General features: G+C 44.7%; 2 protein-coding genes across 2 annotated transcripts in view; both read right to left on the bottom strand.

The window, feature by feature from the left end:
• LOC142786865 (calcium-activated chloride channel regulator 1-like) overlaps nucleotides 1-4,056 on the bottom strand; it is a 17,470-nt gene extending 13,414 nt beyond the window's left edge. The window contains exon 1 of the mRNA XM_075884562.1: nucleotides 3,838-4,056. Within this exon, the coding sequence (XP_075740677.1) occupies nucleotides 3,838-3,942 (105 nt within the window). The 5' untranslated portion in view covers nucleotides 3,943-4,056. The remainder of the gene's footprint in view (nucleotides 1-3,837) is intronic.
• Nucleotides 4,057-30,853: 26,797 nt separating this feature from the next.
• Nucleotides 30,854-61,679, bottom strand: LOC142793177 (Na(+)/dicarboxylate cotransporter 3-like). Its single transcript, XM_075885756.1, has 11 exons — nucleotides 61,546-61,679; nucleotides 61,244-61,377; nucleotides 57,022-57,184; nucleotides 54,292-54,426; nucleotides 48,274-48,390; nucleotides 47,794-47,874; nucleotides 44,468-44,575; nucleotides 35,003-35,183; nucleotides 34,063-34,224; nucleotides 32,999-33,136; nucleotides 30,854-31,659 (listed from the first exon to the last, which is right to left on the bottom strand). Exons 1-11 carry the CDS (start codon nucleotides 61,677-61,679, stop codon nucleotides 31,513-31,515), a joined length of 1,500 nt encoding a protein of 499 aa, XP_075741871.1. The 3' UTR covers nucleotides 30,854-31,512.
• Between the last annotated feature and the right edge of the window lie 10,410 nt (nucleotides 61,680-72,089).

Here is a 72,089-nt window from a genome sequence, read left to right as displayed (position 1 = left end):
GGGGCCACACTGCACGTTTCTGTCGGAAGCGTCAGCAGGACGAGCGTCGTGAATTTGACCCCTACGGACGGGATGATGGGACAAGCAAGTCCGCTTTCCAACATCGTCCTTATGATTCGCTGCTATGTCACTCACCGTCGCCAACTGCGACATCGGAGCCAACCATCCCCCCCTCCCCTTTACCTCTCTACTAGACGCCACTCACCACCACCCCTCCGCCGCTACACGTCTCTATTGCAACCTGTCTCGCAATTCACAAGCCAACGCCCAGAAAAATGACCTCAGCAGCTTTTGGAGGAAAAGCAGCATCGAACGAGAAGACAGAAATTCCTCTGGTGCGTCCGTATGATACGATGTCTGTTTTAATAGAAGGTGTGTACGTGAACGCTTTATTAGACACTGGTGCTTGTTTGTCTGTGATTGATCGTTCATTGTGCTCACGTCTACGAAACGTCACCACCCCTTATCATCGACCTACACTGCTTGCTGCTCAAGGGGACGCCATTAGACCGGCCGCTATGTGCACCGCTCGTGTTTTCATTGCTGGTCTCCTTCCTTTTGTACAATTCGCCGTGCTGAGTTCATGTGCCCACTAGCTTATATAGCCTGGGAGTTTTTGTCTATGTTGTTCATATGATGGAAACTGACTATGCCTTTCATGCGGATGACAAGCCCGTTCACTTGCTCGCACTGGAAGATACCGAGCTACCACCCGGTCATCAGCGAATAGTTACTATCGCTTCTAACGTGATCGACTCTGGTTACGTGTTTGTCCAATCATCTGCACGATGTCTCGCAAGAGGTGTAGTCCTTGCTTAGGTCTAGTGCAGTTCCGTAATGGCTCCGCACTTCTCTACGCTACAAACCAGACGTCTGTGCAAATTCTCATTCATAAAGGCACTGCAATGGCTTGTGTTACCGAATCCCAGCCTGTCTCTGTGTTCTGACCTTTCTTCTATAGGACGTTCCCCGTGCGTTTATGTTGATTGATTTGTAGGGTTTAACGTCCCAAAACCCCCATATAATTATGAGAGACGCCGTAATGCAGGACTCCGGAAATTTCGACCACCTGGGGTTCTTTCACGTGCACGTAAATCGGAGCACACGGCCCTACAACATTCTCGCCTTCATCGGAAATGCAGCCGCCGCAGCCAGGATTCGATCCCGCGACCTGCGCGTCAGCAGCCGAGTACCTTAGCCACTATATCACCACGGCGGGGCCATTCGTTTCTGTTCTTGCTGCGACTATTAGCCCACAGCTGACCTCTTCACAGACAGATGAGTTGCTTGCCTTGCTACAAAAGCATAGGAGATTGATTGCTGCCTATTACTCATCTATGGGGCAGACGTCCATTATCACGCTTGGTATCCAGATCAATGGCACTTCCATCGTACGCCATTGACCATATCACGTGTCTTCATCCGAGCGTGAGGTCAAGAAAATGTAGCCGATATGCTGGAACGGAACGTCATACGTCCTTCCGCGAGTCCTTGGTCATCCCCCGTGGTTTTAGTAAGGAAAAAAGATGGCTCCGTGCAATTTTGTGTAGAATACAGGGCACTTAATAAGATTGCCCGCAAGAATGTTTACCCCATGCTGCGCATAGGTGATGCTTTGAATTCACTGCAGGGGGCTGAGTAGTTCTCAAGCCTAGACTTGCGTTCGGATTACTGCAAATACCCATGCACGAGGACTACAAAAAAAAGACAGCGTTTTTAACACCAGATATGCTGTACGAATTCAACGTCACGCCATTTGGCCTTTGCCATGCTCCAGTAGCATTCGAGTGGATGATCGACACAGTTTTACGAGGCTTGAAATGGAAGACTTGCTTTTGCTATTTAGACGATATCGTTATTTTCTCGTCCACCTTCTCTCAGCATTTGCAACGACTGGAAAAAGTTATCACGTGCCCTGCAAATGCAGGCCTTCAGCTTAACACCGAGAAGTGTCGTTTTGCGAGCAAGACAATTAGTATTAGGCCACATCGTAAGCAAGGACGGCATTCGTCTCGATCCAGACAAGATTTAGGCTGTCCAACACTTCCTGCGTCCTCAAAAAGCCAAAAATTGTGCAGTTTCTTCAGCCTCGCTTCTTAATTTTGCCAACTCATTCGAGAGTTCGTCTCAATAGCTTCGCCATTGCACAAGTTGCTCGGATCTGGCATCACCTATGTGTGGTCTCCTGAATGTGAAGCGGCGTTTGCCCAACTGAAGTGTGCACTCACATCCGAACCAGTCCTCTGTCGTTTCGACGAAACCGCACCTACGCTCCTGCATACAGACGCTAGTGGTCAAAACAGTGGTGGTATACTCCTACAGCGAGACAAATCTTCACGTGAGAAAGTTGTCGCATACGCGAGCCGTGCACTGACCCCTGCCGAAAAGAATTATACCGTCACCGAACATGAGTGCCTAGTGGTGATATGATCTATACAAAAGTTTTGACCTTATTTCCACGGCCACCACTTTACTGTGGTTACGGACCATCACGCCTTCTGCTGGCTCTTGACACTCAAGAACTTATCCGGCCACCTTGGTCGCTGGATTTTTTGCTTACAAGAGTATGACTTCACTATTACTTACAAGTCGGGAAACAAACATAAAGTCGCCGATGAACTTTCGCGTTGCCCGCTCCCTTCGGAGCCACTTAACGAACCCATCACTGTCACACTCGAGGAGTTTTCGGCAGTCCCTTCCCCACATGTTTTTTCCTTAGCTACTCCGGACACATCTTCTCGAAACGAGTGTGGTTTGTTGTTATCCCATTAACGTGTTGACCATTACTGTGACCGCATCACAGACCGTCTTGATGGGACCATTGCATCACACAATATTGAACGAAAGCAGAACAAGTGAACAGCCATCCAGAGATGCTGTTTCCGGTAGTGGCTTTCATGCCCGGGGACCATCATAGATAGTAGGTCTTAGTATGATTTACACACAAAGTGAGTAAATACCCCTACAGGTATGTCCTACTACCCAAAGCACTCCATACTGCCAAACTTACCGCTACAACCACTATTCATCCCCCCTCCTACAACTTTCTGCTCTCACAACTCTCCACTACAGCCGCTACTGCTCCCGCCACTCGCCACGCCTCAGGAACTCGTTACATGACACGTCGTTCCCACTTCATTCTGATTCCCATCTATCGGCGGCAACAGCGACCTTTCTCTGCTCTTCCCGCAATCTTTTTCTACCCTCCCACCTTCCTCAGTGCAGGGTAACCTGCTGGCTCATCCGGTTAACCGTCCTGCCTTTCTTTCATCCTTATTACCTTTCCCTTTCTCTCCATTGGAGTCCACTTCATTCAAACTCTATGCGCGCCACCCGCTTCGCTCATTCATCAGTATCCGAAAAACTGAGCTGGCTGAACGTTATTTTTAACAGCGTCTCCAATATATTCAATTAGGTAGCTGCTAGCGTAGCAATATATGTTCCTCCTTCGAAGAGCTATGATAGCGCTAAAAGAAACGCTACAGTGAGCTCAAGTGCCGTGTTCCAGCAACAAGCGTTTACGCTCTACACTATTCACCACCAGTAACATCCACTTAGAGCTACCACTCGGGGGAATTTCACTGCGTCAACTTAATATTCGTAGTTGCTAGAAATGTCTGAAAATATTCAACATCTATTTATATGAGGATGAAAGGTTCAAAGTATTTGACTGGACAATGCTTCATGTTTTAATGCTTTGCGAATTGCTTACTTAGAAGCTTACTGAAAAGATAACAGTTGCACTTCAGCACGCCAGGTATTTTTTACTTGATTGACTTGGAATGATGCAGACTAAGAGTGAACCTAATTAGGTAGAGTTTTCGTGAATTTTCCTACCTGCAGCGTCATTCGTAGCGCACATAGTGTACACGTAGGTCCCTGCATGGGGGCCAAAAGCACTAGGCGGCTGATGTCAGTCTTCGAAGCCTTGAGCAGCGTCATAGGACCGGCGTGGAAACTGCTGCCGTTGAAAAAATATACTAGCGAGACCAAGGCTCCTTGGGCAAGCTTGTCGACGAGGACAAATGCGACGGTCTCTTTGAGTTTTGTCACCGTCACATCGTCCTGAAAACAGAAACGTTGTTTCGTGAAATTGTGGATTTTAGGGTGACGAATATGTAACCCATCACTAGAAGGGCCGGGCGCGTTTGCAGAAGCAGAAAAGGCACCACATCTTTTGCTTATGAAAGTGTATATTATTAAAACATGATTCTGATATCAAAACTTTGGGTGGTGCTGGCAGTACTTATTTCGTTCCATTCTTCTATATATCCATCTTTGCTACCCTTCCCTTAAAAAAACATATTAAGGCCAGCAAAACAATCGCGATAATTTACGTGATGTTTTAATGCCGCAGCGAAAGTTGCGTATTAAAGGCAGTTATTTGTGTGGGTTTCTTCACTACCTACTTTTACAAATCTTAAACTGTAGTGTGTTGTTCACAGAGTAAAAGTTGTACGTAGAGAAGAAAGAGCGAAGCGAAAAACATTGGTAGTTCGAAACCATCAAATATTATTAGGAAAGTGCAATTAGTTTCAAGATCGTAAAATATTTTCTTGTCAACGTAGGATGCCACATATTGATGAAGTATCTGCGTGTTTATGTAAACTTTTATAAATTATCTTATTAGAACTATTACATGAAACAATCAGCCTTCTAAAGCTCTATAGAAGAATTTTTGTGCGCCATGTGCTCAGCTTAACTTATCAATAGCGAAGAATGAGCTACAATGAGGACGAACGGTTCTACATTCGCTAAATGGACTCTGATACATTTCGAAAAATATTTCACGAAGTGTTTGAGCAGATGGAGTCTGTTTTTAGGATGATCTACGAATCACTATGCAAGTGTGCAATGTATATATGATTCTGAACCCGGGAGTTATTCGTAGCAACATGTTCACCGCGGTCATGTAAAGGTTTTGGGGTTCTCGTCAGCTGACCCCAAGGTCAACAGTTCGATCCCGGCCGTGGCGGTTGCATTATGATGGAGGCGAAATGGTAGAAGCCCGTGTACCATGCGATGTCAGTGAAGGTTAAATATTATCAAATGGTTTAAATTTCTGGAGCCTTTCACTACGGCGTCTGTCATAATCATATCATATGGTTTTGTGACGTCAAACCACAGACATTGCGATCACAGCATGGCGCCAAGGGCGAGTTTCTTGCAGGTTTTATTCTAAAACGTTACTTTATCTTGGGACGTCAATGATACACGTTTATATCTTACTCCTTGTCGTTTCCGTCGGATAAGGAAATGCGAATATCTGGTGTGGTGTCGGAACCAGCTCACAGGGATGAACGAAACAAGTTTTCGGTAGGTCCCACACATAGTGCAAATCTATTTCATGCGAAGCCGTGGGCGACTAGTTGCTTACGTCGCACTGCGAACATGGTCTTTCGAGACGTATTGACGTGATTGTGTCGTTTGGTTAGTTGAGTGGATATCATGGGCTTACCAGACACGAATACACCGTCGTGTAAGTGGTACATCACTGCTCGACGCGACATCGACATCCTTGTAACAGTACAGACGCAACTTTTGTCGTAATGAAGCACAAGGAACGCTCGTTGCCCTATTTATGTGGCAACTTGCGACACTGGGTCATAGCTTATCCAGTCATAGGTGTACACCCGGAAGGTACATTACATGGTTGCCGAGCTCATAGCTAACACTGCAACCACTACTGACCGTAGGTTCTCACCATAACAACAAGTGGTCTTACCCTATATACATGAGGTAGCCCAACTATTAACAATTTGTACCATTTAGTTTCTTGCTAAGTTTGGTTGCAGCTCCTTCAGCAGCCTTTGTCTACTAAGTTAAAAAGTGACCAGAAAACAAACTGAATATTTTACTCGCGTTCATTATGAGGAAACTGTCGTATACAGTTTTAAATTTCCATTTTTGTTGTCCTAGCTTAACAGAGACTGAATCTGACTGAATACCAATGTGCGTGCGCTACACTTGACTATGACCCTTTCCCCGATGCACGTGATATGAATGTCCTGTTTTTCTTGTCACGGCCTTTCAGTCATAATCGTTATACGCCCTACCTTCTCGAGCCCATTATTGGTAGATGGCAACAGGGAAAACTTGAAAGTGTAAGGGGAAAATTGAAAGCGTGGGGGGTAATAGGAGACTAATCTTTAGTGAACCGTAGCACTCGTGATGCAAGGAGTTGAGTTAATATTTGCGCGCTAATGATTCACTTTAGTATTAGCATAAAGGCTTACACAGCTTCAAAGCTTCGTTTTGAAGACCACTCAAAATCTCTCAAGCCAGACTTATTGGCCACAGCAATTTTTAGTAAAGTGAAAACCTGGATATAGTTTTTTTTTGAAAGTTGCTCGCCAATGAAAGAGGTTACCCAAGAGGGAAAGAGTCTTGTCGAGAAAGAGAAATGCAAAAAGAACAGCTCTATTTACCTTGTCTGTTTCAGAAACATCAAAAACCATAATCAAGTGTCTTCCTATGGATTCATTTTGTTGTATTTGTCGAAAAGTTGTCACGATTGGTTCATTATCATTCCTCGAACGAAGTCTGTAAAAAAGAAAAGCAAGAGTTTAAACAGGATCAATCCGTAGATAGCTTTGTGCAAGCGTGGGTACATTCCAGGTAGACGCTTTCTGTTTCAGTTTTGCCACTTTTTCTTAAGACAACGCAGAGATCTCAACATCTATTTGCTCCAGGTGTTATAAGGTAGTAGCATTGTCCATGCGGTAGGTGCGAACAAAAATAGTTTTTGTATATATACATCTCATATCATTCATAAATGACTGACTCTTGCTGACCGGAAGTGGGACATTAACACTTATACCTTCTGCCTACGTACATATAGCCACCCATACATAGCCAACATGAAGCACCTCCTTTTACACTGTCCAGCCCTACATTATTTTCGCAAGAACAACGTCATTTTTCTACCTCCTGATTTGAAAGCGGAACACAAACACATCCTCGAGAACCTTCATTAGCTTGTCACATTCCCTAACTTCGGAATAAGTAGCGGATTGGCACGCGTGATTCAGTGTGTGCCAATCACCGTTCCCCATTCCCCAACCTCTCCATCAGTGGCCTTCGGTCCTCCTTTATCCTTGTAAAATAATTTATTATTTTTGTGTTACCCATTAGGTATTATGGTGCGGCTTTTGGCACGCAGGAATTAATACGCATCACTAGAGGGAGACATTTTTTTTCAGCCTTACTGGGGCGAGTTAAACGGAATGATACCAGGCAACCACCTTCTGAAAGTTATGCTTATAGTCCATAACGTTTGAGGCAAGTATAAGTAATAATTTCAACAGGATGACTCAAAACAATAATGAATTGTATTTGAAATTAAAATAATTTTGCGAATGTAAACAGCACATTAAAAAATTGGCAGATCCTACGTAAAATGGGAATCGATGATATGCGAAGCACGTATGAGAAATGGTGATATGTCACTTTAAAATCAGCACAACGTTACGACGTGGAGGTAAGTGATGCCGTACATGACTTCCATGTCATGGATATCATGTTTGGATGAGTCGTTTACCTCCGTCAGCTATTCACGTCACGTGATACCAAATTTAGTAAATGTGGAGCTAGAGTAACGGCCGCGAGCACGCTATAAGCGTGGTATGTTGCCATGTTCTTACATGACAAGGTTGTCAGGATTATCATGTTTGCACCAGTCATATATTTTGTCATCCATTGACGTCACGTAACACCAAATTTGGTATATGTGGAGCTAACCAAACGGCCGCGAGCGCATCATGAAGGGCCAAATATACTCTAATGTAGCGTTGACGCGCGAGCACGCTGGGCACAGCGACGCTACGTTAGCAAAACGCGAGCACATAGTCTGACGCCAAGCGCGACCAGCGTCCGTTGTCGTGGCCCGATGGCAGCCAACGCGAAGTGCGACATGCTGCTTTTGGTGCCGATGCTTTACCAAGAAAACACTGCGTCTCCCTCTTTTCGTGACGGAGGGATGCCGGACGCGCTGAAACGCGCATGCGTCAAAGCTACGCAGCGCGGCGTGTGCCTGCGAATATATCGCAGGACCGGCACCTGGCGGGGCAACGCCGGTGTGACGCGACGAAATGAACGCCGGCGAGCATGCGCAAAGCGTCACGTCGAAGTGTATCGGTGCCTTGACTGTGCCATGTAGTCATGCTCTTACATGACACGCATCTCATGATTATCATGTTTGCACCATTCACATACCTTCGTCATCGATTGGCGTCACGTAATATCAAATTTGGCATATGTGAAGCTAGCGAAACAGCCGCGAGTGCATCATCAGTGAGGCATATAGTCATGTTGTTACATAACACGCATGTCGTGATTATCAAGTTTGGATGTGTCATTTACCCATGTCGTCTATTGGCGTTGCGTAACAACGAGTTTGGTACATGTGAAGCTAGCGAAACGGTGGCAAGCGCATCATGAGCGTAACATGTTGTCATGTTACATAAAACGCATCTCATGTTTATCATGTTTGCGCCAGCATCATACCTTCGTCATCTATTCACGTCCTGTGATACCAAATTTTGTATAAGTGTAGCTAGCGAAACGGCCGCCAGCGTATCATGAGCGTGGCATGTAGTCATGCTGTTACATGACACGCATCTCATGATTATCATATTTGCACCAGTCACATACCTTCGTCATCCATTAACGTACTGTAACACCAAATTTGGTATGTGTGACGCTAGCGAAACGTCAGCGAGCGCATCACGAGCGTGGCATGTAGTGATGTTGTTACATAACACGCATGTCATAATATTTATGTTAGGGTCTGTCACTTGTTTTCGCCATGCAACCATGTAATACTATAGCAGTTTTGCAACATGCCATGTGAACGAAACCACCGCAAGATCTGCAGGACCACGAAATGTAAATGATGACATTCATGACATACATGTTATGATTTTCATATTATGACTACTGAAATGTGTTCATCATGGAGTCATGTTATGCCATACCAATTTTGGCATTGATACCATTATCAAACCGGCCAGGAGAGCTAAAAGTCTTAGGTGGCTAGATAGATATATAGATACGCTGAAAGTGACCGAAATTCGCTAAATGCTTCGCATTTAAAAAATTGTCTTCACTAACCCTTTGAAGTCATCGCTACCCGTGATCAGCTGCCAGGCGGACATAGGGTCGCAAGGTTTGTCACCCCAACGCTCGCCACCTGACGCAATTTCCGAAGAATTGGTGCAGGCGGCTAGAAACTGCACATAAGCGATGGCGAAGAGCAAAAAATAATCGAACATGTCTTAGTTTATGAGCGTTTAACAGCACCTAAACACTACAGGAAGCGTGAGAAAGTGAACAGTAATTAAATTGGAAAGAGCCCAATTATCAAGCTGACTTACGCTGCTTCCACATCATATTGCAGTGACATCATGAAAAATGTGTTGATATGCTATTCGAAAAGTAACTATATTGTTGTATGTTAGAGAAGAAAAACAGCACACAAAAATGTTTCGTAGAATTTCACGGGAGTCATAACAGCTGAAATATTACACATTGCTTTGAACTTCTTTACTTGACATTGGACTCTTGAGTAAGCACAGTTTCAAAAACGAATGCTTAAGCTTCATTCCTTACCTTGAGGGAATATTTTCAATTGTTCATCGCTTTTTAACCTAACCCAAGTTTGTGTTCTCGTTTGGTGGCTTTTCGATAAACATGTACATGGTGAAACAATCAAAGAGCAAGTGCTATCTGTGCCCGTGCATAATAGACACCGTTCTTGCGTGTGAAATCAGAAGTCATAGCCAGGCGTACAAGAAGTGCGGCAGTTACCGTGCCGTTGCAGGCGTCCTCCGCATACCAGACGTCGCCAGTGGCCGCGAATTCACCGAGCACTCCATACCGGTAGCGAGCCCATTCTCGCGCCAGTTGGTAGCCTTTGCAGAACGAACAACACGAGATGCGTAAGGTAGTGATATTATTTAACCTTTCATTTGTATGATATAGTACCGTCTGTACCACACGGCGGACAAATGAGTACTCAATGTTCAAGTTATTTGACAACGCAGACGACTTTTGTCCGTTGGTCACAAACGTCCTCTAAGAGAATCTAAAACGTCATTTGTCGACACTTTGGCAATGATTATGGCGCCAAGTACGCCTTTCTCTACACTGATACAATAATAAGTTAAACATTACTACATTAAATGTGTGATATTTTTTAAGCAAAGAAACAAATTATTGAAAAAAAGTTACTCAGGATACAATTCAAGGTAGACAAAAAAAAAAGAAAGTTGACAAGATAGGCCATTCCTATCTTTTCCCTTTTATTTTTTTCGTCTGTGTTGAATGGCGTCCTTAATATTTCTTCAGTATGAACAGACTTGCCAAACAACACGTTCTAGCAAACTAAGTGTAACTAGAGCTTTTCACCAGATAAACTATGTCGTTGATATCAAGAAACAATTTGCTTCCCGAGGCAATCGCAAAGCGAAGCACATTTCGAGTCTGTCAGACAGCTGACGTTTCAACACAAACCCGAGCCCTTGTCACCGGTTTAAGATACAAAACTTGACGGTCCTGGTAAGTTTTTTAGAAGTTCCGACGTCGCGGCTCAGCCAAACTTCAATATTTGTTACGAAAGTAACAATGAAGCCTTCGCCCTTTATATGCCTATAGTATTTACACTATCCCCCAAAAAAGTATACAGTCACAGCACGGACCAGCTATAGTCAGATGTGACTTCACAATTTCGCGGCATTTCCTGCTCAAAGGCGGATGCAACAATGTCTACATCAATAGGTGCGCACTTCAAATGTACAGTCTGTTTCACACTTGGGGGAAATCTCAGAACGGATAAATCGTGGTGCGGCTAGCGCTGCAGTCAAGCACCGGCAGCGGCTCGTGTATGCGCAGGCACTCGAAGAGCCTCAGTTTTGAACCATGTCATCTGCTATAGGAGAACGCGAGTACAGCGCTAGCCGCACCATGTGTTCTGCGATCCAAGATTTTCCACAAGTGTGTCACAGACTATACGTCATGCGACGAAAGGTTGGTGGTCCTGCCTTCAAAGAACATCGCCGAGTGCACGGACCCTTGGACATATGTTATTTAGTCACGGAGGTGATTGGCTAGTCACTTTAGTCTTCTGGGTGGAGACTATTCAGACTTCTTAATTTGAATGCGACTATAGTACTTCAGTCGCACCTGCGAAAGACTACTTTAGTCTTTTGCAGGTGCTACTGCGAAAGACTATTATAGTCTTTCGCAGGGGAAGGTCCGGTGCACCGTGGTTCTGCGGGTGAAGCATAGAATTAATATTAAGTTGTACTCGAGTATAGCGCCTTAAATAGGCGTGCTTGTGTAAAAGTTAAAGACACTTGCCGACTGTCTCAGCCGCCTCGCCTGACGACGAGTTCATTGGTAGCGCAGCCATCGGAAACATCACGCGTTCGCCAGGCTGTCCGCATGCGGCCCCACGCTGTGCGACGGGCGCTTGCAGCTGCGGCCAGAGCGACCCAGGTCCATCATCCACAATGCGTATGTCGGCCCTCGACAGCGGGTCGTAAGGCACCTGCTTCACACCGGGACGCCGGGGCCAGTGTCGCGGTATCGCCAGCGTCACGCTGGCGAGGTGGACGCGCCCACCGGTAGCCCTATGCAGAGACAGGGAGGCGGCGCGCAGCAGCACCTGCGTGACAGTGTAGAGTTGGTAAGTGAAGAACTACATTAAACAGAAGATTTTGATTTGTATGCATCATAATATGTTTATAAGGTGTTTTGTAGTGGATGCCTTCTAGATCATTGAGTACTAAACTGGAAAAACGAGTACTAAAACGAGTGCTGGAAGTCATCGACTAGTCAATGACTTTTAGCGTTCGCTTTTGTAAGTACGTGAGTGTTCTTACTTTTCACACAGCCATAAGAATGTAGCCACCAGCTTACCTTGGTCATGAACAAAGGTTGCATTGTGTAAAGCACCAAGCACCTCATTGCGGTTTGAAAGCAGAACTTTGCTGCCAAACCACAGTCCACTGCCACTGGCCTTCGACATCATTCGCGAATGTAATGGATGTCAGGGTTCCTATATGTCGTTTCGTGCACCATTCCAAAGTTGACAGATGGGGGGGGGGACTCCGTAATATTTCAGAAGCAAGAAATTCATTCGAAATGACGCGTTGACCGGGTACACTGAATAGCGTTGGATGAATGGGGACTTTCTGCGCGCCTTGTTGCACTTACATGAAACTTAGTATTAAAGAGAACAGAAAATGATGCCAAAAATATTGGGAGCTTTGTTAAATGTAATTGTAATGTAAGTGTGAAGAAATAAAAGTGGACGAGAAGAAAACTTGGCGTCGGCAGAGACCGAACATCGGACCTGCAAGCAATGCGTCCAGGCTCTACCTTGAGCCACTGCAGGCTTATGTCCCAGAAATACGGAGCTTGAGTTTGTGTGCGCCTTACCAATCACACGCAACGTGGCGATCATTTGATGACTTGAAAACGTTCATATATGTAAAAAATATATTGTTATTCACCTATTTCTATAACAGAAAGCTTCAAGGAACCCCGCATGGGTTATCTAGGAAAATATGCTTGCTTAGTGATGAAGCAGTCAACCTGGTCTTCACGAATTTTCGCAGGTCACCTGCTAGCTGCCTGTTACGCCTGTTACAGTATTTGGTTGGAGTTGGATTTCTTAAATGTCGGGGAGCGACGAGATGGGCGTGAGGGAATAAACTTTATTTCATGATCAGACATGTTTGTGGTTTGGGCTAGATCTCACAGGGGACTACCAGAAGACGTTGCCTCTCTACAGCTTCCCTGGCCTCTGGAGAGCCTCTTTTCGGACATGGACCTCTGAACTGAGCAGCGCTAGCCACCCCCACTCCCGGAGGGCCTCAGGAGAACATGTTAATATTGCCACCTAGTGTTGTGAGCCAGCAAGCTCTAGCCAGCCGAAAAGGGCAAAGAGAACGAAAAAACGGCTTTTGTAACTCCTGACGGTCTGTATGATTGAAGTTTTTGCGCACACACACAAGGACACAGAAGAAGGGAACACAAGGACCAGCGCAGTTTTTTTTTTTTTTTTTTTTTTTTTTTTTTTTTACGTCCAAATGAGGGTACAAAGAAAAAGAGCCCGAAAAACTAGAAATGAACTGCAATAATACGGAAAGACGGGCTAGTTGGTACTGCTGCATAATTGAAGTTTTTGCGCACACACACAAGGACACAGAAGAAGGGAACACAAGGACCAGCGCAGTTTTTTTTTTTTTTTTTTTTTTTTTTTTTTTTTTTACGTCCAAATGAGGGTACAAAGAAAAAGAGCCCGAAAAACTAGAAATGAACTGCAATAATACGGAAAGACGGGCTAGTTGGTACTGCTGCATAATTGAAGTTTTTGCGCACACACACAAGGACACAGAAGAAGGGAACACAAGGACCAGCGCAGTTTTTTTTTTTTTTTTTTTTTTTTTTTTTTTTTTTACGTCCAAATGAGGGTACAAAGAAAAAGAGCCCGAAAAACTAGAAATGAACTGCAATAATACGGAAAGACGGGCTAGTTGGTACTGCTGCATAATTGAAGTTTTTGCGCACACACACAAGGACACAGAAGAAGGGAACACAAGGACCAGCGCAGTTTTTTTTTTTTTTTTTTTTTTTTTTTTTACGTCCAAATGAGGGTACAAAGAAAAAGAGCCCGAAAAACTAGAAATGAACTGCAATAATACGGAAAGACGGGCTAGTTGGTACTGCTGCATAATTGAAGTTTTTGCGCACACACACAAGGACACAGAAGAAGGGAACACAAGGACCAGCGCAGATGGTCTGCGCTGGTCCTTGTGTTCCCTTCTTCTGTGTCCTTGTGTGTGTGCGCAAAAACTTCAATTATGCAGCAGTACCAACTAGCCCGTCTTTCCGTATTATTGCAGTTCATTTCTAGTTTTTCGGGCTCTTTTTCTTTGTACCCTCATTTGGACGTAAAAAAAAAAAAAAAAAAAAAAAAAAAAAAAAAAAACTGCGCTGGTCCTTGTGTTCCCTTCTTCTGTGTCCTTGTGTGTGTGCGCAAAAACTTCAATTATGCAGCAGTACCAACTAGCCCGTCTTTCCGTATTATTGCAGGTCTGTATGAATTCCGAGTGCTCCCATTCCGCCTCTGTTCCGCTCCACCCACATTCAAAAGAATGATGGATACCGTTCTCGCTGACTTCAAGTGGAAAGGTTGCCTCGTCTGTCTAGATGATTTCGTTGTCTTTCAAAGACGTTTGACGAGCACCTTCGTCGCCTTCTGAGTGTTCTTGAAGCTATACGATCCGCTGACCTTACCCTGAAGCCGGAGAAGTGCCATTTCGGCTACAAAGAACTGAAGTTCCTAAGTCACGTTGTGAGCGCTGCAGGCGTTCGGCCCGATGTCGAGAAGACTGCCACTGTGGCCACTTTTCCAGCTCCGACAGGCAAGAAAAGTCTTCGACTATTTTTGGGGCTCTGCACATACTATCGCCACTTTATTGAAAACTTCTCTATGATTGCGGAGCCTCTCATCATACTTACGCGTGACGACACCCCATTGCCGTGGTCTGACGAACAAGCGTCTGCCTTTGCAGAACTGCAACACCGACTGTCTTCCCCTCCTGTACTTGGTCATTTCAATGAGGGCTCTGACACAGAGGTGCACACTGACGCAAGCAACATTTTTCCCGAAGCTATCTTGGTGCAAACACAAGATGGGACCGAACGTGCGATTGCCCACGCGAGCCGCACTCTATATCGTGCCGAGACCAACTATTCGACGTCAAAGAAGGAATGTCTCGCGGCAATATGGGCGATTACAAAGTTCAGGCCTTATCTTTATGGGCGCTCATAGAAAGTTGTGATTGATCGCCAAGCTTTATGTTGGTTGGCTAACATCCGAGACCCTTCTGAGAGAAGCACAATGGAGTCTGCGACTTGAGGAGTTCGATGTCACCATTGTATAAAAGTCGAGTAGAAAGCATGAAGACACAGACACCCCATCACGAGTACCTCTGAAATCAGACCATACAGCTGTAGAAGACGGCAGTGCCTTCCTGAGGACTCTCAGTAGGGTGGACCTCCTCAGTAAGCAACGCCCATCATCGATCATTTAGAAGGCAGCACCGCGTCTTTTCCTCGTCCACTTTCCTGTATATTGCCGTCATTTTGCTTACGACACGGCATATTATAGAAGAGAAACACCGGTGTCGGCAGCAGATCTTTTCTAGTTGTTTCTCAACACCTTCGTGATGAAGGTGTTGAGAAACAACTATTAGCCTGCCGCGATGAGCCAACATCCGGCCATCTGGGATGCTCACGGACGCTCGACCGGGCACGACAGATATATTTCTGGCCAAACCTCGCAGCTTGTGTCAAACGCTACGGGAAAAGATGCCGCGAATGTCAGCGTTGCAAGTCAACACCTGTTAAGCCTGCAGGCCTCCTACAACCCATCGACCCACGGCGTACGCCGTTTGACCAGGTTGGGATGGACCTCCGGAAACAAGTGGATCATCGTCGCAGCTGATTACTTGACGCGTTACGCTGAGACGAAGCCAGTGCCACGTGGTACAGCATCTGAAGTCGCCCAGGTTTTTATGCACCACATTGTGCTTCGTCACAGCGCCCCGTCATTCATCATCACTGACTGAGGGTCAGCGTTTACGGCAAAACTGTTGGACGACATCTTCAAGCTCAGTTACACAAACTCCCGTAAGACAACCGCATACCACCCCCAGAGTAACGGCTTGAGAGAAAGGCTAAACAAAACGCTGGCGCAAATGATTTTTATGTATGTGAATGTGCAGCATAAAACGTGGGACGAGATCCTGCCGTGCGTAACGTTTGCGTACAACACCGCAGCCCAGGAAACGACAAGGTTCGCACCCTTTCGCCTCGTTTACGGCCGAGACGTGCAAACCATGCCAGACTCCATGATTTCATGTGACATCGAGCAGCATGACCAACTAACTCCTGATGTCGAGGATTACATTTAGCGTGTGGAGGAAGCACGTCAACTAGCTCGCGTGGACATAAGATCGCAGCAATGTGAAGACGCCCGAAGGTACAATATCCTCCATCGAGAAGCCACCTATCAACCTGGCGACCAAGTGTGAGTTTCGATTCCTGTTAAACGGCGAGGCATCAGCGAGAAACTCCTGGGCAAGTACTTCGGACCCTAAAAACTATAACAGTGGTTGAACGAGGTCAACAATGAAGTTATTCCAGACGGAGGCTCTGCAACGACCCATCACCACTCACCACAAACAAAGATTGTGTATGTCGACCACCTAAAACCTTATTTTACGCGGTGATACTCGCCTCATTGTGCCCGGGCAGCAAAAATGCTCTTTTTTTATGTTGTCCGTTGGGTCTCCAACGAACGGGGAACTGCGTTAATGTTTTTTTCTTATGACCAACCACAGACATCTTTTTGTTGCCCCTGCATGTGCCCTGTGCACTATAAGTTTCTCCTTTTTTTCCTTATCGACCATGCTTTACCCTTGTGTATGAGCATCGAGTTGATGCTCATATGGGAGGGGAAATAATGCCACCTAGAGTTGTGAGCCGGCAATCCCTAGCCAGCCGAAAAGGGGCAAAGAGAACGAAGAAGAAGTGTGTGCTAGCGCTGTGTTTGAAGATACACGCTCGGGTATTTCGGCCCCGCTGTTTTTGTGTTGTTTTTACGGCTCTTGGTGCGTGACAATATGTTGGGACATTCCCACAAGAATTGTTATTGCGATGCTCTTTTTGTTATGCATAGTTTGCGTTTATTGTTCAGGTAGAAGTGTCCGTAAGAACATTACTAAAGCAGAAGACTTAGATGCCTCACCAAGCGAAAAAAACTGATCACCGGCGTCGATAGTTCACACGACATGAGCCATGTAAAACAAATAATGAGTCGCCAAAGTTTGTGCAGTAATCGCAGATTGCATATTGTGATATCACATCGTGACGCCACCATTCGCTTGGCGAAAAGTTGAAGCCATCACGGAGGCAGTGGAAACCTATGCGAGGTGTACACCCTGCAATGCCTTGGATTCAGGAGGCCAGTACGAAATTGCGTTTTTTATAATGGGTGGAGACGATCGATACATTGATTAAGAAGAAACGGAAGACTGTGGCTTTCCCTTTCTTAGAGAATACGTGAGATACTTTGTCAGGTTTTATTTGTGGAAATTGCGTGAGCAAGATCGTTGAAACTTCGTGCTTACTTTAACGGCCTCGACGACTGTTTCGTTTGGCTCAGCCGACTCCTCGATGGCCACCAGCACGTCGTAGTAGCCCCCGTTGTCCTTGTCTATCCGCAAAGTCATCGTGAACACCGGCATCAGAAGTAACAATACACTTTGTTGTTTCATCCTGCACAAAAAAAGAGTGGCACGTTAGAGCCAACGCAGGCAACATATTAAATGGCTCTTGATCATATGGACAACATTGAAAATTTTTGTTGGTCGCTGATAAGTATAAGGTGCCATCTAAGAACCATTTTACTGGACGAAGTTTTCAATATTGGACATGTTAGAAAAATGAAACGCTTATTAGTTGAGAAGTTGTGCTTGGCCTAATTGGTGTGTGCTTGAAAACATACGCCACTAAAAAAAAAAACACACACACAGAGGAAGAAGAGTACGACGAAAAGGCTTGCCGTATTATTGATTAGCATGCATATTCATGCTGCAACATTTCCTGCCAAAGCGTCTGCGCAACCATTCTTTCGGCGAAGTTTGGCATGCGGTGTAAGAAGTTAGCAATACCGCCAGTGAAGGAGGAGAAAGAATACGTGATGGTGTCGTGACTATCCCCAGTCCAGGTTCTATTCTGTTTTCTTAGAAATCTTGCAGTGTCAGTATTGTGCGTTCTCTACTGGAGAAAACTTATGCCGCGTGCCGTGCAAGGCCGGCACGCCTACACACGGCGCACCACTTAAAATCAGTCGTAGGGATCTCAACGCCTGCCTGCGGCATGACCGTGTGGGCCTTATTGACATACACTCTAGAACCGTCGCTCCCGCGAAAGAAAGGGCACATGGCTTCTTGTTTTAACATTCAAAGACTTTCGCCCCACGCCAGTCGATTCACATTTTGAATTAGGCAGACACGAGCCCCGCCGAGTGGTCTACGCACCGTGCTTGCTTGTTTGCAATGGCGTATCTGGTGAAGTGCACATATAACTTATAGGGAGTACGCTACCAAACTACTATCGCCGATTAGGGAGTGCACATTGAAGGAAATGCAAATGTAGGCTAGATGGGCAAAAGTGTTTGTTAAGCGTTGATCTCGAGGAAAGCAACTGCAAGCAGTCAACGGTTTGCTATGGCATTATTATATTCCAGTTCGTAGCTTGCATCTTGCAACGCGCATAAAAATTGTACTTGCCTCAATTGATGAAGCGCTGGAAGACGGCAATACGGGAGCAAGACGGCCTCGAAAGAACGTTTTTATAGGTGTGTTCGTGCAGACTTCCGTTGCAATGCCTGCGACAATCTCGAATATGCGCGAGGACCTCGTGAGGCAACGCTTTCTTCTTCTGTCCCCTGTGTAGCAGCGTACGACATCCGAATAAAAAACTACTGATGATGACTTCGTTTTAGTTGGCCTGTCCTAGCAATGTGGGACTGCCAGAACAGGCTGACCACAGAACCCCACAAACGAGGAAATGCCGCGTTTGTGGTGTGAATGGCATGTTTCAATGAAAGGTTTGGATAAGTGAGTGCTTGTGTACTGTGCTCGTCATAATAAGATTCCCACCTGACTTGAATAATGAGCATGGCCCACAAGTTTACTCAGCAAAAAGGGTTTTAACAGCTTTTTAGGGGCGAAGCTCCTTACGCCGTGGGTCGTATGTCCCGTGTAGTCGTAGTCGTCGTAGTAGCCAGTTAGTTTTTATTCCAAGTCAATAAAAACAGTGTCACAGCATATCCACGGAATCAATGATGATGAGTGGGACGAAGCGTCTATCAGTCCGTCCGTGCTTCCGTGCGGCCATACATCCATCCGTCCGTCAGTCTGTGCGTCCACCCAGGCGTCCATTCGTCCATACATCCGTCCGTTCGTTCGTCCACCTGTCTGTCTGTCTGTCTGTCTGTCTGTCTGTCTGTCTGTCTGTCTGTCTGTCTGTCTGTCTGTCTGTCTGTCTGTGTGTCTGTCTGTATGTCCATCCGTCCTTCCATGCGGTCGTCCGTCCGCGCTTCGCCCTACTCATCATTAACCTCGTGGATATGCTGTCAGTTTTTTCATGAAAATTTGGGCACGAGCCACTCTAAGAATACTCACGACAGCACCACGCACGTGGGAGAATCAACATGGCGTTCTTTATTATAACGGTTCCCTACTATACGACCTGAGGTTCTCTACTACTACACTTTCATTCTACTATCAGCGTTGACACATTAATAAATCTTGCACCATCTACCCGAAGGGAACTTTGATGGGATGCGAATCAGCAGCGTTTCGCACGGGTGGTTCGTTTGAAGCGATCCCGGACGTAGGTCTTGTAGGTGACACGTACAGACATGTTTCAACGCGTACTTTAGGCGCGCGCCAGGATTATTGCGCGTGAACCGACGAGTCAGTGGTGTAGCGAGCGGCGGTCGCGGCAGGTGTTGCGGCAGAACGGACAAGGCAGCAGCTGCGAGCGCCGCAGCGAGTGCACAGCAGGCGAGGGAGAAAGGGATGCTGCGCGCACTGCGAGCGGAGCTTGACCTCAACTCGCAGCAGCTGCGTGACTACCGTGAGCGTGACCTACTTGGCGCCGCGCCAACACCTACGGCGCGTGGCGCGTTCGTACGGAGGAACAGCTTTACGCAAGATAGTCAAAAAGCTGCTTCGTATCTAAAGAAAATTAATCCGCGGAATGAAGTGACAACACAAGCGGGTTCCGGTTGTAAAACTTTTCATTTCCCCTCTGGCATGGCCAATACGTAAAATATATAATTCCGTATTTTTCTTCTTGAATTAGCTTTATGATCTTGCTTCATGTAATTGTGTGAAGTACACTGCACTTTTCATCATCGAACATTTCTTCAAAATCATTAGAAATATTCCCAACAAACAATACGTAAATAAAAAACGATTCTTTATTGAAGATACTTCATTGGATTAGCTGCTTCCCTGGCTATAGTTTAAATCGGATTTTACCTCACAATGAATAGGGTTTAAGTATTGGGACCCCAAGGAAGTTGGGAACTGAAAAAAATCTGTGAGCCCCGAAAGCGCGTGCACATGAATTTATTCAGTAATTGCGGACGTGGTTTAACAGCTGACATCATAGGAATTGGGATGGCTTCCTGCTTACCCTTAGTTGAGCATCACGTATTCTCGTTAAATGAAACACAGCCAACCAGAAGCCTGCGGGGTACCGCCAAATGAGTACAGTTCGTTCTCCTCGATCATTTAGAAGCGAAGAGTCTTATTGTGAGCTCAATCCGGTGAGAGGCGTGACCACTTTTACTGCGCATGCGCACCCCTCCACGTCTGTCTTCTCCTACGCTCTCTCACCTCGCAACGCCGACACGGGCAGCGTTTGCTAGCCTACACTCGCTGCCCCACTCTCTTCTAGCTATCCCTCCCAGCTATAGTGAACTAGTTCGTTCTAGTTCACTTTACTCCCAGCGGCGTTACACCCCCATTAAGGTGGTGGTTCCACTCCGGCTGCAACCACTCCGCCTTTTACGCATTGTTTGCGGATTCACTGGGCTCGCTGAGCTTAGCAAAGAAAACCGAATTGGGCTACTTCAGAAAGCTTATTATCCCCTCTTTTAAATGACACTTCATTTTATTGCCTGGTTGGAAGCGTTACCTAGTAGCAATGAAAATAGTGTAAGCAACAAAAGCATTTTCGCTGTACAAGCCTCCGTTGTACTGCGAGTACGGCGAAGCTATTGAACGTAAAAGCGGAATTTACTGTGCCTTTAGGCGAAGTGCCATTCGTTTCTATCAAGAGATATTGGACTTAAAGTAATTAGTAATTTTCTACGTTCCAATGAAAATGGGCAAATTAACGAAGGTTTGTGTAGGAATATCTTTTGTTTTTACATAGCAAAACCATAATATTTTGAGGCTATGTAGACTACATTAGACTTATTTTCCATATGAAGTCGCTTAGTGCTTTAACGAAAAATAAATCAATTATTATTGTTTCAATGGGGCTGTTTATGGCTGTACTTAGTCACGCATTACCGACTAAGCGCCAAACTATACTTGCTGATACTCTGAACTTCTATATAATGATGCAACAGGCCCCTTTCTGTGCTTGAATGAAGAGAATTTTTTTATCTTTATTAGGGAACCTACAAGACAGCATTGAATATAGCTAATTTTCCTGCTGGCCACTTTTGCAGTCACTCGCTTTTTTTTTCTTTTAAACGCTCACTACCAACAACTGTTGCACATTAGTAGATGCATATTGTGTCTTGTATCTATTTGTGCTCACTAAATTGACCACCCAGTGCTTCAAATTAAATATTTTCAATGAATCGGAAATCTCACAGGTGTTTTTCGGTGGTAGCTCCATCTGCTAAATGAAAAATCAAGTTGTTTTATGTGAGTTCAAACGTTTGCCGAACGTGGCGCAATTAAAAATAATGAAACGGGTAAAACAGGTATGGATTATATATCCAGGATTCATAGTTTGCCTCACAAGGTAAGTCTAGTCACCACACGTAGCAAACACCAACCGTAAAAGGAAGAGGGCTGAGTAAACAATCCTTTCCACTCGCACCACGTCAGCAGGTGGGGCGGTGTCATCAAGTGGCAAATGGTTTCGGTGCGCCGGAAAATTGCGCGTTCGTCATGCGTTCGCAGAAGCAGCGTTCTCCGCAGAGTCTTTAGTAATGTGCATCCCTTCGTTGTTCGGCAGCTCATGTTTTGCGCGTTCCTTTGAGTTTTTTTATGTCTGTCAGGTTTGAAACTGTGGAAGGAAGGACGCTGACATGCCATGCGAATATTATTTATATATGTAGTGCCGCTTCAAAGAGGGCGCGATGTTTCTTTTTTCTTGCCTTGCATATGAAGATCCCAGGGTGCTGCGTAACTCTCATTAATAATCTTAGCATCGCTGGCGTCCTCAGGTGGACATACACATACACGAAGGGAAGTCAATGCTTAGAGCAGCGCCCCTTTCTCTATTAATGCATTGTATGGGTGCACATTCTAGGCACTATAGTACAGGACGCACTTCGCGCACCGACTTTTAGGGAACAAGGGGGGGGGGGGGGGTGCGTCCGCTGTGTCCCCCTCGTGTGCACGCATATGCTGACAGATGTACCTATACTCCATTCCATACATCAGGTGCAACGCTGTGAAATCTATGCAAGAATTTCGGCCTGAAACATGTGTAACTCCGCGCGACTCGTGCTTAACTATCATCGTTGTAAACGCTCGTGCGAAATGAGCATGAACGCGCCTGCTGAGCGTCGCGAAAGGCTAGAAGTAAAACATCAAGAAATAAGAACCAGGACAAGCCGTATAACGGGGCGTTTTAAATGCGAAGCATTTCTTAGAGAACTTCGGCGACTCAGAAGCTTCGGCGAACTTCGGCGAACTTCGGCTGATTTCCGCCGCGTCGCATGGCATACAAGACACGCGCGAGGCGACGCTGACCGTACTTGCGTGAGCAATTTCTCGCTTTTTGCAAGCGTGGATGAGTGACATCGTCTGGTGTCATCTTTCGAACTATTGCGAGAAGGAGGAACTGGAACCGCCACCTTAAGCACGCGCATCAACTTCCCCTCCTTCTCCTACACTCCCTCTCTCTCGCCTCGCAATGCCGACGCAGGCAATGTCTGCTAGCGAGTTTCTTGAGTAAAGAATTCGCAAAATGTCCACGGAGTAAAGGATGATAAGTGAGGCGAAGCGCCCATCAGTCCGTTCGTCCGTGCGTGCATCCGTCCGTCCGTCGGTCTGTGTATCTGTCCGTCCATCCAACTAGTGAACACTACACCCCAAGTACCGCCATCTCGCATCTTTTCATCATATATTCAGCATATACAAGTACCACTTTCTAGCGGACAAACTGCGCGAGAGGTGCCTACCTACTCATACATTGAGGACGCACGACAAACGACTAATTTCAAACTCATGATGTGCCTCTGTGGTAGAACACTTTCTTGCCACGCGGATGGTCTTGTTACGAACCCCGCTTGGACTTGAAAATTTTAGAGGGCCTGTCAACAGGCTCCGACGTTTTTTTTACACGCCACAAACGACTTCGTGCATCTTTCCTTCGCGCAACCAGCCTCTTTCCACGCGCAGTGGAAAAATGCGAGAGCTTGTTGGGGAGGTGTAAAAAAAAAAAAAAAAACGGAGCCTGTTGATTGGCATTTCTTTGCGTATGGAAGCCCTTTTGGCATATCTATCTATCTATCTATCTATCTATCTATCTATCTATCTATCTATCTATCTATCTATCTATCTATCTATCTATCTATCTATCTATCTATCTATCTATCTATCTATCTATCTATCTATCTATCTATCTATCTATCTATCTATCTATCTATCTATCTATCTATCTATCTATCTATCTATCTATCTATCTATCTATCTATCTATCTATCTATCTATCTATCTATCTATCTATCTATCTATCTATCTATCTATCTATCTATCTATCTATCTATCTATCTATCTATCCATCTATCTATCTATCTATCCATCTATCTATCTATCTATCTATCTCTATCTATCCATCTATCCATTTATCTATCTATCTATCTATCTATCTATCTATCTATCTATCTATCTATCTATCTATCTATCTATCCATCTATCTATCTATCACATAGGTCTCTAACACATAGGTCTGCTCTCTGACACACGTCTACTGCTCGCGACGCGCCGCAGGGCTTCTTTCATATGCACCGGGTGGATTCTTTGAGTAACCAAATGTCCAACCAGAAGCGACACTGGTCGTCAGGTCAGACTCCTCCAATGGGGTCACCGCTGGGCCGCGTCTTCTCATCGAATCTGGAGCCGCTGCGCTGCACGTGGCTGCACCTAAGGACGAGTGACGTTGTCACGCATTGTGTCAGACTCGCCAGACAGGAAGGCGCCGGCCGGCTGGCTGAGGTGACTCACTGCACGTGCGCGGCAGAAAGGCGCCGTCGCGTGATGACGCCGTTGAGTTGTTCATCGCGTCAGGTGAGCTTGCGTGCTGGCCTTGACACATATTGCCTTTTTCAGAGGCATGGACGTTCGGTGTGGACTCGCAGACATAACAACGAATACGACGCGCTGGTCATGACATGAATAATGTCACAATGCCGTCGCCTACACCGTGAAATACTTTACTTAAAACAGTGGCACATACCAGGGGGCGGGTATGTGCCACTGGTATGTGGGTGTGCTACAGGTGTTTGACAGTATATATCAACTCAGGAACAATGAGAAGACACAGGGGTAATTTAACGCTTCAGTGTTAAGAAAAGCTGACATAAGCAGCGTTGACCAGACGAATGCAAAGAAGAAAGACCCAACAGCGATCGAACCCTATCATTCTGCGTGCCAATCAAGTATTCTGCCACAGAGCCACGCCAGGTCTCTGAAACACTTTGCAAATAAACCTTAATGTTCCTGAAATGTCTAATCTTGTTGCAGTACCGGTTATCAAAAATTTAAAACATTACATGTGTACACCTGTGGTACAGCCGTCATGGCGGGTTAACGTCAATTGCAGTTGGGTGCCATCCGCTGAGGTTGATTTGTGTTGCAGTGTTGACAACTACCATCGTGAGCGTCGGCGCAAAGTCCAGCTCTTTATACGCAACTGCAAACAATTGCTAATGAAGAAACGTATGCGGCTGTTGAACGTATGGTGGTGCGTAGATTTGTACATATATTGAGCACCACTTCATAACATTTCGCCAAAAAAATAAATCAGGACATTCACCTTTCATCCGCATGCTTCGCATGAAATTCATTGCTGAGGTATGTGGGATCGGCTAAATTTTCTTTTAATATTTATTTTTTTGAACAAATGTCAAGTTTTTGATCATGGTTAAGATTATTTTTTTGCGACAACCAAGGGCACCGGCACAGAAGCCAATGCTGGAGTTTTTGCGAAACGAGCTCTTTAACGCTGTCATCCAAAAAGATCGAGAACGTACCATATTATTGTATGTGTCTAACGAATATTTCAACGATATCTGAGTGGAGGTGCCCGCACGTCGCGGGTTCGAATCCCGGCTGCGGCGGCTGCATTTCCGATGGAGGCGGAAATGTTGTAGGCCCGTGTGCTCAGATTTGGGTGCACGTTAAAGAACCCCAGGTGGTCGAAATTTCCGGAGCCCTCCACTACGGCGTCTCTCATAATCATATGGTGGTTTTGGGACGTTAAACCCCACATATCTATCAGAGTGGAGGTGTTCTTCAAAGAAACGTGGTTGAAACACTATACCATAAACAAGCAAGAGACCCCCAACTGTATAACTACACCAATCTAGGAAACAAAAACAGTGGCTTTTTTTCACGAGATTCCATAAGGACGAAGTGCTACCATAGCCCGACTTTCCGTCATTTTGCTGTGGCATACTTAAGTGTTTGTATATTGATATGCACACAACACAGCTATGAGAAGCTAGTCTCGCTTACCCAGGTTCACGTGCATCACTCCTTACTCTTGAGACCGTGAGCCTGCATGCGATGTCGCATTTAGAGCATGTTAAATGAACCATTGTCATTATTAGGCGAAATGTTTAGATGCCTTGTTAAACGGGTATGCGACTATCGACGGGGACCGTCTCATGGCACCGAGGGCGGGCGATTCAAAAAGTGACCCCGTGATGACGTCCTCATATGACGTCATCATGTGGTCATTTTTTCATGACGTCCTGACAGCATATTTTCTGATGTGACGTCATGTACACTAACACCACGCGATGCTGTTGTAACGCCCTCCTTCAGGCGGTGAACAAAACCGTAGACCACGCAACTTCTAGAGAAGAAAATGAAGACGGCGCTCAGCAGTGACACGTGAAGCTCGTGCTTTGTGCTGATTTACACATTCATTAAGAAGAAGAGACGCTTTTGTTTTCGAGTCGTCTCAGGTGAATACGCAAGGAAGCCTGCGAGTTCTTTCGAAGACGGAAGAAAAATGCGAAGAAAACGAGTGCGTAACGAGAATGTTGTAATTGGAGAAATATTTTCGCCAGGGAAACCAAAGAATGCCCGGTCGCGAAAGCACTAAATGGCGATCTCGTTATAACCGGTACGAAATGTCGAGAGGGCCTCGAGTTCGGAGATGGGGTGAAAACAGCTACATGTTTATTTTACTAGCGAAGAGAACAGGGGAATAGAAACGTTAGCATCTGGGCGAGAAAATATCGGGGTGTAATATAGTCGGTGTAACTGTTGCTATGGCTTTTGCATTCGCGTGGGTGTGCGCTAAGATGGGAGATCAAGGGAAAATACGGGCCTAAAACAAATTTATACGGCAGTGTTGCCCATGAACTCTTTATAAACACTAATTTCCGGCCCACAAAAGTAAGTTATAATAATATTTGGAAGTACCTTCAAGAAAGATCCTGAACGGTTTCCTTTAAATAAAATAGCATAAAAAGTTACATACACAATATTTGTAATCATCGATGATATTCGGTGAACAAAAAAAATAAACAACCCATAAAAATGGTACTATGTGTACGCACAATTTCACATATTTTTTTGGAGTGAAGAACACCGAATGTCATAGTTGTCTCTTCCATTCTATGATAGTATATAAAATAGTCAATATTGCACAGCTGTCGCCGTCAGTAGTTCTATGAGTGCATTCCATAATTAAGCAATGTATCAAGCATTCATAGCTTATTTATGTTATAACGAGCGCGATGATGCTTACCGAGTCATTGATGGCTGGTCACCGAGAATTTTGTATGGATTACTGCGCATGTCCGTAAAACGAATCCATGCTCCCTGAAGCGTCATGTTTGAAGTACTGCGCTACGACTTGCTTTTGGCAAGTAGCGACATTGCGATAACTGGTTATGAGAGCTTGAACTCAAACGATACTTTCCGCGAGTTCTTGAAAACAGAAAAAAAAGAGTGATATATAGCACAATGCCAAATCATAAGGTGAGACTACATTGCTGTTTGGAAAATATAATGTGAGACCACGCGAGAAATTGCGTGTGGTCTTTTAATGAGGCCTCAGCTCATCCGGAAGGAGCTGGCCTCGCCTAGTAATTGCACACACGTAATAAGAGGGACTCCAGTGGTTGGATGTTGATGAGCTCCACGGTGACGCAGACCATGTTCATTAAGAAGCCTGGAAACGCCTGCGAATCAAAACACGCTCGAGTGCAGACTAATGGAATTAAGCGCTAACACTCTCTTGTACTCTTCAGAGACAATTTAATCCATGCGCACATTGCGGGAGGTGGTGGTCATACAAGGCATTTATTTATGGAAGTTATGTACGGGGACAGCGGCGAGAAGTGCCTAAAGGGCCACCCCGTACTAACACTATAGATCGGCTCCCACTTACGAGGTCCCATTGGCGTCAGCTGCGGCTCTGGCGCGCTCAACCAAGACCCATCAGGCTGTCAGGTGAGAGCAGCCGAGCAGAGCTGCCGCCCAGTCCTCCTGGGAAGGGTCGGGTCGTTTAGGGTTTTTTTCGGCATGTACGCACCACGCGAAAAATATCACAGTAATTTTCCTCACAGTTCTGGCATTTCCGCGTGAAAGCGGCGTTGAAGTGTTATAGGATGGCTGGGCACAATAGGGTTTAGTGTAAAGACAAAGGAGGATTTGCTCCTCCGCCTTTGTGATGCCTTTACAGGGGCTTGGGCAGATATGATGGCCGGATTGGTAATATTTTGTCATCTACTTAAAGCTGTAGGCCAGGGCTGGTTCCGAGGTGCGGATTGGTAGGGATTAGGATGGTGCGCGGAGAGTGAGCGCATGGGCTGCCGCATCGGCCGCCTCATTACCGTCGAGGCCCGTGCTATTCTGTTTTGGAGAATTGTGTTGGTCTGGAACGGAACGTAGACCTATTCAATGTTGCGGCCGGCATCACTTGAGAGGATGGTAATGACCTCGTGGCCCGTATGAATTAACTCCGACTACGATTAATAACATCTTACCACATCATAGGTATTAAGCTGTTGCTGAGTAAATTTTGTTTCGAATCATATAGAGCTTTGTTTGGAACGCGATTAGATAAGCGGGAATAGGTTATAGCTGATAACGCAACTCTTTCGTCAAAGAGACATATTCACAAATAAAGTAATACAAGGAGTGCACTTAATACACTTACCCGAAGACAAAGAGAAGGAATTCAAGTTTTCCGTATAGTTGTAACTTATACATATACCCTACAGTTTTATGGTCCTTTCAACGGCACGTTAATTGGCCGTTAGAGCATGTATACCTAATTCAAATAACTATGATGTTGCATGCACTCTCGAAGGCACAGAACATGTTTAGTACAGACCAAGAACTTTGTCAACAGCCACAAATAACGGTTATTCCAACGATGATATTCAATGTGCGTTGTCCACCCCATGTCGAAATCTTCTCGGGCATACTTAAACTAGATTTGGTGCAAAATGACTTTTTCAATGACATGGTTGGCTTGACTTAGATTGAGGTGAGTCATATTCGAAGTAAGTTGTGCCGGCAACTATCGACCACATTTTTTTCACCGCTTATAGGGAACAGCCATCTTTGGCAGTGAGCTATGGGTCAAGTGGAATGAACAATGAGATTCGTGATTGTGCTCTATGCCGACAAATCTGGTGCCAGTGTCTACGGGAGCTGCAACGCATGGCACTCAAGCCAGTTCGGTAATGATGGGTAGCACAACACGGATTCACCTAAAATTCATTCTTCCGGCTGAGTCTAGCACGCGGCCACTTTGAAGCAAGGTGAAGTTCACGAAGCTCGCCCCGCTATACCACTGTAACCTACTATTCTCACCTATTCGTATTAGCTCACAAATTCTCAACGAGCGATTTTCGTTATCGTAAGAAAAAACCAAATCTAGAATAAACAAAGCCGCAAGCGTGCTCGAAGCCACAAGTATGAAGACTAGACAAGTCACTTAAAGAAAAAAAAGGAAAGTGAGAAAAAATAAAGCAAGGAAGAAAAGAGGAATAAAGGAAGAAAGAAAAAGAAAAAGAAAGATAGGAAAAAAAGAAAGAAGGAAAGAGTCTGTAAAAATATATCGTTGGGGGTGGGGGCAGGAGAGAAATGAGTATGGCTTCCTTTGTGCATGTCCGGCGTCACAGCAAAAGCAACTACCGAATCGGAATCACAATGCCTAATTTTCAACACATTTGCTGTAGTGGAACTGCAAGACTAAATGGTTGGTATAAATGCATAATAACCTTTTCTTAGCGCACACTTTTTTTGTGTCCGGGTGTCAGCGTGCACTAAGAAAAAAAGTGATTATACATTCACTGGAGGTCCTTCAGTCGAACAGCTGTGGTACGTTATTTAAATATCCCAAAAAGACTTCTAATGTATATATAAGCGCGCACTATACTGTGAGACCATAATATCACACATTTGAATGCTATCGTTTTCCGCCAATGGAGCTAAGCACACGTTGAGACCGCCAACGTATGCTATACTCGAAAGCTGAGCCCGGATACGCGATACGTCCATCTGTACCTCAATAAAGTTGACAACCTGCATTGCTACTGATGACATCCACATATAAGCAATAGCATGACCCACTACTTTTTTTGACGTTTACGAAATCTTCATGCTGAGGAAACGCGCTAATGTGGGCCCGAATTCAGGCGTAATATGAGCTGTATTGAATATAACTTTGTGTGAAGATGTAGTTCCAATATCGGAGAAATCGCGTTTTATTTTGGTACACACATATATTAACTGAAGAAATATGTATCGTATGGGTTGTTTAAAAATGAACGTCCATTACGTAGACCTTTGTAACAATTGTCATGAGCGTCGTAGTGGTGAGCCAAAGCATCAAGAAAGCGCAAAAAGTGTACACGCATAATGTGATTGGCTGGTTGTCAAAATATTCAACTATAAGGTGGATGACCTACCTTGCAACTCTACGTATAGTAAGCGAACTGTCAGAGTTTAAGGTGGTTAATTGCACGCACAAATACGTTCTTTCCCTCACTGCGTCGCTGAGGTGTCCACCGAGAAGCGTAGTGGGGCCAGCGAATGAAAAATCGATGTGGGCATTGGACCCAACGATGCCATCTTCTTGCCATAAGAAAGGGGAAGCTTAAGGGTTTCCCTTAAGTTGGTTATCCTTGTTCTTCCCGATGCAGCTTTCTGAATCAAGACAATAGTAAGGTGTTTCGCAAGTTTGTTATCTTCAATAACAGTACTGCGCCATGTAAGCATGCTGTGCAATGGGAAGATATATTGTATCACCACATGCAATTTTCATCATCCCTATTTTTTGGCAGTCCTCCGGTGAAGACGAGATCGGTGTTGGTAGTCGACTTAAAGGGCTCTTATTTGAAATTGATGACACATTCCTAACTACCTGCGTCAAATACAAAAAAAGTGGAGTGATACGAGATTCACAAAGGATGCCATGTTCCAGTGTAGGAAATTTAACTTTTCATAAACAAAATTCTTTGGCTCGGGAAAGTAAGTTCTAATTCTCTTGGAAGTTATGGAAGTTTTATTTCGAGAAAACTTTACTGAAAGTGCATGTATATCTTTATGAAAGAGCATAAACCTTACCGCTATTCCTAAAAAGAATCTAAAGTTGAATACATAGAGTGATATTTAGAGAATTCGTTGAAAAAAAGAAATGTTGAAAGAACACAGTACGCAAAGGCGAAAAAAAAAACCCTTTATTTTATTCGCATGCTTCTTTTTTTTTCGAATGAAGAACATTCAATGCGATATGTGCATAATCTCTACTAGTCTATTACACTGTTCAAAACAGTCGACATTGCACAGCTGTCAAATTTAAATATTCAGTAAATGAATTAGTTTTTAACAAAGCAATGCGTTATGTTTTTACCACTCTTTCGCAATATCATGCGCATAAGAAAGTTTAGCAAGTCGTTGACAGCACACGGAAAAGTGCTCATGGTGCCCCGCCACGGTGTTCTAGTGGAAAAGGTGCTCAGCTATACTGACCCGCAGGTCGCGGGATCGAATCCCGGCTGTGGCGGCTGCGTTTTGAATAGAGGCGGAAATCCTGTAGGCCCGTGTGCTCAGATTTCGGTGACACGTTAAAGAACCCCAGGTGGTCGAAATTTCCGGAGTACTTCACTACAGCGTCCCTCATATTCATATGGTGGTTTTGGGGCGTTAAACCTCACAGACAAGATAAAATCAAAGTATTCATGGCTTACTGTGCATGTACGCAAAACTACTCGTGCTTTTGAAACTTATGATTTGGTTTTGGCAAGTCGTCAAACTGTTAGCGCCATAGTTCGCGTGAGTTCTGGAGAACATTTAAAAAAAATCTCGGTCAGTTACGGCGAGAAACCGAATAATGAAATGCAGTTACGTCATTAATTGCTATATTTAGCGTGAGTGCACGCGAGGACTCACTAACGGTCATTAATGAGCGCACAGCTCATGCGGAAAGAGCCGGCGTATCAGTCTGGTTTGTCGCTGCCCACGCCGGGAAATTGTGCACGCTGAATACGAGCGGCCCCAGCGTGTGGATGCTGATGAGCTCCACAGTGACGCACACCATGTTCATGATGAAGCCCGGAGCCACCTGCGAATTGGAACACGTGCGAGTGAAGACGAATGCAATTAAACACCGGTGCTTTCTTGCACTCTTCGCAGAGAGTTAAAGATGCGCGCATGATGTGGATGCGTACGTATTACCACCGACTATATAAGTAATACGCGGCCACACTATGAGTATTCAACTCTCCCTCGCAAAAGTTCTTTTGCCGTTGACAAAAAATTTCTTAAAAACTTTATTAGGTAGGAGAGACTAAAATTGAGCTGATAACTATCTCGTCAGAGACATATTTTACAACTATGTAATAAAAGTAGTACGTCGATAGCGTTTCAAAAAACACTTATCTGAAGATAAAGATGCCTAATGCTGTTTTTATGTAGTGACCGATATGTATATATAAGTATGGCCAGATCAACTACTCCTTAACATGTTAGAGTACGCACTGGTGTTTCCATTCACTATGCTGTTGAATGCACCCTGAAGAGCACATTACAAGTTTAGCCAACAACCACACGTACTGGGGGAATATCCTGGCACGTAACACAACGTTGATATTCAATGCGCATTTGACGCCCCAGATACAAATATTTGCACGCGGAGCAAATTACGTCTGGTGTGAAATAACTGTTAGAAAAACAGCATTGGTTTGGTCTAAATGGACTTAGGCCATATACTAACGATATTAGAATGTCTACTCTAAACAAAAAATTTCATCGCTTAGAGGCACCAGCCATCTTCAGTCAAGATCATCAAGCTGCTCCCATTTGTGATTGTAATGAGTTGTAAACAAAACACCGCGCTTTTTTGTATCTGAGTGTGGAATACTGAAGTACTAGTATTAGAACATCTCGTCAATAATCACTGTGCACTTCGAGATTCCAGCATAAAGGCGATGGGGGAAGAACAAACATCTTCTTTTTCAGGTCTTTATTTTAAGGTTAATCAGAAGATCAATGAAATATAAATACATTATCTTAGGTCTGACGTGAGGTTTAAACAAGGCTTCCAGCCCATAGGAAAAAAAAAGCTGTAGATTCAGAATCACGATATAGTAGTTTTGCAACATAATAACTGAGACTCCTTAGCGCACCGCTTGAGCATTTCAAGAGAATTTATTTTTTTGTTCATCTAACAATGAACTATATGTAAATTGAAATAGTGGGGTAAACTAAACGAGGGCTAAATATCTTATGCGGCAATGCTGTGGTGACTCACCAATCAGTCTAAGCGTATGTCGGGACTGCTAACGTATCCTACTCTTGAAAACGTCTTCCCTACACTTACTCCAAGCACCGAGATTTGTGATTTGTCATTATCGCTTTCACCCAACAAGATTCTTGAAGGCCGCACGTCACTGCACACGCACCATGTCTGAGATCTTGAATTTGCCCATCTCGTAGACGATGGCATTGGGCGGGGTGGCCGCCGGAAGCATGAATGAAAACGAGCAGGCGATGGCCACCGGTATGGCGAAGTACAACGGGTGGACTTCAAGCGCCACGGCCTGCACACAGTCGCGTCAAGCGGTGCTGTCAGAACAAAGGCTTTTGGCAATAACAGCAACGATACAAAGCAACTTCTGTTCTTTACGTATACAGTTTTTTACACGCTTGTATCATATGGTGCATCGATATATTAAACGAAAGCGTAAGTCTTGATAGCACATACATGACATCAAATGGGGTTATGATCTTGGCAAAGTCATATGCTAACCCCTATCACCAGCCGCAACATAGTAAAGCTTAAAGACAACATAAAAATAAGGGATGGGTAAACATGCCAGGACACTATTTCGGGGTTGCTTAGGACAAAAATGATTTGCAACTGTAACCTATACCTATGTAATCATGATACGAATGTACATTACACCTCGTACACTCACTCACCCATGAGCGTGCATTGAACGTACCTTTCGCTTTAGCAGCGCGAACAATTCGTTATTAATATTTTCGCCAAAGTATATGGAACTTTTCGCACTTGAAGTTAATTCTTTGAAATAGGCTGTATTATTTATTCCTTTTTTCAAGTGCAGAAAATATTGAATGATACGAGAAGGCCTTGGTAGTTAGCGACAGTCATTAATTTTTTTGGATGTCTGCAGTTCTGACACAAAATTAGGCCTTCCTTGGTTACTAACAAGCTGCTCTCGAAAAACTGATGTGGTGCTGCATGTGACTTTTGGCTATTGGCTCCGTTTGCCGACTCCACTTCCCAACTCTGATAATCAAAGAACTAGGCCGTGAACATTAGGTAGTCATGCTCTAGCACAGTGAAGAAATAGCTTTCTGTATCAACATCACCATATTGACAATCATCGCTACCATTACATCACTGCACCGCGAAATGGCAAGTGGCACATGCACCGAATACGAGTATGTGTTCCGCTAGATCGACTATAACCAGTGAGGTTTGTTGATGAGAACGCTTCACCATCTCGAGTACGATGGGTAGCGTGATGACACTGACTGCCGCGTTGCTCGTGAATTCGGTGAGAATGGAGGCGGCGAAGCAGAGGATGGACACCACCATGTAGCTCGGCAACACTTTCAGGGCCCGCAGGTGGTCCACCAGGATCGCCGACAGACCCGACACCTGTGGGCCGACAATGCATCTAAATGGCGAGCCTCGCAGGTGGGCAGAAAAAAAAAATGGGAAAGGGCGTTTAAGGCAGAGAAATACTTCACTCTTAGTAAAATAGGTGGGAACACAATTTACCTCTCCGCTCATCATACCTTGGCTGGAACCAGTCGCTTATTATAGTATCAGCTCCTATAGTATCAGCACAAATTGCGGCTTGTATACGATAACTTAAGCCCTGGTAACTTAACCGATAACTTAACCGTGATACCATTGTGATGTCTACAGTTCTCCTGCACAGGCATCGAAGAAAATTGTGGAGTAAAATATGAACTCTATCCACAGTACAATTGTTTAGATAGTGCGTATAACGGTGCGAAAATCTCGGTCACAGAATCCGCAGGTTAAATGAAAACTAATTTTGTGAATTCACCACCTACGTTGCCACTGCAAACGTTCATGTGCATTGTTAATAAGGGAATACAATTTTTGTTGGGTGGGACGTTAACACGCAGATAACTATTTTCAGCTGAACAAAGATGAAAGCGCTTTTCTTGTGAGGAGACAAGCAGGGACGAAGGTGAGTCCAGTGTCAAAACATTGTATCCTACGAAATACACAGTGCGGTGATTGCTTTGTCTGCCTGTATAACATGAACTTATGGTGACTTGATTACAGGGTGAAGCGCACCATCAAATACAGTGACTTCCGAACCCTTAATTCGCTTAACTGCATTTGAGATATGGCAGGCTTTTTAGGTTGTGTTGCCGTTGAGAAGGCGAACAGCACTAACCTTGGAAGCCTCGGCAAGCGTCAAGCCACTGCAGATGACGAGCACGACGCCCCAATGAGCTTTAGAATTGGCCTCCTCCCATGTAAGGAGGCCTAAGTTTTGGAAGCCATGCGTTGGGTCCTTTGGAACCACAAAAATCAAAATGACAATCAACAGCACGGGCACGCTTGGCGTGATGTTCCTGCACGAGAAAAAAAAATGTGCAGTATTTTAGAGCAGTGATTGTGTGATAGGGGCTGTCATGGGAGAAGCAAACTATTTCCTGAAAGGTTCAGTTTAATGCTGCCAGAATACTAACGCACTAAGTTTTATTTGCACACGACTCATCATGGTTGCATGACGTATGAAACTCAAGGACACGTGCTAAATTTCCGCCAGAGTGGGCACACTTCGAGGGTGAATAAATGCAAAAATACCCCTGTGCTTACATTTATGTTCACATTAACGAACTTTCACCTGCTAAAAATCAGTAAGGAGTCTGTCACTAGGCCAATTTTGTGGAAGACATTGTGGTCACAGACATAAGCATGCGCAGGTTCTCCTGTTTCAGAGGGGGCTGAAGGTCCATCGCAACACTCTCCTTCTCTACTATAAGTCAAAGCATGAATAAAAAATTGCCCCACCCCTGTTACGTTACATGGGGAGCGGTTGTCAGCTTGTTCCCTTTATATGCACGTGTCAACGGCGATAAGATTGTGGGACACAATTATAGTGGTTTAGGCACGTTGGTATGACATGACATGTTCAGTAAATTCTAAGTGCATAACGACGAACAACACGCACGCATGACACACAGGCGCCAACTTTCAACATTTATTTCAAGCCAGGGGAACGGAATATATACAAACACACGTGACCTTGCGTGACACCAGCGCAGGACACGTAAAGTAAGACATCATCAATTACGTCACAAATAACATGTGATAAAAGATAGAGCGATCGGCGACTTGGCCACACATTTCTCTCCTAAACTTTCTTTCTCGCCTCAGATATTTCCCGCTCACCGATGGGTCAAGAGTCGTTTGTAAACTCGCGCGGAGAGTGAGGGTCATGGCACGGGACCTCCTCTATATTCGAGAAGTGATGTTTCATGACCTCTTTTTTTCTCACCTGTTTGTGCGAGAAAAGGGCCACTCGATACTGTTTTGGTGGGTTCACGAGAGGTTATTCCGCAGGTGACGCCGGTCGCTTCGCGTAAAATACGCTCGTGTCTGGAATAGCGTGGAAGTAAGCTCTCCGAAATTTCAACGCGGTGCCAGAGAAACCAACACAGGACCAGATTACAGGGTACATAGTGAACGTCACAATAGCGTCTGTCATATACGTGCCTCTGATTATCATGCGCGTCCGTTAGTCGTGCTAGAGCAACTTGTCGAATTTCTTGAGCCATTGTTATTGCTTACTGAGCGTACACTGCGACGTGTAACTTTATCCGGGCGGCAGGACCATGTCGAAAGGTACTGCCGAGACAACAACAAAAAAGTGGAGAGAACCCAGGAGAATCGTGTCGAGAAGAATTAAAAGAGAATGTGACAATATATACTTTAATGAGTATGGTCGTGGTATTCGATGGATTCACAAGTGTACCATATACGGAATGAAGGTGTACCGCCTCTACGGCTTGAACAATCGACTCTGTGAATGCTAGGCGAGGAAGCTGAGTTTTTTTTTGGGGGGGGGGGGGTAGAGAGTTGTCGACTTGAAGGCGACAACCTTTGTCTGGAACACGTGAAATGCTGGTGATTGCGTTTGGAGTAAAGGGGCGGGGGGAAGACGTGCTTTAGGTAGATGGGAATAGTTGTCCTTTTAGCACCTATGTTGAGGAGTAGGAGTAATCCACGCAACCCGACTATGACGACGAGCTTGGCTCGTTCAAGGACACGTATACAAGCCGCTTCACGGAAAAACACAGTGCTTGGCGCCCGCGTCCGAGGCCTGATCCTATGTCGCGAAATTCGGGGAGGAAGCTCGCTATGCCGTGGGTCGTGCGTCCACAATGTATGTAGTATTCGTAGTTGTAGGTAGCCAACTGCACGGCCGGAGTAGACGAGCGGCACGAGTGCACCCTTTTCAACTGAGAAGGTGTCACAGAACGAGCGCTCAAAATGGGCGCGCCGCCAAATTCTTGCGATAACGCGCCGGAATGACGCCGCGAGGTCAACGGGAAAAAAAAAGAAACAAACATCTAAAGGCTCCCCGGGCGCGCGACGCTCTCCCCTCGGAAGCGTGGCTTCGCCGATGAACCTTCTCACCCCACAGCGGCGGCCGGGCAAGCACTGGAAAGTTCTAAAAGGAAAGGGGCGTGTTCGGCCGGGTTGAGTCATCGGTCGGGGACGGCCCTCGTACAGTCTCGCGCCTCTCCCCAGCCTTCGCTGCGTATCGCGCCGACGAAATTTAGAGAACATTCTGGAAGGTCGCGCGGAAGGTATTTAACCGAGCAGCGGAGATGAGAGATCAGGAGAAGACGGAAGTTAGCGGCAGAGCGCGTAGGAATTCTGCCGTGTAGTCGGCAAAGGTTTTGTCCGTAGCGACAAAGCAGGAGAAGAAGAAGAGGATTTCCACCTGAGGGGTGAAGGCTCGAGCTACAGGCAAGAGCGTGTGTTTTCGGCTATCGAGCGAAGACGCGTGGCAACAGCTGCGTGTGTGAAGCCGACGTGTTTCCGGCGAAGAAGTTTGAAGCTTGGAGAGTGGCCTATTGAAGACGTGAGGTTTCCTGGAAGAGAAACTTCGGCGAAGTTTCCTGGAAGAGAAACTTCGAGGGCAGCGGAACGACAACAACGCTGGACTTTGAGTGAGTGATTCTCGGAAGAGTATCACCCAGACTTTTGTTCCAAGAACTTTGGACTAGATAGGTTTTCTATCTCTTTAGTCTTTAAGTGCCTTGGTTGTTCAATGCATGCGACTGCACTGTAGTGCGTATCGTTGTCTGTGTCCGTTGTTTTGAGTGTGGCTGATTGTACTGTGTAGTACGTCGTTTGATTGGTGACGTATTGTATGTAAATATTGTGGAGTGTGCATTCTTGTGTATTGTTTTCCTTCTGCCATTTTTTGAGAATATAATATTTGTTTTGTTTATCAACTCTCAGCTCTGACTTGTTCTTTGGGCCACAGCCGGCGTCCGCTGGCACGCCAAAAAGGACCACTTCTAAATTGTCCACGCTTTCGTGGTGCGGTTCGGGGGGCCGATACTTCGGCCCTTGGAATTAGCCCGGCGATTGCCTCCCGAATTAACGGGAGCTGTGTGACAAAAGGGAACCCGCACATGTTAATCATAAATAAAAAGATAGTTGTTTATGATGAAATAACTTACAGAGACTTGTATTGGTGACGTAATCTCCAATAAAAGTTGCCTTGAATTTGATGATTGCAAAAAAATACTAGTACCAGAAGGACGCACTTTGAGCAGTATCTGAGCAGAAAGGGTTCACGTTAAACTCGCTGGGCGTAGCCTCCTTGGTTTTAGCAAGGCTTAGCAAGAGTGCCACTAGGGACGCACAAGCCACGCCATAAGGAGCGTCTTAGCGTCTCACGTCGTCGTTAGCGTCTCACGGCGTCCCTGGGCTGGCGGACGCCCGTCATGGCGAGCCAGCCCCCGAAGAAGGCGTTAGCCTTCGACGTAGTCGTCCCCGAGGGGACTAGTCCCGAAGACGTCGTTGACGCGACGTCTTCAATAGTAGGAATCGAAGAAGTATACTGCGTTCAGCACTTTGGAGGCCGGAACTACCAAGTTACCGTCAACAGTGAGGCCGCACTGGCCCAAATCGTAGACGCGTCGCACCTTATCATCCGAGGAGAGCGCGTCGCCATCGTACCCCTGGGACCCCAAGTGACCCAAGTGACCGTCCTGTTCCTGCCGTGCCGCGTACCCAGCGAAGTCCTCGCACAAGCACTCTCTCCCTACGGGAAGGTACTTGACATCGCCAGAGGACTCATGGGATCGCGCCCAACCGTGACCACTGGGACGCGATACGTCCGCATGGAAATGAAGGCTTCGTCACCGGTGCCCAACTACCTCAAGGTCGCGGGCCATCGAGTAACCTGTGACTATAAAGGCATCCAGCGAGTGTGCCGTCGATGTGGAGACAGTGGGCACTTCCGCATGAACTGCACAGCTCCGTTTTGTGGAAGGTGCGGCGTTTATGGCCACGACGGGAAAGGCTGCTCGCTGCCGTGTCGCCGTTGTGGGGACCCGCATGCCACCGTGGCCTGCACCATCAGGCCATCGTATTCCGAAGCGGCATCCAAGGATTTCCCTCCACTTCAACCAGGAACGCCATCTAAGAACAAGTGCGACGATTCGTCAACGCGAGCCGCGGTAACCGACCACGACCAAGGTGTGCCAATCGTAACGCTGCACCAGACGCCCACTGCGTCCCCAACGATTCCGGGCCTGGTACTCCCTCCAGGTACTGAAAACTTAAGTTCCCCGCGTCCGGTGGCCATTTCTGAGGAATCGCAGGCCAAGCCCACGTCTGACGAAGCGCCTCGTGAGGACGGCGTCTCGGATGGGAATATTGCATCTGAGGCTCCTCGCGTTGCTGCTCTGTCGACAACAAGTTCAGGTGTCATCGAGGAGTCTACATCTCAAGACGACGACGCCTGCATTAACGAGGACTCCAACAGCACCGCGAGTGAGGCGCCCCTACAAATTGACGAAAATACCAGCCCCAGTGACTTAAGCCAGGACAGTGGAGACGTCTTTGTACCATCCTCGCTCAAAAACCCGGACACGAAACGCCACCGGATAACTACTCGTGACTTGGAAGCCCCCACCAGAGACAGAAGTCCCCTGCGGACTTCGACGCGATCCCGGTGGCCCCGAGCTTCCGGTGGATCGCCTGGCCGGAAAAAATGACTCAGCCACTTGCGGGGCATTGGCTCCCGCACCTGATAAAGGTACCCCTGCATTTGCGTGATTCTATACTATGTTTTCATTTTCCCCATGGCTCTTACTCTAAAAATTATTACTTTTAACGTTCAAGGTTTCCGAAATCCACAAAAACAGGCTGAGGTATTGGCTTTTGCACGTTCAGTGCACTGTGATTTGCTGTTCCTGCAAGAAACAAATTTTTTCAAGCTTTCTGATGTACTCGCTTTCAAGCGCGCGTTCAATTTTGATTGTTTCTTTTCGTACGCCAGCACGCATTCGACTGGCGTCGGAGTCGTTATTTTTAACCGAGGTCTTTTACGTGACCATCATGTTTCCTTCGATGCCTTCGGACGCGTGCTGGCGTTCGACTGCACCTTTTTTTCGTTAAGAATAAGATTTGTTGCCGTGTATGCCCCAGCGGCACGCGAGAATTCAAACGCGTTCTTCCAATCTCTTGATGCGTTTCTTTTAAATTCCCGACATGTGGTACTTTTAGGGGATTTCAATTGTGTCTTAGACTCACGCGCAGACGTTCGAGGTCCGGGTCGCGGCCGGTCAAACTGGAATGCCAGACAACTCGAACGTCTAGTGCAGCAATTGGCATTGAGTGAATTTCATCAAATTGTGCATGGCAGTAATTATGCCTATACTTGGCGTCGAGCAGCGTCGGGCAGCCGAATTGATCGCGTGTATGCATCCCCCAATCTCATTACCTACGTTCACGACACCGGGGTAATGTCATTGCCACCGACACCGGTGTACATTAGCGACCATCGGCCGGTCATGTTATCTCTCCGCCTGCCAGCGGGGACGCCGACGGTTCACAGACCATGGCGTCTCGATTGCCGCGTCCTCCAGGACTCTCAGGCTACGGAGAAATTATCCCGAGCGTTACGCGCATCGCTTATTGGGGCCGATGTAGCTGATTGGGATCGCCTCAAAGAACAGTGGCGGCATCATTGCAGTGCGTCGGGCAGAGGACTTTGCACCCGTATGTCGAAAGATGCGTCATTGTTAATCCAGAAGATACGCATTGCCAATCGAGATCCCAGTCCTTCCACTGTAATGCGGGCATGGCAAGAGGAGCTCGTTGAACGGTACCAGCGTATTATGCGCGCTTCTTCACTCTCGGCTGCAGCTTGGCGCTGTAGACGTGCACCCTGTGCGCACCCTGAGGTGCTAAGGTATGCACGCAGAGCTCTGCTTCGTCCACCAGGCTCGCCTGCCCACTCGCTGAACTCTATCACCCCAGCTGCTGCGGGTACGCGCGACTTTCAGGAATTCACTCAACACTTTGAGTCAATAGCTAAATCTGGTGCTAATGTCTGTTACCCAGGATCCGTTTCTTCGCATCCTCTGCTGACAGATTTACCTCATGATTCCAACATGTCAAATGACGTCCTCCTATCACCGCCATCCGATGACGAAATCAAAGGTGCATTAGACGCAATGAAAAAGGGATCGGCCCCAGGGCCTGACGGACTACCTGCAGAGTTTTATGTACAGTTCTGGCCTATCATTGGTCCAACTATGTCACGCGTCATTCGCAAGTGTTTCCAAGATATTACACTTCCAACTTCTTTCCACAAAGGCCGTATTACACTAGTTCCCAAGAAAGACCCAATGTCTACGCGACCAGAAGATTGGCGCCCTATCACCCTGCTCAATGTAGATTACAAGCTCTTGGCTAATATTTTGGTGCGCCGAATCAGTCCATTTCTTGCAACATTAATCGCTCCCCACCAGGTCTGTTCTGTTCCGGGCCGAGAAATACACGCCCATACGTGGTTAACGCGTGACATCATTCAATACACCATTAGCCGATATGCGCAAGGACTGTTGGTTTCATTAGATCAAGAGAAAGCTTTTGATTTCATAGAACATGGCTACATACTAAATGTTTTACATGCATACGGATTCCCGGAGAAGTTCATTGACCTTATCAACGCGATGTACACTAATTTAGAAAGTACCCTTTACTTAGATTCCCGTGAGAGTCACGCATTTAGAGTCACGCGTGGGGTCCGTCAAGGGTGTCCCCTCTCCCCAGTGTTATTTATCCTTGCATTAGAGCCCTTCTTAAGGGCCGTTGAACATCACCCGCAGATTCGTGGCTTACCTCTACCCGGTAACACTCAAGTAAAAGTCGCTGCATATGCAGATGATATCACTCTATATGTACATAATGAACAGTCGCTGCAGCATGCTCTTGATACATTTCATGATTTCGGTATTATCTCCGGTGCAAGGTTAAACTTTTCTAAAAGCCAGTATTTTTTCATTGGCAACCCCAGCGGTCGCATCAACATCACGTCGCCTTTACAGTGGTCTCCTGAGATTTCAATACTCGGAGTTACTTTCACTGTATTTGGTATACAGGATAACATCTGGTCATCCGTTGTACAAACTCTTCTAAATGATATCAAAGCAGCCAGGCACTTCGAATTCCCCCTCTTGGAACGCCGATACTTAACTCAAACGGTGTACCTAGGAAAATTTTGGTACCTTTGCCATTCTGTTAAACCACCGCTCCACGTCTGCAGGAAAGTGCAAAGCTGCATCAGTTCATTTTTTTGGTCTGGTGGCACAGAATTGTTATCGCGTCCAGCGTTAGCTCAACCGCGAGATCAAGGCGGTTTTGCATTCCCCGACGTTTCCGTCGCGGCTTCTACATTGTGCCTCCGCACTCTATTGCGAATACTAAGCAATGATGACATACCCGCTCAGACACTGGCTCGCTACCATCTGGGGCCATCACTACGTGTCTTCTTGACGGATAGCCAAACAAACAAAGGTCCCCAGTCAACTGAATTACCACCTTTGTATTGAGCCCTTCTGGCATTTCACCGACGTTTGGAAGCTACGTGCCCAGAGATAGAGGTGGCCGATTCTAAAGTGGTGGACACAATGGCCGCCCTTCTACGGCCCCTGGTGCCCCAGCATCGTCAATCTGTATTGAACCGCGCTTGGAAACCAATAACTGCCGCAGTGTTGCCAGGGCATCTCAGAGACTTTGTCTGGAGGCTGGGATGGGGCTTGCTCCCCACGCGAGATCGGTTGCAGCGATGGCAGGTGGTTCACACTTCCACTTGCCCCAACTGTGTCATGGTAGAGACCAATCGACATGCGACGTTTGAATGTGTGGTTTCCCGCCTTTTTTGGCGTGCGGTTAATGCTGGTTTTCGGGGACAGGGTGTGCGAACTTTCGTGTCCAACGGCCGATTTCCGCGTAGCCGCTTCTCCGCTCTCTTAATAGTTGCGGGGCTTTTCAGCCTTTGGAGAAACCGATGTGAGGCCGTAGCTGCCAATTGCCGCCGGCGTGCTTTGTGGCCGATACTGGGGAGAATGAGACGAGAGATCCTCGCGTTCCTCTCTGAAGAGCTTTTCTTCCTCGGGGAGCAAGAGTTTCTACGGCATTGGTCGTGCCCTTTCGTCAAGGTGGAACACGAAAGGATACAACTCATTTTTCGACTGACTTGGTGCTAAGCAGCGCCCGTTGAGTTGTTATATATGATTTCATTTGTTACAAATTGTGTTTTATTTGGATCTATTGTATCGTTATACCCATGTATCGTGATATCACATTGAATTTTTGTGTACATGTATGCCAACATAATCATGTATATTAGAGCAAATGTCTTCACTGTGACCTAGTGATGTTAGTCGTGAAATATAGATGTGCAGAAGTGTATGTGCCCTGTTGCTGGAATGGTATGAAGCCTTTGTGTTCTGTACATGCTGTAAATAAACTTTTTCTAAACAAGCAAGAGTTGGGCTACAGTGCCATGAACTGGAACCGGTGAAAGGGGGGGGGGGGAGTAGACACGAAGCGCAGATCGTGAGAAAGTGCGCGAGTGTAAACTCTCGTTTCGTCCTTAGAATGTCCGCTGGATGGCGGCACTTCTATATGCTGAACATATGATGAAAAGACGTCAGTTGGCGATACTTGGAATGTCCACTGGATGGACGAACAGATGGATGGACGGACGCACGGATGGATGAACGAACGAATGGACGCATGGATGGACGGACGCACAGATGGACAAATGCACGAACGAATGCACGGATAGACGAACTGATGGATGGACGCTTTGCCCCACTCATCATGATGCACTCCGTGGATTTGCTATCATTTTTTTTTGGCCAACTGGTTTGATCCCAATGAGATCTGCCATAATGAACTTCAGGGCGAAAGGTAACAATGTAACATCACGCCGGAAATTGTTTATGTACACGTCACATAAACCGGTTCAAGAAACTGTTCCCGCTTTCGCTCTTTGTTTACATCGCAAGCTCTACCTCCACGGAAACGGGTGACCATGGTTCTTCCACAACGATGCAAGTGACGTGCGATGCTTCTTCTGTTTGCAACCGAATGCATTGCTTGGCGGAGCAGCAAGTGAAAGGTATCTGGCGCGAAAGCAGTTCCTTTGAAACAACCAGTAAAATGCACGAATTTTTCTCGATCGACTAGTGAAACTTGAATTTACCACAGCACAGCAAGAAATCCTTTTTCGCCATTTATAAAAAATCCCGTTAGACACTTTGAAGCAAAAAAATCTGTACAAAGGTTAAAGCACACGGACATAACTTACTTGCCGTACGAGAACAGACTGATCCACCCAGGGAAGATTCGGGGGTTCTGTGTGAGCAACAGAAGAATCATCCCACTGGTGAAGAACAGCGCGGCCGCTTCCTGAAATCTGGAAATTAAATGTTTGCGCAGCGAATGAATCTGACCGTGCCGCATAGCACGTGGCTCATTTAGTGTAAAAAATGACGGCGCTTAGTTCCATATTTCCAAATGTTTTATATGGCATTAGAATACTATACCCTCATTTAGAAACGTTGCCGGTATGGTTACCATGAATGAGAATACAGTATAGCTGGTAGCAGGACCACGAGAAAGGATACGAATACATTTGTACATATCAAGAAAAACGTGGCTGATCCTTACGTCATAGAAATAGATATAACACGAAAATTAGTCTTTTCTTCGCAGATGTAACTTGAGTGTTTATTGTGCATTGACGCATGACAGCTTGCACAATATTTATTGTGTTTGGCAGCTATAGCAGTATTTGAAGTGCATAAACGCGCAGTGATCCCTGTAGTAGTACATCTCCATCTTGACGACTAACGCCCATGACCATGAAGTAACCATCATAGTACCTGAAGTTGTTAAGCTTCACCTGGACACAATATATCATGATCCCCACTCTATGTCGGCATTCACACGCCTATGAAAGGGCAATTTTACCACAGTGATGAAAGAGTGAATGTGATAGCTACAAATAGGAATGTCACACGAAGAACGAAAAGCTGTTCAAAAGTTGCAGTGCGCTTTTCAAGCACAAAGGACGCACGAACAGAAGAGACACAGATCGAGCATGTAGCAACGATTTTCAGAGCTGTGACTTATTTGTGTTTGAGCAGCATGTTCTTTGCGCAAACGCAGCCATCGCATCCACTGACTTCGTGCTCTAACTTTATTCAAAACGTTGCGCGCACGGATGACCATGCCCGGCAGAGTAAAGTGGAGCGCGCGCTCATCGTAATCAGCGGAGTTAAGGCCTCTGAAGGTCGCCCTTCATACCATCTCGCTAGTGATAGAGCTCCTAGTACCACCAATGTGAAGTGGTGTACGTAAATAGCTCGCCATTAGTTTGTTGCAGAATGTATGACTTGCGGTGGAGTCATCTAGCACCGAGGACTGCAGAACGAGAGGTTGGGGGTTTTATTTCTGGTGTAGAATAGTTTTTTTTTCTTTGTCATCTGTTAGTGTATATTTTAAAACGTCATATCTGGGACGGAAATACGCGAGTCAAGTTTGGTGACCACCGTAATAAAAAAGGTTTCCTGATAACAGTAAGAAAGCAATATGTTGTGTTCTAAGAATTTGCGACTTTGTGCAAACACCCGACCTTCCTCATACGAAGGAAAAAGCAATGAATCCTTTTTTAGTATAAATATACTAGCGCAAACTATGGTCAACAAGGCAGATCAGATATGCATTGCCAACAACACTTAAGGGTTTAAAAAGTTTCGACATGATCCACAAGAATTTTTACAGATTTTGGTTGTGATATATCCAGAGGAAATGCGCTCTTTCAGCAAAATTCGACAGAAAATATTCTTATCTAAAAGCTATTGTGAGCATTATAATAAACTATGATGAGGATTTCATAATAAACGTCATACTTAGGCAGATATTCGTACCTTATTTTTAAATGCAGTCTGTTGTAATTTCTGCTGCTGTATTTGAAATTGTCTTTTGCAAAGGAATGACGCTTCAAATTTTCAAAAAGCTGCTTAAGGACTCCGTGAAACTACCCCGAATGTGTTTTCGGGCTTGCAACACAAGTGTTTTGTCGTTATGCTGCAGTGAGGTTGATTTTATTCAAGGAAATATTTTTTGTAGGAGCCTTACACAACAATGAATACAAGTTCATACTCATGCTTCACGTATTCCTTACTACTTATCCGAAAAATCGGCTCACAGTGGCACTTTCGGTCAGAATAGCTTTACCACTTGGCGATATGCTCGGACGCACCACGCCTAAAATTTGTATTTCGTGTTCAATGTTACATATATATGTAAAAAAAACAAGGGTTGTAGTCAGCATGAGGTAACCATTAGCGGCGTGTTGTGTGTAGCGCAATTAATGCGGCTGATGCAGAGCGCGAAGCCAGTTCCCGACCCGTCAACTGACGAAGCTGATCGGTTCCGCGAAGGCGAACACGGGAGACGTGCGAACGGGAAATAAAGGAGACACCTTCGTTCACACGGTTCACGACCGGAGCCGTCAAGGTCACCCCCGTTTGGTACTAGAAGGGGAAAGCTTACTCGGAAGAGTGTCGGTAAGAAGCAGCCAGGCGCTGCCATCCGAGCTTAAGAAGCAATTGTTGGCATGCACGGGTGTTGAGAATGCCGCGGGGACGCGACCACTAGGCTGACGATAGTTGCGGCACGGAGACGAGCATATCCTCCCCCGCTATACGTCATTACCGAGTGTTCTTAGGATGGCGGGGCGCCTCGCTGTCGCATGCGCACCTGGTAAGCGCAGATGGCTTGACGGTGTACTCTCCGCGCTTATGGAGGCTTCTATGAAGCGTCGTTTAATGAGAAAGCTGATGGAGCTCGAGCGTTAGGATGGCTATACCGACGTAGGTCGGCCGATACACGGCCTGGCAAGGGAGAGAGTGTGATACGCGGAGAACCCATTCCTTTGCTTGTTGCGTTTGGTAGAGGCACTGCGCCGTGCTCCCGACCTGGCTGCAGAAATTAGGCGCCTTTCTCCTCTTCTAACCACTATTTGGTAGCGTGGTTTTTACCACTGCAGTGTCTGTTACGAAAGTGTTTCTGCGTTTGGTTGTGATGATGCGAGCCCCAACGTGTGATTGGCTTGTGTGAAGACCCTTTGTTCAACCGAGGGTTGAAAAGTGGATGTTCGAATTTGAAATGAGAGAGCGAAGGTTCGGGATTGGACTCGGGCAGATGCCTGAGGCTGCAATAAAGCGTCTCTTCACCGGATTACGGCTCTTCCTTCGCGCTGCCACCGTGCACTCGAGTCATCGAGGAGACCCATTCCGAACCTCAAACATCTTCCCTCCTTAGCTAGTGTACAAGCTAGTCGAGGAGGAGGAAATTAACTGTTGTATTTGGTCTGACTTGAAGCCAGTGCTATCCATCCACAAGTTTTTTTCGTATACGTCAGGTTCAATGAATCAGTCAATCGAGCAATCATGAATGAATCAATCTATTCGACATGTTGCTTCGATGCCGTAAGCGCACTATGAACGCACAACGAGATGGGGCTGGTCATACGGAGAGAGGTTTCTTTTATGCAAACAAGGTGTTGTTTGACAAGTTTTCGAGTCACTCGATAGATCGGTGGAATCAAATTATTGCTTGGCTTACCTCATTGCTCCAAGGTTGCTGTAGCGGCGTTCGAGTTCCTGCCTGATTTTCTCGCGGCTGTCTTGTTCCGTGCCTTTCGGACTGGAATAGGGCGAATAGGAAGATCACTCGACCTGATTGTTTACTTAGGGGACCATAAATACTGTGCATACGTGCAGGTTCAAATATATCATTATGTTTATTCATTGTTCCCGAATGCCCATAGTCATGTTCTTTATAATATACCGAAACGTTGTTGCCCGTTTTTAAAAGGCCAGTTGTGAGTGGTGTAGTGGGGCTTGCCCAATTTCTGTGACACATATGGGCTAGAGGTTATTTTGTACAAAGGAAAGACAAGTGTTTTTAGACAGCTGCTTGCATCTTCACAAAAGCAAAATATAAATAAATGAAAGACTTCACCGAAAGCTTCAAACTATGACAACATATTCTGCCAAGAGGTTTCTTAATTTCGGTCATGGCAACACAACATAATTTGCTTACGTTAGCTTGGCCACGATCTGTTGTATGTAAATCCACGCCAGAAAAGTGCACACCAACATTGGTGGCACGTTGTACAACATCCACGAGAGGAAGGTGAGGTCGTCTTGCTTGAACTGCCTGTGAACGCGAAAATGCCGTGGAGCTTAGCGTTGCAAGTAGCGAACGGTGCGACGAAGAAACAACCATAGCATAACAAAGATAGCAGTCAAAATTAAAATTGTCAATATTTTAACTAAGAAGGAAATGGTAGCTAGAAAATGTTTTGCGTACTTTGTACACACATTCAGAAACACCGTTCTGTCAAATTAACGAGTACAGAAATATTCAAATTCTGAGCACGTTTTCATTTGACTACAACGCGTGTTATTGCGCAATGTTAATGAGAACTAACGCATATTATTTTTTGAAATGAAATGAAACGAAATAAACAGATTTCATTTCTCGAGAGATACAGAAAAACGAAGCGAAGCTGAAGTCCGTTCGGCCTGACGTGGCTTCGCTGCGCGAAAAAAGTTGAGCAGACAGTGCTACATTGAATAATAATTATCACAATACAATGAGCAGCATAATAACATAAACACAGAAATAGCATAATAAAAATAGACTAATATAACCTTGTGCCTTAGTCATTATGATAGAAAGGTTCATCAGATTTTTTTAGATATATATCGGGTGATTATACTTCTTAAGAATGGCAATAGCGTTGCACTTGGACTCATACTTTGTGTATAGTGACTAAGAGTTCTGCGGCAGCGTATAGTAGTCTGCCAAGACAAAGAGCTGAAGACTCCGGTCATGCTTATGAATGCTGACATGTAGTCGTATCAAACTCCGAAAGCTTACATGTGATACGTGACACGTGACACGTGACATCTTGGTCGCTATGTTTGAGAACCGATACCAAGTGGCCACCAAGACATCAAAAAACACGCGACGTTTGTTTGTCATCTTAGCATATTTCGTATATTAAGTGACCGACTTCTCTAAAATATTGGTAAGCTATAAATATTCTTACGACATATATTGCTGTGTTGTTGTATTGTAAAGCCGTTCACATCGGCCGGCCATTCTATTCAACTTTTACCAGACAAGTCGTGGTATATGACGTTTAATATCATAAAGCACGTCTCCATACAATTTCTCACATCCTGCGCAGTATACACCGAAGAATCGCGAATGCGTGCATTGAGATATTTTTTAACTGCTACAAGGATGGCTAGGGTACGCATAAAGCGGAGTTTCATTTTGAAGCCCAATCATCGCATCAGAGCCCGAATCTTTTGTAGCTTCCCACTATTTGTTCTGTGGCTGCGTAATGTCCAGCTTACTCGATGTACAGCGCCTGTAGAACCAAATTAGCTCCAGTGCCAATGAGCGATCCCGTGCCTGCGATGTACCTGCACCTGTCCCAACTTTTACCAGACAAGTCGTGGTATATGACGTTTAATATCATAAAGCACGTCTCCATACAATTTCTCACATCCTGCGCAGTATACACCGAAGAATCGCGAATGCGTGCATTGAGATATTTTTTAACTGCTACAAGGATGGCTAGGGTACGCATAAAGCGGAGTTTCATTTTGAAGCCCAATCATCGCATCAGAGCCCGAATCTTTTGTAGCTTCCCACTATTTGTTCTGTGGCTGCGTAATGTCCAGCTTACTCGATGTACAGCGCCTGTAGAACCAAATTAGCTCCAGTGCCAATGAGCGATCCCGTGCCTGCGATGTACCTGCACCTGTCCCAACTTTTACCAGACAAGTCGTGGTATATGACGTTTAATATCATAAAGCACGTCTCCATACAATTTCTCACATCCTGCGCAGTATACACCGAAGAATCGCGAATGCGTGCATTGAGATATTTTTTAACTGCTACAAGGATGGCTAGGGTACGCATAAAGCGGAGTTTCATTTTGAAGCCCAATCATCGCATCAGAGCCCGAATCTTTTGTAGCTTCCCACTATTTGTTCTGTGGCTGCGTAATGTCCAGCTTACTCGATGTACAGCGCCTGTAGAACCAAATTAGCTCCAGTGCCAATGAGCGATCCCGTGCCTGCGATGTACCTGCACCTGTCCCAACTTTTACCAGACAAGTCGTGGTATATGACGTTTAATATCATAAAGCACGTCTCCATACAATTTCTCACATCCTGCGCAGTATACACCGAAGAATCGCGAATGCGTGCATTGAGATATTTTTTAACTGCTACAAGGATGGCTAGGGTACGCATAAAGCGGAGTTTCATTTTGAAGCCCAATCATCGCATCAGAGCCCGAATCTTTTGTAGCTTCCCACTATTTGTTCTGTGGCTGCGTAATGTCCAGCTTACTCGATGTACAGCGCCTGTAGAACCAAATTAGCTCCAGTGCCAATGAGCGATCCCGTGCCTGCGATGTACCTGCACCTGTCCCAACTTTTACCAGACAAGTCGTGGTATATGACGTTTAATATCATAAAGCACGTCTCCATACAATTTCTCACATCCTGCGCAGTATACACCGAAGAATCGCGAATGCGTGCATTGAGATATTTTTTAACTGCTACAAGGATGGCTAGGGTACGCATAAAGCGGAGTTTCATTTTGAAGCCCAATCATCGCATCAGAGCCCGAATCATTTGTAGCTTCCCACTATTTGTTCTGTGGCTGCGTAATGTCCAGCTTACTCGATGTACAGCGCCTGTAGAACCAAATTAGCTCCAGTGCCAATGAGCGATCCCGTGCCTGCGATGTACCTGCACCTGTCCCAACTTTTACCAGACAAGTCGTGGTATATGACGTTTAATATCATAAAGCACGTCTCCATACAATTTCTCACATCCTGCGCAGTATACACCGAAGAATCGCGAATGCGTGCATTGAGATATTTTTTAACTGCTACAAGGATGGCTAGGGTACGCATAAAGCGGAGTTTCATTTTGAAGCCCAATCATCGCATCAGAGCCCGAATCTTTTGTAGCTTCCCACTATTTGTTCTGTGGCTGCGTAATGTCCAGCTTACTCGATGTACAGCGCCTGTAGAACCAAATTAGCTCCAGTGCCAATGAGCGATCCCGTGCCTGCGATGTACCTGCACCTGTCCCAACTTTTACCAGACAAGTCGTGGTATATGACGTTTAATATCATAAAGCACGTCTCCATACAATTTCTCACATCCTGCGCAGTATACACCGAAGAATCGCGAATGCGTGCATTGAGATATTTTTTAACTGCTACAAGGATGGCTAGGGTACGCATAAAGCGGAGTTTCATTTTGAAGCCCAATCATCGCATCAGAGCCCGAATCTTTTGTAGCTTCCCACTATTTGTTCTGTGGCTGCGTAATGTCCAGCTTACTCGATGTACAGCGCCTGTAGAACCAAATTAGCTCCAGTGCCAATGAGCGATCCCGTGCCTGCGATGTACCTGCACCTGTCCCAACTTTTACCAGACAAGTCGTGGTATATGACGTTTAATATCATAAAGCACGTCTCCATACAATTTCTCACATCCTGCGCAGTATACACCGAAGAATCGCGAATGCGTGCATTGAGATATTTTTTAACTGCTACAAGGATGGCTAGGGTACGCATAAAGCGGAGTTTCATTTTGAAGCCCAATCATCGCATCAGAGCCCGAATCTTTTGTAGCTTCCCACTATTTGTTCTGTGGCTGCGTAATGTCCAGCTTACTCGATGTACAGCGCCTGTAGAACCAAATTAGCTCCAGTGCCAATGAGCGATCCCGTGCCTGCGATGTACCTGCACCTGTCCCAACTTTTACCAGACAAGTCGTGGTATATGACGTTTAATATCATAAAGCACGTCTCCATACAATTTCTCACATCCTGCGCAGTATACACCGAAGAATCGCGAATGCGTGCATTGAGATATTTTTTAACTGCTACAAGGATGGCTAGGGTACGCATAAAGCGGAGTTTCATTTTGAAGCCCAATCATCGCATCAGAGCCCGAATCTTTTGTAGCTTCCCACTATTTGTTCTGTGGCTGCGTAATGTCCAGCTTACTCGATGTACAGCGCCTGTAGAACCAAATTAGCTCCAGTGCCAATGAGCGATCCCGTGCCTGCGATGTACCTGCACCTGTCCCAACTTTTACCAGACAAGTCGTGGTATATGACGTTTAATATCATAAAGCACGTCTCCATACAATTTCTCACATCCTGCGCAGTATACACCGAAGAATCGCGAATGCGTGCATTGAGATATTTTTTAACTGCTACAAGGATGGCTAGGGTACGCATAAAGCGGAGTTTCATTTTGAAGCCCAATCATCGCATCAGAGCCCGAATCTTTTGTAGCTTCCCACTATTTGTTCTGTGGCTGCGTAATGTCCAGCTTACTCGATGTACAGCGCCTGTAGAACCAAATTAGCTCCAGTGCCAATGAGCGATCCCGTGCCTGCGATGTACCTGCACCTGTCCCAACTTTTACCAGACAAGTCGTGGTATATGACGTTTAATATCATAAAGCACGTCTCCATACAATTTCTCACATCCTGCGCAGTATACACCGAAGAATCGCGAATGCGTGCATTGAGATATTTTTTAACTGCTACAAGGATGGCTAGGGTACGCATAAAGCGGAGTTTCATTTTGAAGCCCAATCATCGCATCAGAGCCCGAATCTTTTGTAGCTTCCCACTATTTGTTCTGTGGCTGCGTAATGTCCAGCTTACTCGATGTACAGCGCCTGTAGAACCAAATTAGCTCCAGTGCCAATGAGCGATCCCGTGCCTGCGATGTACCTGCACCTGTCCCAACTTTTACCAGACAAGTCGTGGTATATGACGTTTAATATCATAAAGCACGTCTCCATACAATTTCTCACATCCTGCGCAGTATACACCGAAGAATCGCGAATGCGTGCATTGAGATATTTTTTAACTGCTACAAGGATGGCTAGGGTACGCATAAAGCGGAGTTTCATTTTGAAGCCCAATCATCGCATCAGAGCCCGAATCATTTGTAGCTTCCCACTATTTGTTCTGTGGCTGCGTAATGTCCAGCTTACTCGATGTACAGCGCCTGTAGAACCAAATTAGCTCCAGTGCCAATGAGCGATCCCGTGCCTGCGATGTACCTGCACCTGTCCCAACTTTTACCAGACAAGTCGTGGTATATGACGTTTAATATCATAAAGCACGTCTCCATACAATTTCTCACATCCTGCGCAGTATACACCGAAGAATCGCGAATGCGTGCATTGAGATATTTTTTAACTGCTACAAGGATGGCTAGGGTACGCATAAAGCGGAGTTTCATTTTGAAGCCCAATCATCGCATCAGAGCCCGAATCTTTTGTAGCTTCCCACTATTTGTTCTGTGGCTGCGTAATGTCCAGCTTACTCGATGTACAGCGCCTGTAGAACCAAATTAGCTCCAGTGCCAATGAGCGATCCCGTGCCTGCGATGTACCTGCACCTGTCCCAACTTTTACCAGACAAGTCGTGGTATATGACGTTTAATATCATAAAGCACGTCTCCATACAATTTCTCACATCCTGCGCAGTATACACCGAAGAATCGCGAATGCGTGCATTGAGATATTTTTTAACTGCTACAAGGATGGCTAGGGTACGCATAAAGCGGAGTTTCATTTTGAAGCCCAATCATCGCATCAGAGCCCGAATCTTTTGTAGCTTCCCACTATTTGTTCTGTGGCTGCGTAATGTCCAGCTTACTCGATGTACAGCGCCTGTAGAACCAAATTAGCTCCAGTGCCAATGAGCGATCCCGTGCCTGCGATGTACCTGCACCTGTCCCAACTTTTACCAGACAAGTCGTGGTATATGACGTTTAATATCATAAAGCACGTCTCCATACAATTTCTCACATCCTGCGCAGTATACACCGAAGAATCGCGAATGCGTGCATTGAGATATTTTTTAACTGCTACAAGGATGGCTAGGGTACGCATAAAGCGGAGTTTCATTTTGAAGCCCAATCATCGCATCAGAGCCCGAATCTTTTGTAGCTTCCCACTATTTGTTCTGTGGCTGCGTAATGTCCAGCTTACTCGATGTACAGCGCCTGTAGAACCAAATTAGCTCCAGTGCCAATGAGCGATCCCGTGCCTCCGATGTTCGCGGCATAGGCGACTGAGAGCAGCATAACCTTGCGCATCTGGACCAACTGCGATTCGTTCTCGGCTCTGCAATATAAAGCGGCCCATTAGAGTACCGTAGAGACTGAACGCTTTTGCAAGAAACGAGAGTGAAGAGTTACAACGTAACAAACGAGTTGGTTTGGGACGGGGGTTGTCGGTGGGGAGTGTCAATGTTTTGCGCTGGTCATTGCTTCTCTGAACCAAAGCGTTCTGACTTAAACACTCAACAACCACAGGAATGGAAATTATTCAGACCTTTATAGAGGAGCTGATGCATTTATTTCATGAGTCCAGCTATATCGATGATGAGTCATACATCGCTAAAGATTCAATACTTTCTTTGGCAGCTTTGTATATATATATATATATATATATATATATATATATTTATATATATGAGATCTAACAGACAGTAATGCCAAGGAATGTACAGGGGAAGTTATTAGAACCAATGGATTGTAAATAAGTAGAAAGAAGAAAGATAAGTAGATGAAAAACTAACCAGCACGGCTGGTTATTTTTTCATCCACTTTTCTTTCTTCTTTCTTCTTATTTACAATCCATTGGTTCTAATAACTTTCCCTGTACATTCCTTGGCATTACTGTCTGTTAGATCTCATTAATATTGTGTTAAAACACGGAAAAAACGAGCCCTTAGGTATACACTTCTTTCCCTTATTTCATTGAACGAGGGTCTCGTACTGGCAGACTTGGTGTGTTTAGGTTGTATAAGAGGGACAATTATTCAGCTGCCCGCTCATAATAAGTTCACGTGCTACGTGATGCCAAACATGCGAATAAGAGTGTTTTCACACTCGTCGCTCGGCCTATAGATGGCGCTGACTGTCACTCCTACTTCTAAATTCACATATAAACCCCCAAAAAAAAGTGGATGGAGGGAAGGCCGCTGTGATAGCTCAGTAGTAGAGCATCGAACGCGTTATTCGAAGGTCGTAGGTTCGTTTCCTGCTCACGGCTGGTTATTTTTTCATCCACTTTTCTTTCTTTTACAATCCAATGGTTTTACCAATTTACAATCCATTGGCTCTAATAACTTCCCCTGTACATTCCTTGGCCTTGATTGATTGATATGTGGGGTTTAACGTCCCGAAACCACTTCAGGATTATGAGAGACGCCGTAGTGGAGGGCTCCGGAAATTCCGACTAGCTGGGGTTCTTTAACGTGCACCCAAATCTGAGCACACGGGCCCACAACATTTCCGCCTCCATCGGAAATGCAGCCGCCGTTGCCGGGATTGGAACCCGCGCCATGCGGGTCAGCAGCCGAGTACCTTAGCCACTAGACCACCGTGGCGGGGCTACATTCCTTTGCATTACTGTCTGTTAGATCTCATTAATATTGTGTTAAAACAGGGAAAAAACGAGCCCTTAGGTATACACTTCTTTCCCTTATATATATATATATATATATATATATATATATATATATATATATATATATATATATATATATATATATATATATATATATATATATATATATATATGTACATATATATATGAGATCTCATAGACAATTATAGCAAGAAAAGTATAGGAGACGTTAATAGACCGAATTGTAATGTAAATGTGAAGAAAGAAAAGTGGGTGAAAGCATGGCTTGCCGTGGGCAGGAACCGAATCTGCGGCCTTCGAATAACGTGGTCTGCATTGAACGCGGTCTGCAGGTTCGATGCGTTATTCGAGGAAACCTGGAGGCTTACAAAGAGGGTTATGCTTAAATTGAGGATCACGAAGCGAGCAATTGAAAAGAAAATGATAGGTGTAACCTCAAGAGACAAGAAGAGAGCAGAGTGGGTCTGGGAAAGAACCGAGTTAAGTATATCATAGTTGAACTGAAGAAGAAATGGACATGAGTCGGGCACGTAGAGCGTAAGCAGGATAACCGCTAGTCGTTAAGGGTAACTGACTGGATTGTGAGAGAAGGCAAGTGGGTAAGGGGGAGACAGGTGAGATGGGCAAATGGGATTAGAAAGTTTGCGGGTATAAAGTGACAGCAGCAAGCGCAGGATAGAGTTGACTGGCGGAACATGGGTGAGGCCTTTATCCTACAGTGGGTGTAGTAAGGCTGATGATGATGATTATGATACCTATCATGGCGTCAATATGGGCTGGGTTTGATTGATGTTGTTTCAAACGAGCAAGAACAATGCCTTCAAAAATTACCTTCCTTCACGGTTTTGTTAGAAAGCCAGGGCTTGTCCTTATTAGTGTTCGTTGCTTGTTGTTCCCACTAAAGATGTACCTAGTGCTGGTATACCCTTAAAATTTTTGTTTACAGAATATACAGGCGCGTTTTTTTTTTGGGGGGGGGGGGGTTTACCTCTGTGCGACATGTTCTGAATACTTATATATATATATATATATATATATAAAATCTTGGCGAGGTTTTATAAACATGTGGTGCATGCAATGTCGTGAACCACGAATGTCTGAGGCACTGTTTTAACAGGGAAGGGAGTCTTTTCTTGACGACTCATATGCCGACGCGATGCTCCGAGATATTATTCGCCGACTTCTCTCGTTCATTGGACAGTTTATTTTTCTATGAATGTCTGTCCTACAGTGCTAATGCCACTATACAAAAAAAGTTTTGGGAGAAGAAATAGCTAAACTTACGGAGGCACGTCTTCGATGACTGGAGTCACCTCTTCGATAACCGGAGTCCTCTCTTGGACAACAGGAGCCATTTCTTCGACAACAGGGACAGGTGCAGGCTCATCTGGGGATGTCACTTGCACGTCTGGGGACTTCACGGGACCCGAAGATGTCCCTGCGTCTACTGTGTGTAGCGAGAGAGAGAAAGAGATACGGATGTCAACTCAACATATCGTGAAAAATTGCATCAATTCCTAAAGACGACGCTGCGCAGTTTAGAACAAAAGAATCGTCCAGCATAGAACTGTACTTCTGAGAATAGTCAATGCTGATTCCTATGACAGAACTTTGGCTACACAAGTCTGATCTCAGGCCTCAATGCACCACTTGGAGAGCACACAATTTATTTGGGAATGACTTATTCTAATAGTTCAGATTTTGCTTCTATATTATGCACTTCCATAATTATATCAATTAGTAAAATGAGCAGCTGCAGTATTTGATGAGGCAAGTATCAAAATATGTGCACATATGTATACAAATGTATATCCTCTTCACGCGCGAGTTATGATTCACTTCTCAAATTCACACACCATATTTTCAAGGCACACAATATTACATCCCAAGAAATAAAGCAAAGTGATATGTGTTCTTGTTAGGGTTTTAGTATTTGTAATTAGCGTGGAATGTAAATATTTTGTCATTCTGTAGTCAGTGATGCTAATTTTTGACCCAGAAAGAATGCAATTACAGCCTTTAAGTGTGTGCGCAATTGTGTTTCTATTCCTTCGAGGAAATTGAAAGTAATGTTTTTTCACGTTGGTTTTAGAACGTGGAACGTAGAGCAATATTAATATTATACTTAGTACAAAACTTACTAATACAATGCTAGTATATATTTGTGAAGCGTCGTAGTTTGTTCACTAAATTAGTCGGTCACAGATATAAACAAGGTAGGATAAAAAAAGGTGCATACACCAGTATACCTATCCACTGCTGAAAGGGCTATTTAAGAAACCGGGACTAGAAATCGCGATAGACATCGCAAAATTTAGAGAATGCCAACTGAGGTAAACTATAGGAATAACTGGAGGTGTTTTGGCGCAGCTGCTTGTTATGTAGGAACCTTGGTTCTTGAAGCCCCTTCTGCGTTACTAAATTGAGTAGATGCTTAGACTAACACGTGAGTTGTACCTATGAGATAACATTCACAATAACATGTCACGAAAATACGCATGCCTAAAGAAAAGCTCCGGAATTCGCACAAACTTCAGATATTGATGCATCTGCTGTCAAGGTGCAAATACGAATCACCATCAAAACGAGTTGTTAATATATGAAGAAGATATGGCCATAAAAAATAACACTCTTCCGATTCAATTGATTGATTGATATGTGGGGTTTAACGCCCCAAAACCACCGTTTGATTATGAGAGACTCCGTAGTGGAGGGCTCCGGAAATTTCGACAACCTGGGGTTCTTTAACATACACCTAATCTTGAGCACACGGGCCTACAGCATTTTCGCCTCGATCGGAAATTCAGTCACCGCAGCCGGGATTCGATCCTGCGATCTACGGGTTAGCAGCCGAATACCTTAGTCCTAGACCTGCACGGTGGGGCACTCTTCCCATTCAATGCGGACGTTTCCAAAACGAGAGAAAATAGTCGAAGACACTGAGAAATTCAATGACCTGTTCTCTAAACACGAGTCAAAAGGCTGTATTTTCTGTCTCATCAAGAAATAAATACAGACGATAACGGTATTTATAAAAGTTCTGGAAAATCTTGGCAATACAAGCGTCCTAACTGCTATCTTAATAGTATTAAGTTTCTAGTATCTCGGACGTGATACGCCTAGGAAGAAGAGTATGTATGTATTTCTGCCAAATTAATATTGTTAGTCCTAAGATATAAGACACACCAATAAAAACAATACCGTGGGAAACGAAGACTCGCTTAGCTCCCCTTCGAAGTTGATACTGCGTTACTAAATCAATATAATATAACTAATGACATTTATAGTTATGTTCTTTGCCATTCCGTCATAGTCCTCAAGCCGGGGCAGGTGATGAGGACTGCGTGTCCCCGTTTGCGGAGCAGAGTCCCGGCGTAGTACTTTCACCATCCGGAAGAACTCGCGGCTATGAACGTTAACGCTTTGGGGCCTGCGCACGAGCTAACTCCTTGTCTGGGGCCCATGGGGGGACACCCGGGTGGTTGCCCGTGGATACATCGTGGTGGGTCGACCGTCGGCGATACCCCATTCACGTTAACTTTTTAATTTCTTTTTGTGTTGTATTGAAATATCCTACGAGGTTGTTTGAAATGTCACCAGAGGTGTATTTGGTTCGGTGGACGATATCATCACTATAAATGCGATTTGGTAAATGTTCACGTTCAGTTTGCCTGACCACATGTGCTGTGTCATGTGTTCCGAAAAGCGATGTCTGCAGAGACCCCACAATGCCCAGCTGATATTTTATTACTCTTTTTCTTCTTTTAGGTTGGGTCAGGGGCATAAAACTTTTTTTAGCGAATATAAAAGTTTGAAGCAAACAGCTTTGTGGATGCGTGTTTACTGCTGCGTTACACAGATATATAATACAAAATTTTTGAAGCATGGTATTTGTCTGGAAAGAAATTTGTAACGTATATTGTTGGACACTATAAATGTGGTTGTATATTGTATCTATTTTCCAAATGCTCTTACAGCTTCCATTTTTTATTATATGCTTGTACAGTTTCTTTGTCCAGACACGTTTAGGTTGAATCAGCTCGACAGGCTTCCCACAAGCCACGCATGTGCGCAACCATAGAAACACATGCTTGGCAAGCATGTGCACGTTTGCGTATTTACGGTTGCACAGCACCCGGGTTCCTTAGCGTATTCGCATGCTATTCCGGAAGGATGACCTCCCAAGCATATCACCTACACCGAGCTTAGTCATGTATGAGGATGACACCAATACTTTATTTTCAAGCACATCGCTAAAGCAGATTGAAAAAGAAATCAATGGTTGATTAGACATATTGTCTGACGGGCTGAACTTAAACAAACTTTAATTTGAATGTTACGAAAACTATATAATAGTATTTAAGGCAATAAATATACCAATGCCCCCTAATATTACTGTTTTATTCAAAGGAAAGCAGATAGAGCGAGTAGCAACGCAAAAGCTTTTGGGTGTATGGTTTCAAGAAAACCTCTCTTAGAACAATCATGTAAATAAGCTGAGCAGTGGCCTTAGGAAAGTAGTAGGTTCTATATATAAAATTAGTAGTCTTATACTACTACCACTAAAAAAAGCAATGTGCTACGGCCTTTTTTACTCAAAACTTAGTTATTGTGCATTAGTCTGGAGAACAACTACTGCAAAAATTACGACAAATTAATTAAACTGCAAAAAGAGGTAATAAGAAGTTTCGAAAACTATCATGGTTGGCCGCGAGACTAACCAACGCACACAATATTTTTAATAAACATTCACTGATGAAAGCAAAACCAAACAACTTACTATCACAGATTGCTATTGCTTATAAAAAAGCAGTACTATTTAATGTTAGTAGTACACCAATTTTATCTCCGCGGTATCAGTTACGCCACCAAACAACAATGCCATGACTCACGCAAACAAACTACGGATGCTAGGACCTACACTATAAAATACCCCGGCTATTAAACACTAAGGAATGCCAGACTTTTACGCATCCCATTTAGAACAACATGTAAAAAACTTAGTCATACGTTCTATGATAAATTAATAATGACATAATTATACACCGTCTATACTTGTCCTTTTCACTGTTTTATTACAGTTCCAATCTTCATTATTTAATGCATCGGGGTACATAATCTTGAACAGTTCGAATGATGTGTTTTTTTTCTATGAAGTGTTTTGCATGATATGTTTCGTTTCATGAAGTGTTTGCACGATATTGTTATTTTACATTAAGTGTTTTATTCTATCGTTTCAAGAAGTGTTTGCAAACGTTTTTGTTGCCTAGAGATATTTTATATGATGCGAAACTTTATTTGCTCTGTTTGCATTTAGTTATATACAAGCTAATGCTTTATTGTTTTACATGCATCAAAGTCCTTTTTATGCATGCCGAATGCCCAAAGGAGCAAAAGCCTCTGTCAGGCCACATGGTCTTTAGCTCTTGCTCCCCTCTTTGTAAAACGAAAGAAATAATAAACCAAACACAGATACCGTCAAATATATAAACCAACAATCAGTTACCTTGGGCCTCTTTGGTGAGGATCTGTAGATGATCCATTACTGCCATGACGATGGGAACCATAATGGAGGCAGACGCTGTGTTCGGAATCCACATCGACATGAACATCGTGAACAGCATGAAACCTAACAGAAGCCTAAAAAAAAAAATGTGCACTACCTTTGTACAAACGCCTTTTTATAATAAAAAAAACAGAAAAATATTGCGTACATAAAATCTTGCGTGGTTACGTAATCTACATTTCCTAAGCACAGGTGTCTGGGAAACTTCTACATTTCAAAAATATAGTGACTGTTGCCCTTACCTGCGGTTGCTGGTGCCGACGGCTAGGAGTGCTCTAAGGGCCAGGCGCTGGTGCAGGTTGCTCACTTCGATAGCAGCTGCCACCACCAGCGCTCCGAACATGACGAAGCCGATGTCCTGAAACACATTGCCCATGCAAGATAAGCGGAAAATCGATGATATGTGCAGTGAAGCATATACGCTTACCATCGTTAACTAACATTACGTGAAGTGCTGCAGAGAAAATACTGAACTCAGCAAACTACTGTAAAATGATTGAAGATTGATACTGCGGAATTTATGTCCCGTTATGGCGTCAGTGTTCCTCGGTACGGAAACATGAATTCTCAAACTAAATCTGCATTATGTTTCTCATCTCACTACCGTTATTTTGTTCAAGTACTGCAATGTAACAATACATAATCGCTTCGACGGGAGTAGCGATTTCCCGTCTTTCTGCGATGCTCAGCTTTACATACCAATGGCCGATATGCATAGGGGCTTAGTATGTGAGGTCGTTCCTTCCGAACAGTTAGTTTCATTTATTGAATATTAAGCGCCAGGAGGTCTGTACATAAGAGGTGGTTACGAAAGTATTTTAGAGCAACTCATTTAATGGTTTTTAAGGGCCAGGTGGCCAGCACATAAGGGGCGCACGCGAAAGTACTTTAGAGCAATACTTTGACTTACATTGAAATACAGCTTCGTAGCTTGGGCAGTGGTGAGCACGCCGAACAGGGGGAATAACACGAGTGGCATGAGCGCCGTCACCGGAAGTGGAATGGGCTCTGCCGTCCAGTAGAACGACATCCAGAGCATCACATACGCACTGAGGCCGGCCTGTGAAGGACAGCAATTTGATGTACACACGCATAATCACCATCTCCTACTCGCATGGACACAAGAAGCTGTGCTTCGAAGACGTCATAACTATTTCTATACATTATAGTCGTAAGAAAAAAAATTAGATGGATGCGTCCGTGGTCTCTAGAAACTTCTGTCTAAGCAAATAGTCGAAGGAATTTTTACTCCACTTGCACACGTGCAGCGTTCAGGTGTGTGTATTGAAAAAGTAGCCATTCAATCTACGATGACAAATATGGGGCTTACTTCTACTTAGTTCAAATATTTACTTGATACGTTTCATAATATGCGCTTGCACTTTTGTTTTGAACTTTTATTACGATGGCGTAGTATGGACACTCTCGATAGCTTCTTAACGTCGGCATTGCCGTGTTGTTTCAGATAGAGTGCACATGAATAACACCCTCCCGTTAATCGTATGTTCTACCCTAGGGTAAAAGCGCGTGAGGGGGGCCGATGAATGAGGCACTTGCGGAGATGAAACTAGCAGACCCATTGCTACTCGCCATAAGTGCAAAGTCTGCCTTCCAATGCTGCTCGAGCAAAGAGAAAACACTGCGCCTGTCTTGAAGGACATTGAAAGACATGGGGAAGGGGCGATGTCGCTTGAGCAGCATCAGTGAAGTTTGACAAACTAGTAGCGTGGTCGCGATCGCCAGCTCACGTGCTATCTCGGCATGCATTGGCGAATAGCTCGCGTACCTTTCTACGTGCTGCGCTCTCGACGCGAATAGACGGCGAAATCCGCTTCTCTCCATGGAGTGGCCGTATTGTCTTAGTCAGCGTTTTGCAAGGTTACGTGAGACTAGATGTAAAAGAGCCAGCTGCTACAAATTATGAATTAGTGCAACGAGCGTCTTTCGTTTAACATCACTGCGAAGACAGGTACGGCACAAAAAAAAAAAAACGATTTATTACACCGCATGTTGTGGCGATGACCCAAATATTGCCATGAATGTTCGCGATTGCGATCAATGCAGAAAGTTTTTGAGCAAAACTTAGAGCAGTATGTGATGAAACGTTTCTTCTATGTGCCATGGTGCATCCATCGAAATTCATCAAAGAACTAATTATTTGCGAGTATCAAGTAATGTCAAGCTCACCTTACTGTTCATGTAAAACGGCAGCGGTAGCAGCATCAAGGGCACGGTTACCACGTAGATGAACTGCCACGACCTGAGCAGTGTATTTACGAGCCCGGACTGACTCATGGCCTCTCAAGCAATGTAGACTGGACGTCAACCTGGGTTTGAATTGCATGCTTGTGACGGCACTGTCTAGGGCAGCTGTTCTAGGGACCCTGTTGCCGAATAAAGAATATCCGCCGCAAACTGACCATACCTCAAAAAATAAGTGTCAAAAATTAAGTGTTTCAGTAAAACGTGACCAAAGATATAATACTAAACGTGGCATCGTTAATATTATTCAAAAACGAAGTGGCCGTAGGTTCCGGGACCAATGCGATAGTCACCCCCTCAGGTCCTGAAAGAGGGGTGGCATGCCCACAGATCAAACTATTCGGAGCAAAAGCTTCTAACTAGTTCAAAAAATGTCGCTTCCCTCGAACAAATATAAAAAAAAATCTTCTGAATCTCTCCATGTTTTTTTTTTTCGCCGACATCGCTACCAATTCTCGTTTCGTTCCCGTATTTTCATGTTAGAGTCACTGTTGAGGAGTGTATGGCTGGCGCTCTGTCTTGCAGTCCTTGCAGCAGTACAACTGAGCGCAATGACGTCAGGACACCTCTTTGTCTTACTTTTTGCTTGCTCTCATCAAAGCCCATGAAAAGGACGTAGACGGAAGGTGATTGCGTGCCTGTACTTCGAAGACCATTTTTTTAATAATTATGTTACCTCTCTTCAAGGTTTAACTGTGCGCTTTCTTATGATTTTGCCCATTTTAATTTCACCGCACGGAATTCCATAAGAAAAAATTAGGGAATGAAAAGCACGAGCTAAGGATTTGTTATTGAAGGGTTCCAGTCACGAAGCATCATCACCAACTTGTCAGGCTTGTCATTTTTTAAGCATACGATGGCTTTTAATGTGCACTGCTCCCTGAACGACAATACCAATTAAAGGCAAAGTAATGCGCGTACTTCGGTTTGCGGCCTATTCAGTTATCGTCATAACGCCATAGTTTGGACGACCACTAACAACCAAACATTATCTTTAGTGACCAAGTTCTCAGCGACGCCGACAAAGAAAGGATACACTAACGACACGGGCCACACCGCCAGTGTCATCGTTTAGAACTTTTTCAGCATCCGTACATTGGCGCTCGACAAGCGATGGATACCGAAAATGCCAGTCGTAGAACGGTAACGTCAGTTGAACTAGCAAAATCAAAATCAACAGTAAATGGCGCTATAAGCCATCACATAAGCAATCAGGCCGTACTGTTTGTTTGTAGCGCCTTTGGGTGAACAGATACCCCGATAACTAAAGCTGGTCTTACCTGAACTTGAGTAGGTCTCTGAGTAAGGTAATTGAGGTGCACGGGAGAGAAATGCAAGCAGACACTCTGAGGTCCGAAGCGCAGGCGTGCGGCGAGATCAGAAAGGGATCTGCGCGAGCTTACGCATGGCACGCCCTACATGGTTGCGCGTGTTTGCGAGAGTTTGTTTGTTGCCTCTAAGGACTGGCACATACCCACTCTCGAGGGGATCAGTCATGAAAGCTTGTAGTAGTGTATGCGTGATACACTGTTTGAGATCCTAATAATAAAAGAACAAAGAAAAAGAAACAGCAAATTATCTTTCAAAAATAAAAGAATAATAATATAAAGATGAATCAATAAGAGTCAGCCATCTTGTCCTCTTTCATTGCTGTGCATTAAAAATAGAACTGGCAACTGTGATGCATATGCGATAAATAATGAAAACCTACTCTGTTTTATACTTACGGGAGTGTCGTTCAGTGCAAAGTTGTGCTTATAGGGACCCAAATTTATTGGCAATTAGACGCACATAACTTTGTACCTTCAATAACAGAAACATTGCGTACTGTTTGTACACGTGCAATTTGCTTTGAGGATCGTAAGTCTGGCGTGTAAACTTGATTCACCCTTAATTGGATCAAATGATTGGTATCTAGATGGCCTCATATTATTTACGGTTCATTCACTACTAATTATTTGTGATCATCTTTTTCATCTTTGTCGCTAGCCGTTCGCCTAGGTGGAACAGTGGTAACGGTGCTCAGTTGCTCACCTGATCTTCGTGGACATGATCCCGGTGACGTCAATCGCATTTCGATGCAAGCGACATTCTAGAGTCGTCTACTGTGCGATATCAGTCATTATTATTATTATTATTATTATTATTATTATTATTATTATTAATATTATTATTATTATTATTATTATTATTATTACACCCACCACACCAAGAAAGTTTGCAGCTATTTAGGTGCGCATACCGCTTAACACGCGTAGTGGGTACTTCACTACATCTATAAATTCAGTTATAGCGTCATTGGTACTTCACAACTGCGCTTGCAGCCGGTGCCCTAGCAGAGTTCCAGCCGGTGCACTAGCACCAATCACAAGCACACAGACGTTCCTTTCCTCACGGCCAGGTTTAGGTTTTGGCTGACTAGTGAAGTGTGCCAAGCGATTGAGAAAGCGATGCGCACAAAACCCGATTGCGCCATTTCATTGCACACTTAAAGGCGTAGCTTAAAAGTTTGCTAAGTTGTGGTTATGACGGGTCCTTTCCAATATACTCTTCGCACTGCTCATGTAAGCATGGCATAAAAAATGTAGCATATAATTTATATAATTGCCTTACCCCTTGCTTAATAAATTTTGAAAATATGATAGTCTTGCTTGGGATACTAGATTTGGTATGTCTATTTTTGTGTTCGTCTAACACACGACTCGGACACCTGGTCAAAGTTTAAGCACCCGCTCAACGCACAGCCATATTGAACTGATTGCAGCGTTCATACTTGTGAACTTTGTCGATCAAAAAGGATCTATTGCGTTTATGTAATGCTCAACGTCACTACGTAGCTGTTAGGCGATGTATTCCTTTACTAAAAAAGTACATTGATTTGTGATTCTAAAGACCCCAGTGTTTCTTACCTTGCGGTGAAAATGCGACGCTACGCACGAAAAAACCCTGTTCCAACGATATGCTCCTGCCACCTAAAAGTGTCCCTGGGTTCTGCATGAGCTCATGCTTCCAGACGGCATTGCCAGATGGAATTCATATCTGATTAACTCTTCACGTGTTTGATTTGAACTTCATGCATCGGGACGAAATTATGCCCTCCCATAGTAGGGTACGATGTACTCTAAATCGTTAAACACTTTTTCTAAACACATCTAACGCACCGCCATTTCTCACATGGTAGAGACCAGAATTTCTATAGTACGGCCGGAAGAAAACTGTCGTGTTTCAATGACATTTGCAGCGAAGCATGTAGATACGCAGCCAATATGTTTATTTTTATTTCGTCGTCGAGAAGGAAAGCAGATGCAAAATTTTACAGATGTTGGCTAATGTATTCACATATGATTCGAGAACATTTCCGGACACATTGTACTTTCAAGACCATAGGTATCTTTATTGCTTGGAATGATTTTTGAGAGGCGGATGAAGTCGCTTGTTGTGAGTAGCAAATTTATCTATAATTACCATATGGATATGATTGATTAGTTAACACAAATAAAGGACAGCCCAGCGAGCCAGGAAAAGGAAAATTACAGGGGTAACATTCTAGGACAAGAAGAGAGCAGAGCGGGCCAGTAAAAAAGTGGGTATTAAGGACTTGCTATTCGAAATCATGAACTCAGCATGGGAGGAGCACATATCATGTAGGTAATATAACTGCTGGTCATTAGGAGTAACAGACTGCCTTCAAAGATAGAGAAGAAATTTCGGGGAGTAGGCTGGCTGAGAACATTGCAGGTTAGCGAATTGTAGCTGCTAGAGTACCAAATTAAAAAATAAACATGGGACAGGCCCTTGCCTTTCTGTGGGCGCACTCCAAATGATGATCACGATGTGATTGACGATGTGCTACACTCTCTTGAAGTCATATTGATTGCTCTGTCAGCTTAAGTCAGAGAATCGCCTTGCGCTATTAAAAATTAGCGCTCGAAATAATTTGTGTAATATTAAGATGCTATAGTTATGTGTGACCCTACGGTCACAAAAATGCTTCACGTCTCGTTCCGAGTGCACTAAGGCAATACAGGTTTTTTTCCCCTCAGTGACACAATTCAAGTCTTCAGGCATCGTGTGTAAAGTGTCGCGAGCTTCGTAAACCTAAACATCTCTCTGGCCATTAGAGTGCAGCGCTCTTCTTCTGGCGACGCAGCCCAAGCACTGACATGGCGCGTTAGGCCTAACAAGTGCAGCTAAGAAAGCAGCATATCTGGCTAATAACAACGGAATGTACCTGATGCTGTATATTCAGAGCATCATGAAACAAATCGATGGCTGAATTTACCATTCATTTGTTCCTGTCGTTGAAGTGGGCGTGCTGCAAGAGTAATTAGGGATCGAAGCTGGGGGTTGCTTCTGCATAGGTGCTGCCGTGCTGATTTGAAAACAGGGTTACCAGTGGTAACCGACACAATTAAATGCGGACGAGAGAACTGTGAAGCATAAGTGTATCACGTATCGATGTGTTGTAGTTTACACACACACACACACACACACACACACACACACACACACACACACACACACACACACACACACACACACACACACACACACACACACACACACACACACACACACACACACACACACACACACACACACACACACACACACACACACACACACACACACACACACACACACACACACACACACACACACACAGAAACGCCAGTTGTTTCAGCCCTGTCAATATAGTGGTACCTGCTATACCTGGAACAATGTTTTGCTGCGCAAGCGTGTGGCTTTCTTGAACCGCGTAACTCTGGTATACAGTGCTGAACCACAGTGGTGAAACAGAGTATAATTCTCATAGAAAATGGGGCTCAGATTTATCCTTGCTCTTGTACTTGTTAATCTATTGTCCGTGGCACATACCCACTGTGGATAATTGGCCAAGAACTGAGTGGTTTGATAAAAAATGGTGTATTTTTAGAGTAATGGAGATTATGTAATAGAAAGATTACCGATGACCTAGAAAAATGAGGTGCGTGATGTAATGCACCTATTTATTTAGATAACGGAAGGAATTTATTCCTAAAGTAGAGCAATACTCTGATTTTTATACGTATATAATCTTGTAGACACGTTAGAAAAATATGACAGAAACATTAGTCAACCTATTTGTTTCATTAATAATGTACTGGACGGCCGCGCATACTGTCGCATTAGAGAACCCAAAAATGGAAGCTCCAAAAGACAAAATGACAGGCACAGGTAAATCCATACCAATACCACGTAAAGGTGTTTCTAAAAGGGTTTTTTGTATTGTGTCAAATTGCCTGCAGATCAAAAAGCAATGGTCAATTATTTTAAGTTCACCAGAGAACGCTCACAGTGGTGATGGTGCCTGGGCAGACCTTTAGACATTTAGATTTAGATTTGGTACCCGCAGGGCAGACATTTAGATTTGGTACCCGGCAACGCAGCCTTATGATACCTACTTCTCGTTTACGATTTCGGCAAAATGCTCTTCGCCAGAGTTATATTAATTGGCGATATTTGGTAGAGTTTGTCAGTGCTGTACCTCTAAAGACTTCCATAAGCGTACGTCATCGAAATCAAGCAGCCGTCACATAAGCGGATGATGGAAAGTGCGGTAGAATCAGTCCGCTCATTGATAACTTAGCTACAGAACCAGATATTTCATTTAGAAATAAGCTTTTGTGTCCAGGCACCCCAACTAATCAGACTTTTCTCAAATGCACAGACACTAGTGCACGGAACGCTTTTGTTATACTTGGTTATCAGTAGCAACAGAAAGTGCCGCACAGAGAGGTAGAGAATCTGTTATTATAACGGCTGGTGTAACTGCCGTATCCAACTTGCGTAAGGCGAGCACTACTACCAAAAATTCAGCCACAAAAAACGGCTAAGAAATCGGGTAATCAAAGGAAATAAGACCACTCTTAAAGCAGGCTGATTATATCAACCCCTGACTTTTCGTGACATTGCAGTGTGCCGGTAGCAATAACAACGTTTGTTGTAATACTGCGCTGGTGATCTTGTAGTAAACCATCCAAAATATTATGGGGAAGTAATTTGGCGTTATTACAAAAAGTGTCGCCAATATGAATTTCCACAGGGTATGAATTATCACGACTCGGCGTGATATCGCATATACGTGCGTTGAGAGGCTCCATTAATTTTTGTACAAAAATAATTTGTGGGGTGTGAAATTGCGGCCATCTTGCACGAAAAATGACACCGGGGTGGAAATAAAGGCTGTTTCTGATTGTCGTATTGGTGAATAATAAAGTCTTAAGAATGTCTGAACAGTCAGAAGGCGAATTCTGCAGGAAGTTGGAGAGACCCTCGATTCAAAATGCAACACATTGTTAGCAACTGTTTTAGGGATACTGAGGCATAAGCGCGAAGTTTCTCTTTCCAGTAAAACTAGAGGCCATAACTTGCAAGCTGGAACTTCAGAGGAAAATACACAACCAAAATACAAAATAGCACGAACGTAGATGTAATATATCATTACCAGTGTGTCTCTTCTGATACCTATGCAGTAGTTGCTTAGCCTACGTAATATGCCAATGGCGCGCGCATTTTTTCCTGCGCTGTATTCGATGTGAGGTCGCCTCTTAAGCGATGTATGACAAATTACCCAAGGTATTTACCAGATTCCACCCGTGGCATATCCTCATGATGGTAAGACAGAGAGATGTGCACGGGTATTGGAGCGGGAGAACAAGGATGGCACGTTCACTCGCACTAAGTAGAAAGCAATTGCCGTCAAGCCAGCTCTACAATATCTTAAGGTAAGTCTGCAGCCGTTCATATAAGGTATGAATGTCATCTGCCATTGCAAAAAATGCGATATCATCTGCATAAACATAAGTTGTTATGTCCTGTCTACGCTAAAATATAAATAGCACCGGTGAAAGCACTTAGCCTTGCAGTACTCCCCTTATTAGTGTGTGAGTAGACGATGAAAACCTATCTTTAAAACAATAAAATTTGCTGTATACAAAAAGATTATGAAACCAGGCCACTATATATGATGGAACATCAAGGTATTCTATAATCGATCTATCAAAATATAGTGCTACACGGTATCATACGTTTTAGCAATGTTTAAGGTAACTAAAGCTGCATATTTGTTATTCAGCCGAGCTAATTGAAGCCGACTTTCTAAATCAACGGAGCATCCCAAATTGAACAACCAGACATGAACCCACTATGACAGGAACTTAGAATTGACCTCTCGGTAATAAGTTCATTGATTTGTATATTGATGATTTTCTCAACCAACTTCACTAAATTTATGTCAGTGTGATTGGCCTTATTTACCTACAGCTATTTTTCAGCGCACTTCTGCCTCCACACGTGCTACAGCATGGTCATTATCAGCATCTTCAATTGGAGACAGTACCAAACGCCATAACCATTATCCACTTAACGTTTTCTCCGTTCAAACCACTCCACTGATTGATCTTAGTTCTTCATAAACGACATACTGCTGCAACCATGGAAGGCGAACTGCAGACGAGAGTCAACGTTCCAGTTGTGCTCGTCAACCGAGAGGGCCTCTACGTCATCATCGCGGTGCTCGGTGTTTCCATTCTGGGCTGCGCGGGCGTGCTCACGTACTCGTTCACCAACCACGCCAAGCTGAAGCGGAACGCCGAGGAGGTGCGCAACTACATCGCCTCCAGGGCCAAGGTGGCCGACCAGCTGAGCGGTGGCAAGCAGGTGACGGCTGCCAACGCCACCAACAATCGCGCGGCCTCCGTCAAGGCTGTAATCTCAATGGCAGCAGGTAATGGCCTCGTGGTGGAGCCTGCATTATTAGCGGCCAGGGCCGCTTCCAAAAACCGCAGCGTGAATGGCACGCTTGCCGCAATGGTCAATCAAGAAATACCCGCCTCACATGTGGGACTTCAGGATTTACGGCAGCAGGATGGAGCTAAAGCCACCGACAGCAGCAACATCACAACTGTAATCGCTAGCACTGACACCTTGGATGTCGCCAAGCGTGCCTGAACAAGCCCTCTGTGAGGATGAATGCACGTTTGGCCCGAGTTCACGTCAACGCGTATGCCACCTGCGCCTCGTGTAGAATAAATTGATAACAATGTGCATTTACTTGTTTGTCTATGTAGTTATAGCGAAAACAAGTATGCGGTGCACAACCACGAAGTGCCTAAGTATTTGTACTTGTGGTTTATATGCTTCAATGAAGAAATGAAGCGCACCAATATCTACTTACTAATAAGGAAAGATTACATATTTTCTGCGAATTTATAGTAAAGGAAGTGTAGTTCCTTGACTGTTGCGTACCGTTAACTTTTATCTTTTTTATATTTGAAGTCGGATGAGGTTTTTCTCACACCAACAAGAGCTGATGTATATTTACTCGGTTTTGGAGCGAATTACAGCAAAATAATAAATATTATATATAGTTTGAAAACATTGTACAACATGTATTGGTAACGTTTTGAACTTGCCAGGAAAATGTGAACAAAAATCATGTCGTGGAAAAAGGTTTAGAACCTTTCAGGTTAGTATCTTTCGT

Source organism: Rhipicephalus microplus, chromosome 2, assembly GCF_043290135.1.
Source record: "Rhipicephalus microplus isolate Deutch F79 chromosome 2, USDA_Rmic, whole genome shotgun sequence".
NCBI classification, from domain to species: domain Eukaryota; kingdom Metazoa; phylum Arthropoda; class Arachnida; order Ixodida; family Ixodidae; genus Rhipicephalus; species Rhipicephalus microplus.
This window is presented reverse-complemented; position numbering and strand designations above follow the sequence as displayed.

Excerpts from the sequence above, each read along its gene's own strand:
- LOC142793177 (XM_075885756.1), bottom strand. The coding sequence starts at position 61,679 with ATGGGCAATGTGTTTCAGGACATCGGCTTCGTCATGTTCGGAGCGCTG. Across the intron at positions 54,427-57,021 it reads GTCATCGAAGACGTGCCTCC|AGCCGAGAACGAATCGCAGT; the intron begins GTAAGTTTAGCT and ends TTTATATTGCAG. Across the intron at positions 33,137-34,062 it reads TACCCATCGTACTCGAGATG|GCCGTGGCGCTTGAAGTCCA; the intron begins GTGAAGCGTTCT and ends GACTGTGTGCAG.